The sequence below is a fragment of the Eurypyga helias genome, unplaced genomic scaffold, assembly GCF_000690775.1.
Source record: "Eurypyga helias isolate BGI_N326 unplaced genomic scaffold, ASM69077v1 scaffold7296, whole genome shotgun sequence".
Classification (NCBI taxonomy): Eukaryota; Metazoa; Chordata; class Aves; order Eurypygiformes; family Eurypygidae; genus Eurypyga; species Eurypyga helias.
Window position 1 is genome coordinate 18,687 of NW_010254571.1, and position 72,089 is coordinate 90,775.

The following is a 72,089-nucleotide window of genomic DNA, read 5'->3' on the forward strand; positions in this document are numbered from 1 at the left end:
CTGGGACCCTGCAAGCCTCCCTGACACTTCGAGAGAGGCGCTTTATGTCCAGATTTCTCTCTTAGGACTGAAACCACCACACCAGGCAAAAAGGAATCTGTAACAGCTTCAGAGCCATTCTGTTCCTCAACAGGAGTGCTGGCTCTGGGAGCAGGATGACAGAGAAGGAGAAGCCAGGAGTTACACCCCTTCTTCAACAGTGCACAGCAGTGACAACATCTGCAGAGCGAGCAGCGGGTGGAGGGCTGGGCAGAGATGCTGTACCTATCCCACATGTCCAACAGCAAAGTCACTTCACCTTCATTTTGCTTCACCAGTACTTTGGAACCAAGTGGGTAGAGAAAGACTGAGCCTATGGGAGAGGTGGCTTTAGGGATATCTCTAGGCAAGCCTTCAGAGCCCATTTCTTAGTCATATTTTAATGGATGTCTGTGAAGACTACAATGAATAGTCAGCCACCTTGATCCTTCCCTAAGTCAATGCAACAGATTGCAGGGAGAAGGGGCTCAGTTCCAGATTCTTTTTAGAGCTAATGGTATGTCACAGTTGTTTCACTCCTCATACCTTGGCAGCATGTGCTAGGGAAGCATACAACACTGAGGGCATCTCTCCCTCTCCACCTCATGACAAGCCTGAAGAGATCAAGACTCAGTCAGTCTGGGATGAGAGTCAGTAACAGTGACTCTAGGAGATGACCTGTCTGCTTCTCTGTGTAGGGCACAAAGAAGAGGAGCAAGGACAGCCCACAAAGCTAACAGTCAATCATGGAGTGACTCCTCTGCGTCTGGTGGATACAGAAGCTACCCATCCGTAGTTTGCCTGGCCCAGCAAACTAATTCTGAGTGTACTGGGGAGGATGAACCAGGATCTTACAGACTGCACAAGCCTGAGAGATGCAGACATGGGTGCAGACCACCAACTGTCCTAGTTCCAAGTCTGAAAAAGTCCAATGAAGCATTTTACTTTCCTCCAAAATATCAGAGCTAGTCTGAAGAGGCTGCTATGTAAAACCTTTGCTAATACACCTGCACAGAGCAAAACAGCAGCCATCAGGGACAATACAAGAAACACCGTATCAAAGGGCTAACCCTGGAGCCAGCACCAGTGGAAATGTGGTATGCTTTGCTCTGTTTGGTTGCACAGTCATCATAGATAGTGTGAATGGCTCTGAGTTCACTGCTGTGGGAGCACAACTGGCATCTCTGGAGCTTGCTGATGAACTCCTCTGTCTCAAGGAAGAGGGTAGCCCCTTTTCTTGACAGACATCCTGTTGACATGGACCCCGTTGCTGTACTGAAGGCCAGCTGTGCTGTCTTGTGGGCTGTTGGCAGCCCCTGGCTCTCCATGTGTCTATCAGCCAGGCTAACAAGGGTGCATATGGGAGGGTGAGGAAAGGGCAAAGTATTGCTGAATATCCTATGAAACTTGTGAGCAGTTAAATGTTAGCGAGTGTGGATATTCACAGAGTTTGACCTCTAAGAGTGACAACCTAGAGGGCTATGAAGGAACAACAGCCTAGTCCTTCACAGTATTTGTGCACCTACATCCTATCTGTCTTAGCAGACTAGGCCTTTGAGGATGTAGGACAGCAATTCCAATTTATTTAGACCAGTGCCCACCACAGTTCTAGTACTTCAAGCTCCCAGTTGACTAAGCCAGTAAGGAATGCTTGACATGGGCAGTGGACATATCTGTCAAGTCCAAGTAAATTAGCCACAGTCATGGTGGAAACTGGGTGGCAAAGTAAGGAAAGGAAATCATATTATCGCCAGACACATTGTTCAATGCCTACACTATGGCACTGTACTTCATTTCAGAAGTCACAAGCAGTCCTAACTGAAGAACTAAGCCAACCAAACTCTTCACAAAATATGTCCCTGACATTGCTGCAACCAGCAGCAGATCTAAATAAGAATATTGCATGATGAACTGATGGTACAAAATAAAAGTTACAACAGTTGTTAAACACAGAACTCTGTTTAGCAATGCAGGTTTGGTTATTAATCTTGGTGGGTTAATGTTTTGGCTAGGAGGCAGTCAAACTTTTGAATTTTGAATCTGATCTTCTTTTGTAATGGAATGAATTTGAAGGTTCTATAGATGGTATCTACCAAAAAAACTTCCAGTCTCAAGCACATGATTAGCACAGGACAAATATTCTACATTGATAAGCATTTGTGATCCAAGAATTTCCCTTAAATCAAGACACTTTGATACCCACACATCATCTAGCCAGAGGGAAGCAGATCCTGTGGGGTCAGGCAGACCACGCTGGGCTCTTTCATAGCTCAACAGTTGAATCTGCATCACAACAAACTGTCAGACTTTAGGAAAAAGCCGTTCTACCATGGTGCATTCTGAATTACAGACAGGCCTCAAAGAGTCTCCACAGATGTCAGCTCACCAATAGCCTGATTCAGATACCCCATCTGTCTGAATGTCTATCACATTTCTTCAGATCTTCGGGTCCATTAAAAAAAGTGGGTTTTGATGCCTCCCTTCCCCCTCTCACCCTCTTCCTCCAACACCACATCCTTTAGGATGTAATGCCCCCGCATGGCTTTGCACCAGCTTTTACAAAGAAGGGCCATTTTGGATGCTGTTCTGACTCACCACAGAAGGAACAGTCCTCTCCTCTCCTCGCACAGTAATGTGCACTTTTCAGTCTGTAATGCAAAAGCCCTGAACCAAATCCATCCCCAATGTAACTCTACTGAAATTCATGAAAGAAGTTCAAGAATTGCTTTCTCTTAGTTTTAACAGCAGAAGATTGCCTCATCCAGCATCAAAGTAGAAACTTAGTACACACTTCAGTGCGTTAGACAGCCTCGACATCACTGTATTTGCTTTTGAATAGGCAGACTATCCATATCTTTGTTAATTCTACATCTGGATATTGCAGCTGTTATGCAAAGAAAGAAGAACAGTTTTACTATTTGAGATAGGGACTGCTGAAACAGCTGAGTTTCAGCATATGCTAATAGTATGACTGCCCTAATTTAAAGAGATACTCAAACCTTTAATAAAATTTTCATTTTTATTAAAGATTTCCTCTACTAAAGTACACATAACTACCATGTACCATTGCCATCTAGTGGAAAGGTAAGTAAGAACACAGGTTTCCTTCACTTGAATAGTTATCCATGATGATCACTGATGATTATTTTGGTAATTTGGAAAACGTCTAGAAGGCATACTATGAAGACCATACAACACCCAATGCCTACCCTGCTCTCAGGCAAATCACTAACTTCCAGTTTAATTTATCTTTTGGTATGGTAAAAAGAAGTGTTTGACTCCTGTTAGCAATCTTACTGATACAGAGCTTTTCTTCTGAAGCAGGAAACAGCTCGTTTCCTTATCTTTTGATTAAATATAACATTTACTAACTTAATTGAGATGCAGCATGTTAGTGGATTCACATGGTCAATAGGGATGTATTTCAGAGACAACTGCTGTGAAAGGGGAGGTGGTGGCAGAGCAGAAATAGAAATAAGGCTATAGTAATGCAGCTTCTTGGTTTGTCTAAACGAATGAAATTAGCACAGCTTTTTGCAATTAAAAGCATATGCAAGATTCAAGCAGGCTGGCAGATTAAGCATTAAATTGAGGAGCTTCTACGCAAAAACTCTGGTCAGGCTAAAAGACAATTTCTTGTAGCCATTTGTTTAATGAGTTTACATCTGCTGTAACATTCAGAGAAGTCAGTAGAGCTCAAGTGTTTGACAGCTGCTCTTAACAAACCCAAGGAGGGTGCACTTTGCTCATCTTCCTCACAGACTTTAGATAAGGATGAGAAATGTTACAGAGATCCACTGGAAAGCCTCAAAGGCAAAATACACCGTATCTAGTTTTACTAGATTCTTGATCATTTACAGTTCACCCTAAAACTCCCACACATTTGTTTCTTAATGTCCCTCATGCTCCGTTAAACCTCACTGCAGCAACGTTCCCATAGGAATGTGGCCACTTGCCAGACGCTCTCATGAACATTTCATTAATCTTCTTGGCTCTCATACAAACTACAAAACATTATTTGTTAGCAATTTAACTGTTTTGCTCCCAAATGTGCCAGAAATGTGATCTTTGCTATGCTTCATTCAAGAAAACACGAGGATAATTATACAGTAAATGAGGTTTTTTACGTTTAGCAAGATACAGTGCCAAGAAAGGTAAACTGATTGTATCTTGTTTCTGGAATTAATTCTCATGCTATCCTAAACACCCAAGTCATTTCAAATGTTAAGATCTAACTTATATTTAGCAAAATACATCTTTAGATACAGTTTTATTTCAGCACATTACACAATGATCTCTCACTTCTTTAACAGTTCAGCCCATGCCATATAATCTACCTACTTCAGAGTACAACTTAACAGCAAATGACTATTTCTGCTCTCTGGAAGTCTGGCCTGACCCGTGTCCAGTGATGTTGAAGAAAGACTGTCACTGGCTTTGCAACAAATATGAAGAGTCTGGCAGCACGCAAAGCTTTGAAAGCACACATGACTGCTAGAGGGGACGAAAATTATTTAGAGAAAAGCAACTTCATCTTCTGCAGAGCAGGGAGGGCTTAATTCTAGATATACAGACACACAACTCTTAGTTCATAAAATTGAAGCTTCAGAGTGGTATCTGTGGATAAAGCTGTCCTCAGGGGCATATAACATTAATGGTACAGAAGCAGATTTTATCACTCAACATCATCTGCGCTTGAAAACCCAACAGTATCACATAGAGAGACATGCAGATGCAACTCAACTTCATGTGGAAAGTGTAGCCTCGTCATTTTCTAACTTCGCAGGACTGTAAATAATAACCTTCACATGCATCAACTCCATGGGGTTTTTTTGTAACTAATGCATAAGTTTAGTTAATTCCTCAAACCCCACTTTCGCTTCGCAACAATGTGACCCTTTTCAACAATTTGCTTCCGTGGCCCTGCATGCAAAGTGGCACACATCTGCAGCTGAGGGCTGAAATGAAGAGTAAGGAGTGGCTAAAGACCGCAGCCATTTACAAGGACAGGGTCAGAGAATTAAAGGGAGGGGAATGAACAATAGCACATTTAGCACTCTTTCTGGTTTTCCTTCTGAATTCTGTAAGTGCACACAAGAAACCAAAACATTTGAGATGTATCCAAACTCGGGCACTTTTGAGGTTTTCCCAGCACTTTTCTGGCTTAATATTGTTCTGCAGTATGATGGGCAGAGACATGCAGCCATACTCTCCATACTGTGCAGGCACTAACTGCAGTCTGTGTGAACAGACACATATCTGACCAGCCGTTAATGAAGCAATGGCCAGAGGCTGTTTGCTGGGTCAGAATGTGGATTTTTTTTTCCTAGAATAAACTCTGGGGGTAGAGTAAAATGCCTTGCAAATTATCTTGCAGAATGTGCTGGATTGTGGCAAAAACGGATTGATGCATGTTCTGCATCCCTACCTTTTAAAATTATAGCAGGGGGGCGAGTGGGGAAGTGTTATGAGTGTGTCCATAGAACATAGGTTGGTGATAGAAATAAGAAGTTCCATCAGTTGTGTGCAGCTAGATAAAGAAACCATTCAAAGCTTTCAATGTGGCTTGGAGAAAAGGAACAGGAATGACATAGTACTTAAGACCAATTGGAAAAAAAAGTATCTTTGATGAGACAAAGGCGTGATCAGCTGCATGATTTTGATTGTTTGGATGTTGGATTGATCAACTACCTTAACCAGGGAGAATGGACACCTAGAAGATGAGATAGGTCATAAGGTATGATTAGATGAAGGGGGGTAGGAACTAGGCATTTTTGAAGGGTTAAAGTAGGTAGAAAAAAATTGGTAGAAAGCCTCATACAAGATTTCAGGAGAGTCAGTCAAGGAGGAAATAACCAATTGAGGGGGCAAGGCATCCAGGAAACTATCTGTTGTTCTGGGTAGTGGGAAAGCTGATGCAGCTCTTTTAGCCCTGGACTGAGAGTACTCATCTGCAGTGTTGCAAGGGTTAAAAACAGTCAAGCGACAAGCACATATGTAATTTGCCATTTGGAATGAGCATTCCCAATTTAGCTTTCAACTAGTGGCAAAGCCTAGTCATAGCGCTGAGATGCCAAATATTAATTTAGGCAAAGCTACACTGCTATATACTCTTGGAAGCTGTATGATTAGAAGACGTCAATAGAGTATAACTGACCTAATTTCTTATTTTTATTTCATAACTAAAAGCAACTCAAGGGAACCCTGAGCACAGAGACTTGCTCAACCCACACCATAATTGGACTGGCTGATTGAACTAGCTGGTTGGCTAAAATTGTATTCTGATTAAATTGTAAGACCTTTTTTCCAAATGGCAAAGCTTCTCCCTGTGATTCCTGAGAGCCCCATCTGAGAATTACAGTGTAAAGAGAGAGTGCAGAGTGTCAGACAGCCTCTGTTGTTCCCCCCAACAAGTTATAAATAAATATAGGATACTTAGAGTGCTCTGTACTAGAGAAAGCCAAGATCAAGGCCAAGTGTCACAGTCCTCCCTGAAAATAATTGCAGCATGCAATATAATCCTACATACTCTAGCAATATGTAGTCTAAATAGAAACAAACAGGATAGCACTGGATTGTGGGTGGTGGAATTGTACCAGACCCTGGGAATTTTATCTAATTAAGAAATGCTGATTAATAGAAAAAGGTAAGTTTTAATAAACCAGTAATAAAAGAGAAATTGTGTTTAAATAACAGGCGTGTCTTGATTCCTTGGAACAAATCTTCTGATTTTTAATCGGGGGAATTCACCTAGTGGAAAATTTTGCCTGACTTAACACAGCAGAATTTTTCTGTTGGTGTTACTCACTGCAGTTTAACTCGCTATCTCGGAGGTCTGCCTGGGTAACTGAGCCATTGGGAAAGAGGTCTTAGAAGCACCAGAAGTTACAGTCTTGACACCAAAATTACTGGGCGAGGTTGTATTATACTAGAGGAGAGAATAAAGGATCACAAGACTTCTGGGGTTAAAGCATTAAGGCACACGCAAAAGACCCAGCAACGCAAGATAGTTCAGCTTATTTCCCACAGTGCTCAGAAGGCAAGTTACAGGTCTGCTGTATGAGATTACTAAAGGTGCTGGGACTCTGCTGCCCCAGCAAGACTCCTCCTCTTTCTCACATCAGGGCAGAACTGCTTCTTTCCCCTTCTAGCTGTTCAACTACACATAACTTTCTTAACCAAAAAGCAAAGGAGAGCCCTGGATCTTTTCTGTCACCGAGCACACATGGTAACAGAGACATCCTGAGGTTTGATGTAAGTTTCCTTGTACGTATATCCCAAAAGGAAGCAGAGCTGACTCAGAGAAACGTGTCCCTTAGTATCCTACCTGTACCTCATGCTCTGCACCCTGGTGGATCACACCATACACCATAGGTTATGTAAAGGAGGGCCACTATTTTATGCATAAAACAGAAATCCAGGCGGTTTTGGTAATCCAACCTCAAACAACGTGGGCACAGAAAATGTACCATGGCTCATGGAAAGTGAAAAGCAAGGTCTAGGTATCAGTAATGCAGTGGCAGAAATTAGCACTCAAAACTTCCAACTGAGGAATATGCATGTTCCTGAAACGCAGTGTAACTGTTCAAAATACCAGTAGATAAAACTGTGCCCTAAAGCAAACTCATTGCCACACTATCTTTCTTGCATGGAGGACAATGTCCCTCCAAGACAGAAATATCTCTGAATCTGGACATGGAGCTGTGGCTAAATGAAGCTGAGTCTGCTACGTGCCTTTAATTTCTTTGCTTTGATGGAAGTCCTAATGTCACCACTTAGGCAATGAGAAGGCGAGTAAGGGCTTTATCAGGACTAACTGGCAGCAGGCAGAGTTGAAGGCAGATCTTGATTAAGTGCTCTAAGCAACTGGAATTAAACTGTGTGACTGCAGAGTCTGGGAAGTAGTGGTCCACATGCAAGTTTTCATTTCAGAGCCCCTCAAACTAAGCCCCTTTTAAAACCTGACCTTATTCTTCCAGCTCTCCTCTTCATGCTACAAGTTAACTCATGGAACCTGCCGAAGTAGAAAACTAACTTATTAGTCACAGGACAGTTGGTGGCACACAGAACATACTCCTGATCAGTCTAGGTTATTTTATGGCCAGCTGGCCCACCCTCATTGCGTTATATGAGCATGCTGCAAAGTGTTCAAACAAAGATACATTCCTCTCTCTTCCCCTCACCCTCTGCTCCTATTCTGTGATTGTTTCTTTAGAGATAGTGGTGGTGTGGGAAGGCTCCACCAAGTATCTGGATGCTGGCTTCTCATTTGCATTAAGAGACCCCACGAAGCCATGAAGAAAGTTTAGTGTTAAGTAAGATTCGGGCCTTGATTTCTGTGAGGGTCAGAGAGGGGTGGTTTTGTTTTCTAGTTTTTAATTCTTGCAAAATTGTGAAAATAAAATTAGTATTGCTTCCACTTTAAAAAGCTAGACTCAGTAGTGGCTCAGATTACCCTCTCTGCAATTTATACTTGAGGAGTTTATTTGACCTAGGTATTGCTTTATTAAGAGAAGGCACAGTGACCCAATTAGAAATACTGATAGGGATCCTGACCAGTTCAACCTTTACATTTTATCTTAAAACAGAAAGAAAGAAGGACAAAGTTCACAGATAGCAAAATTATGAAAATCACAAAAGGGAAGTGCCACCTAAGACTGTACTTCTGTCAGAAACATAACCACCACAAACTTATTTTCCATTCATCTGAATCAAGACCAGGACTAATTTCCCAGTGTTAGAATTATGTGTATCTTTTCTTGTTCTCTCACAGTTTGCAAGTCAAACAAACAAACAAGATTAATTACAATGCTTTAACAGTCTGTCAAATAAGGCAGTTCCATTGCTTACTTTTTAAGCTAGTGCATGCATGGGAATCTTTTTTTTTGTAACGTTATCTCATAAAAATACACATGTAAGTTCAGCACAAACCATAAAAATGCGTTGTAGACTTCAGCTAATCTACTATCTTTCATTTGAAAGGAGGATTTGGGTGGAGGCCAAGTTAATTAAAACCAGAATAGAAATGTGTTCTATTCATATGAGTCATATACCTCTGACTCACAATAGAGTCTGTGCAGCTAATGGGTTAATTTGTCCCACTAACACAGAAAAAATGAAGCTAGAGGTTATGACACTGTTTGAACTGAGTGCTGGTTTCAGACAGTAGATGTACAAGGTTTTTATGCAATTAAGAATACGGATCTGCTCTAATGATGTCCTTTCTGGTCTATTCAAGTGCTGTTACAAACAGTTCAGAAAGATCCAGAGGTACAGAAGGCTTAGAAACCCAGGACCAACACCTTCAATACTCTATTATTGTAACACAATATTGCACACGAACGCGTTTAAGTTACTGACACACAGAGGAAAGTTTAAATCACATGTATGTAACTAGTATTACTGGCAATTTCCTCCCATCCAATGGCCCTGCAGCACTTCAGCGGGAAAAATTCATCCCCAAGCAACTTAACAAACCCACACTCTTACTTGCCTCAGTGGCCTGATGCTGAGCACCTACATCTTTACTACAAGCGGTAATCTTTTAAGCTAACAACAGCCTTTGTAACCCCTCTGGTCCCTTTTCTCCTGGGGACTGGCATTCCACACAGGCCTCACTGGTAACTTTCTAACTCCTTGTTTTACACCACAACTTAAAGATACACAAAGGGGAACCTGGTTCCTAACCCATACCTCTCATGATCTTCTGTGTAAAGTTAAGAGAAAGTCACTTACAACATTCCTCCTCCCACATTCCTGCAAGACTGTGAGCTTTTCAAGACAAGGACTGTATCATAGCATGCGTTCACGGAGCTGCTAGTGCAACAAGCCCTGTAGGCATGGATATAAACCAAACAGCAATAATAAGCACACCTGAGTTTATCTGCCTCAGACTTAGTGCCAAGGTTGAAAGCAGACAGCAGCATGCTGCTACTCTGCAGTTGATGTAGTTATCTGATCTCCAAGGGCCTCACAAGAGAAGACATAAATTATCCTGGTTTTTCAACCCTCATGCAGGTGAAACTCTTAATGACTACAAGAGTGGACAAGAAGCATCTATCTTTATGAGCTAATTTACAAAGCAGCTATAAGGGATCTTTTGAGCAAAGCAGGCCTTAAGAGTAGTGGTTTTGTGGGTGTAATTATATAGGATCATGCTAGGATGTGAAGACAATACAACACAGGCCTCAGTGTAAATGTGACTGAGGCTTCCCACGGCAATACAAGTATTTCTCCATTTCTAGGTAAAACAGACTCAAAGAAACCACAAGGACTTTTCTCACATGTTTAAAGTTAATTCAGTATTTTGCTGAATTGAAGCTACCATCTTCACCACCTTGCAAGTTTCTGACTGCGCATGGGAATATACATACTCCTCCCTTACCTACATATTGCCACCAACAAAGAAAAGAAAGAAAGAAAAAGGAAAATTACATTTAAAAAAAAAAACCCTTCTCCTCACAGCAACTTCCCCCCACTCCCCTGAACGTAATGTAATAGTCCTCATCTGTTCATCTAATATAACAGTTATAAATTTGGCAAGTGATCCCATGGACTAATCATTCAGAGACATGACTACAGTCAGCACCGTTCATTCCACCCAGCATCAAAAGCCCTAAGCAGTGGATGGTGCTGATTAGTCACAGCTGAAGACTTTAGAGCCTCAACATGCTAGTTTAGTATTAATTTTCACCTAACTGGAACAGTGCAAACATTCAGAAGAGGGAAGAATAGTTAAATCATGTTTTCAGGCTTATTCCCAATAAAATTAAACCGAGCCAAGCAGGAAACAGTCTGTGCAGTCTGCCACAACACGGAGATTTCAGAAGGGAACCAGAAGATGCTCTTACTGTTTTCCCTTCCTAGCCCATGTGAGGGGTATGGCCCCAGGAAGATTTTCTGCTCTTCACACAGAACACAGGCACCAAGGATGCAATCCTGGAAAATCTGTTTGAACACCACCTCCTCCTGAAGCCATCTAAATTTCACTCTTGATTTTCATTTGAAAAATCCCTAGCATTTTATGTCTGCACATGTTCAAATCTGACCCAGTCTCAATGGGACTGAGTGGTTTAGTTTTAACCTGGCTGGGATCCAAAAATGAGATGTATCACTCAATCCAGTACTTGTGCTCAGAGAAGGGTCAAGAAACCTGAACTGGCTTTACGGACCAAATGCAGTTGTCTGCCATTTTCCTAAAACACAGCCTGTAGATGATGTGGTCTTCCTTACCTTCCCACGTGAGCTCACCTGATGGCTAGAGAACAGGTAGAAAGCAGGGGATGAAACTATTATTTGCTTTGCCTGAGGAAACACAAACTTAACTCAGGCTACAGGCTGCGTGGGGTAGGAATATCTTCTCTTGAGGCTTGACTTACATATATATAATATCTTCTCTTGACAGCAGACTCTCCAAGAGAGAAGTAAGAGTGACCAAAGCTTAGCAGGAACTTTGTATTGAAACAGAGGTGATGTTAGTCCTAATTCCTCTTCAAAATGTGTTTTGCTATTTTAGCACCCTCTGACTGACTAAAATACAGAAGCAGGCCTTACAGGAAGCCCAGAAGACAGGTTCTTCCCCCAAATCCTTTTCCACCTTTTCAATAACCTAACCACCAGTTATGCTCCCTCTTTTGCTCTCTTTCTGTGTCAGTTAACATGGAATTCCTTTATACACAGTGTTGCAACTTCAACTTCCGAATCAACAGTGCCCCCCTTCAACACTAAAAAAAGCATATCACCTTATATTCGTATTGCAGGTTAAGACACTCCTCTAAGAGGGAGGAAAGGTAACTCCCACAGGTGCAGAAAGGCATTAAACCCAAGTCTTTTACCTTCTGGGTGAATAGTGATGAAGAAATTGGAGGTAGCCAGACCATGACCTTTATGTTTTACTGGAATGTTTGAAGAAGAGCAAGTCAACTTGCTCTTCAGGACAAAAGCCGTGAGTGCATACGGTGGGGCTTAAAACCATGGATCCTAGGCAGATAGAGATACTTCTTTCCAGCCCTGAGTAATAGGGCTGGGACTGAAAATGGCATTAAAACTCACCCTGTCCTTAGTGTTCCCTGTTGATTAGGCAGCTCTGCTTGGTGGTTTCAGCTTTACAAGCAGACCTAAAGACCAAACACCTGCTTCTGGATGCATTCCAGTAATTCAGTGGCTAAAAATGTCGATCTGTAGCACTTTAGATGCTTATATTTTTGACTGGTTCCAAGTTCTGCATTGAAGCTCCTGCATTAAAGGGTCACAACAAAAACAAGTTGATAAAAAAATCGGTCATAGAATCTTTCCAAATGCAGTTATTTTCTGAAATGGACAGTTTAATTTCGATCATTTTAACATCTCACTACCATTTTGTTAAATTTCAAATTAACAAAATTACTCTACAGAAAATTGCATTATACCCAGCTGCAATATCACCACTAAAGTGCTCAGCCCAGTAATATTAAAGCAAAGGTATACTTTGCTATTTTGAGTCAAATACAGCATTTTCCTAACCTGCTGCTGTTAATCATTTCAAACATATGTTTACATGGCTGTTTTTGCCAACCCACTTTCAGCTGTCACCAGCCCCCACAGAAAATAATAATAAACACCGAGTACACCCACAGAGAGGTAAGTGAGAAGGGGTTAGATACATAGAGAGGTCTGGAAGCTCTGAGAACATGAACCATACAGCCTTCCTAGTTTTCTGTCATACATCTCATACTTTGTCCCAACAACAACATACAGTGTTGATTTTCAGGTGCAAATTTTATTGTGGATCATAACAAAGGTTTCAGAAAAAGCATAGGGAAAAATTAACAATAGAGTGTCTCTTACTTACAGAGTATATAAAATATATTCTGTGAAAGCTACTAACTGCAGCTGAAAGCAATGCAGCTTAATTTAAACTAACCATTATTTTCAGATACACATGTTAAGAAGCAAATTTTGCAAATATTCTTTTTTCTCAATTAGTTTGATATTGAAATTGAGAATCAAATATTTAATGACACTAACACTGTTGCAGAGTGTGTAGTACTAAACTGTTAGACAGCAAAGAAAATCTCATTATTGCAAAAAGAAATAGTCACACAAAAAATATTGTCAGAATACATAAAATTAGCCCTAGTAAATGTTAAATGACTCAAAACCTCTTCGGAAAATCTGTGAATGTTGAGGTATGCATAATTTTGGAATTTTGGTGCTGTTATCTCCATTTTTCATATGATACATCAAAACAAAAGGTCTTGCTTTAATGATACCTTTTTACAAAGGATTTCTTCAGCCTTTAATTGTACTTCCACTGTAAAGACGAAACCCACACTAATTCTTACAGTAAAATGACAGAAGTCTGTTAGGTAACAGTGTAGTCTTGCAAGAGGTCTTCAAGGCACTGTTCTCTTTGGGTGCTTGGCACACACAGAGGCCATTTATGAAGGCTGTTTTGATAAGAAGACAAGAATAACAAAAAACAGACCTAAAGCTAGAATCTAGTATATTAAATATCATATATATATTTCTCTAATGGAATAAAACCCATTACTTGTAAAAGCCATTCTGCTTTAGAACACTGTGACTTGCAGTAAGGTGTCTGCTGACTTAATCCAAAACATGGATTTAAAAACGTACTTTATGAAAATAAGGAAGAACAAATATCAGCTGAATAGCATTTACCTCAATCAATATAGTCTGCCTGAATATAAACCATTCCCAAGTACTGTAACCCTCTGTAAAACAGAAAAGACCAAATGCTCTGTTGATTTAACACCATTTGTTTACATGGAGACATGCCAGTCAGCAACTTGGTCCACAGTCAATCGAAGTAGATTAGGACCTTATCCAGCACTCACTGGTCCACTTGAATTCCTGAACTTTGTAGCTGAAAGGGCTGTTGCCCCCCTATAACAGGAAGGTATCTCCTGACTAAGAAATCTGCAGTCAGCTCATTTAATAAGAAACGTGGTGTGTCTGTATTCCATTGGAAATACAGAGCAACCCAATTCTGGACTTCATCTGTGTATCTCAGGTAAACTTATGCAAAGACTCCTTCAATATCTTTTTTCTATGGCCTGGTCTTTATGGCAACTAAAAGCCAGTCAGCTGGGAAAGAAATCTGAATGGAACTGACCTCAAGATACTAGGATTTTTTATAATTATTTTGATAACATCTTTTTGACATACAATTAAGAATCTGTAGTTCCTCTTTGGAAAAAATAAGTTTTGTGTGGCTGACAGAGCATGCCAGGATCCATCAACAGAGAGAGGATGCCTATGTCCAACCACAAAACAAATCTGAATGCCACATTGGTGGATGCAATGGATGTATTAGAAGTCAGAGAAGCACAGAAAACTGTGTTCTTTTGGCAGTTTCATAAAGCCCCAGCAGCAGAAGTGTTCATTTTTTGTTTGTTACTCAAGGCAGCCAATAATCTCCAGGCTGCCCATGGACTCAGCTACCTGTGGGCCTTCATGTGACAGAGTACAACAGACAAGCACATTTGTCTGGTGGGCGAGATCCCAACACCACTACGAGATCTTAAGGCAGTGGCTTGGATTCATACAACCCAGCTTTAGAAACCTAGCTAAAGCCCTCAGATAGCAGCCTCAAGATCAGAAGATCCCTCTGGCACCTGGCCTCTCCAGGTGCTTGTTTGCATCTTACATGGGCTAAATCCATTGATTTGGATCTATTTAATCATTTAAAGTAATTATAAATAAAACCAGGGTTTACCTAAAACTTAAACAACTTCTGTTGTAATATAAACAGAGAGCAAAATTCTGCATTCAGCTGTACATCAGTATAGAGCACTGTGTATCACGAATACGTGATAGGTGTCAGCAGAATTTGGCACAGCTGATTTAACATTTCACTTCCCTGAAGGAAGGTGCTGGCCTACACTGATTGCTCAAGAGCAAACTGTCTACAGCAGTATTCTATAATTCTATAATATTCTGTATCAAAGCAATAAATATTACATATAATCTGTATATTAGATTTCATATTTATCTGATAGCTATTTAAATCTACACGCTCAAAAATATAAGCAGTGACCCACTCCTACATAGCAGCATATAGTATTTGTGTGAATGCAGTAAAACTATCACATGGGTCTGTATTTACATAGGACACTCTTGTTTATATAGCAGATCTTAATTTACATAAATTCTTACCATAGGATGGATAATTGCGTAAAGGTTGGGTATTGTTTACATGTTTCTGTGGTTCTGCATAATTGCATTTCAGTATGAGGATTTTGTCATTCTGTGTCAGTTTTATGTTTTTTAAGGATGGAAAATAGAGTATGACAGACTTCAAAATCTCCAGGAATGTTATACCAATATAGCACAGGTATACTTATTTTCAAGTCCAGGCAAAAAACAGTTTCACTGTTCCTAACCTTTTTCCTTTACGTATATAAAGCTCCTCTTTAAAGCAAGTGCACTCCTGAAACAAGGGAAATCAAAGTGTTTTGGCATTGCTGAGATGCAAAAGAGTATTTCAGCTGAGCATGATCTGCAGACAAAAACATCATACATTTTTTAATTAACAATTGCAATTACTACAGTTTAGGTGTGCAAAATAAAAACTTATATGTGAAATATTAAAATAAGCTGAAATTGCTGCTGGTAGATACATGAGAAGTTATGTCTCAGTTTGCCTAAAAAATGTTTTGTTAATTCCTATCAATTAGCTTCTCAGATATTAAAGATACAATGAAAACATGTTCATTTTCACTGAGGTCAAAACATCTAGTGTTCAATTTCTGTGTTCAGAGAACATCCAGCTATTGTCCTTTGAATTAAATACTGACTTTCCTTTACAAAAGTTGCTATTTACTTCTCAGGATAGCAATTTCTGTGCCTCCCCAGGAGAAATCTGTATCAGCTTATTATTAAAAATAGTGTTCACCAAAGACAGAACGTAATTGCTTGTCTTCCTTTCATGTTAATGTTGCACTGGAAAACCTACATTAAAAAAAAAAAGCCCTGGAAAATTGAAAAATATGTAATGCTTTATATACTAAGTAACATATAGCTGTTATTGACTGTTCTTGCCAGCACTGCGTTTCTTCAGATGAACAGGCTCAAGAGCTGACAGATTGCTTTCCCTTTCACCTATACCAGTTCTGCCTTAATTGGATGACTGTTAACAAGTCTCCTTTCTGCATTAAGCAGTCTGAACATCTCTAAACAGTTGTCCGCTAATTTCTGCCTAAAGATTTTTTTCCTTGCTGTGTAATCCAGGATCCCAAGAATCTATGGCTGCACTGGAACACTTATTTTTGAAAGGTATTAATGTTAACATCAAGACTTCTAGCAAATGATTAATCTACTCTTCAACAGTGCAGTTTTTGATGATTAACACTTGTATCAGACAATATCTATCAGCTCCTTTATGATCTCTTTCAGCTCCCTTATGGAAATCTACTCTGGAGGTTAGTATCAAGTGTAAGGGAAGAACCAACTCCTGTTTCTCTTTTCTGTCTTTGTTAAAGCTAAAACCAAACAGATACAAGCTTCTATATGGTTATAATTAGAAAAATGTACTCTTTATAGCTATGTAAAATGACCAAAAAACCTTACACTGTAACAGAGTCTTTGTGGATGGGAGTAGTTTTGAACTAAAAGCAGTGCTGTTTTATCTGAAAGCTACAGGAATGTTTCTGGAACATAAAACTTATTTTTTGTGTTGGACATCATGCAGCAAAATGTATTTGTCATAAAATCAACCACAGGGACAGATTCTAAATCCTATTTAGCAATAAATCTACATTTGCAACCTGGTGATCATGTGTTTAAACTACTAAAAGAAAAACAAGCCATTCATTTACTTTCTAATATTATGTAATAATAGAAATATTATAGGAAAACGGTATTATAAAGGTGTGTTTTCCTGAAATGTGTACTTGGCCAAAAAGATCTCCTCCTAAACCAAAACCCAATTACAAGCTGCAAAATGTGCTTACGCAGAATGCTCAGTAACATATACTTAAAGCAGGGTATCACATTATAATGTCTGAAGGAATGAGTAGCCACTTCAGTTTGTACCCATAAAATTCAAGCTTAACAGCATTGGAAATATAAATTCATCAGGTTAAGTGCTTGAGAAAGTCTGTTCTTTTTAGCTGTGAACAAGAGCATTTAACTGTTTCTCCCCATACACATTTCTCATAATTAGAATGCAACCATCTTATCATAGATAGAAAATCCTAGATTAGAAAAGATGTATGTAAATCCATTAAAAGAGATACTCAGTGCTGAATCTTCCTATGATTGGCCTCAAAGGCCGATTTGGTTACTAAATCTTCTTTTCATTCTTTCATCACCTACTACAAAACAGTGTGAAGACAGTTACAACTGAAACATGAATTCTCCCAGAATATATCCAAATACCTTGGTCCAAACATTTTTCTTCATAATTTATGTTAGTTTTAAATCTACTATGAAAATAGTAGTGCATGAATAATCAATTAAAAATTCTTCAGATAAATGGTTTAGTTCCTTTTAGGATAAAGATGCAGAGGAATACTGATGAAAAATATGCTAGTTATGATGCTTTGTTAACACTCCTTTATGTCCCAAATGAATTCTTCACTCCACGTTCCTGTATTTGGTAAACAAATTGTACAGTACTCTCAGTGTAGACTTCAAGTCACAATTTACAATATCTAGAAAAAAAGACAAGGGAAAGAAACATTAGTGACTTCATTAGCTCAAAACATTTTCAGGAAAAGTGCCTATTCGCTACTCTTTTTTCTTACTCAGATCCATATCCATAAACATTTGAATCACAAAGATACTAAGAAAGTGTAGAAACATAAATAAAGCACAGTTTTTAATCTGGAAACTCAAAAATCGTTATTTCAACCACTTTTAGTTACGGATACAAATGGCTAATGGTGCTCATGTAGAAATGCAACCAACGTTTAGATGCCCATAAGACAAATTGTGTCTTGGATCATGTATATTTATATGATTGAATCTTCCAGTTGGTTGTGGCCAAAAAGTAATGATTTTGAAAAAACCTCAGGCGGGAACCACTGGAACACTTCTCTTACGTAAGAATTGCAGAACTTGGCCTATTCTGGTCTCCAACATCCTTTATTAGGCCTAATTTCAGCAAGATAGCTACAGGCAAGTTTAAATTTTCTGAAGGATCTAAAGAAGCTAAGTCTACAAGTGCCCCGCAAAGATACTTCTGAAAATGCTTTGGGTTAGCTGATGCACATGGCTGAATCAGTCCTCAGAAACTCAACATCTGAAGTAACGGACTTGTGTGAAACAGAAAGCCAATGAGTACCTGCTGTTTCCAACAGAAGTTGTTGAGAAAGTCAATATTATTTCACAAGAAATCTATGAAACAAACTGACAAGTACTACTGCAGCAGTCTACGCTAGTGCTTCAAGGAGTATCCAGTCTCCAACAGGGACTCAGAACTGCCCGCAGAAAGAATAAGAATTTGTCGTATCTCTTTCTGCTGACTGTGTAGGAACTCAGTCCCCCAACTTTGGCTCTTGGAATTGACCCTGAAGGTGTAAAGCAGATGGCATGCATACTCCCATTATCTTCAAAACCCTCAAGTAAGCCTTGTAAATTGTGTACATAATCACCAGTTTTGCGAATGTACACCGATGTTGCTCAGAGATTGTGAAGGAGTTACGCTTTGAAGAATGAAGGTAGAATATCAGAAGGATATTGACCACTTGGAGCGAGTCCAGAGGAGGGCCACGAAGATGATCAGAGGGCTGGAGCACCTCTCCTATGATGAAAGGCTGCGAGAATTGGGCTTGTTCAGCCTGGAGAAGAGGAGGCTCCGAGGAGACCTCATTGCAGCCTTCTAGTATCTGAAGGGGGCCTACAAGGGTGCTGGGAGAGGACTTTTTACAAGGGCCTGTAGTGATAGGACAAGGGGGAATGGGTATAAATTGAAATCAGGGAGGTTTAGATTAGATATCAGAAAGAAATTCTTCACAGAGAGGGTGGTGAGGCACTGGAACAGGTTGCCCAGAGATGTTGTGGATGCCCCATCCCTGGATGTCTTCAAGGCCAGGCTGGATGAGGCTTTGAGCAACCTGGTCTAGTGCAAGGTGTCCCTGTCCATGGCAGGGGGGTTGGAACTAGATGATCTTTAAGGTCCCTTCCAACCCTAACCATTCTATGATTCTATGATTCTATGAATCCAATCAAACCTATGCATGGTGTCCCAAAGCATGCAGACTTTGAAGGGCTGAAGTTATTAGCTACATGGCAAACTGACATCCATGGACAAAGCGTGAAAATTCTCAAACCTAGATTTTATGCTGAGCCTATGCAAGGTCATGAAACCATGGCCAAATGGTTTTGTGGCTCTTAACAAACCAGATTGAAAATGCCTGGTATAAAATGAAGAGAAAATGCCAAGAGCTACAGGAAGGGCATATTACTCCCACAGCATCATGTTATATCCTGCAATACTGTTTGCATATAACTCAGGAAGTTTCCTCTTTCAGCAAGCTGCACAACACCTTCATTTCCTAATATGGAACTTCAAATGAATAAAGAGGTAACTTTGACAGGTCTTTGCTAAGTTACCAGAAGACTCCACCACCACAGCAGAATTCCACAGACGGGTCCAAACTAAGAAGAAGCACGCTCCCAGAAAAAGATGAGTTATGTCCATTGCTACATATGTTTGACCAACATGTATAACATTTTACTGGCTCTGATTTTCAAAAAGAGAAACTTGAGTTTGGCTTTGATGTACACATTTCAAGATGTAATCTGAAAAAGCTCAAACTGCAAATGAATTCGTTACAGACTCAGTGGATTAATGTCCTGGCAATTTTTAAAGTAAAAGGTCACAGAAAGCTTTTTAATACCTTTTCAATTATATTGCAAATAACCCAAATAAACTGTTGACCCCATAAAAATCATTGGTTTTCATACTCATTTGCTTAACTGCATTCTTTTTTTCCACTAAATATGTTTTTCATATTCTAAAGCACTTTTCAGCATATTTTTTCCTCAAGAACCTCAAAGAAACGGTGTAGGAATTTAAAGAGTATTTAGTATACACATTTAGGGTGAGATCCTTTTCAATACTCTTTTGCTCACTGGAAATTTTAAGCATGGGCATTGTGCCCAATGTAACAACACATAAACCAGATGTGTTTTTCCATTCACATTGGGCAGGAAGTTTCATATTAAGCATTTCAATAATTGCACAAGAAATGTCTTATATATGCTGAAATATCCTTATGGCTTGATTTATACTGGAAAAATTAGCTGCCCCCTAGAGCAATAAATACCTGAAAAATTAAATGCCATAAGAATTTTAAACCTCCATGGGGAGTAAGGGATCACAGATACTCTCTGTTTTACTTGGATACCTAGATTTCACTATTTCCCCCTTTTCTCTTTGACGATTTCAAACATAAAAGTTTGTGATACAGTCACCATCAGTTTAGCTAAGCATGATTTTGGATAAGAGTTCAAGCAATCAAAAGTAGTGAAAAAATAGGCTGGGAAGGTCCAGATTGAATGCATAAGCAGCATAGGCTCAATCCTTGAGACATATTTTTGCGTGTGTGTGTTCATGTCTGCTGCTGTTATGATCTGTAAGTTGGGAGGGATGGAAATAAGCAGAATGGAGCAGAACTTGATTCAGTGATGTGTGCCTGAATCTCCAGAGAGCCTTTACCATTAGAAGTAAAACTCCTAGCATTAACTTATATCAACTCCTCAGGGAATGACAATCCTGAATTGTGGCAGGAAAACACTGTGCACCATAGACTGTGAATCTGCAATGGGTCTTGAAAACATATAAAGATATGTATGTATGTTGATGATTAGGGTAGGTAACCAGCAGAAGCCCCGCTACCAGTCCTGTTTGGAAGAGTGGAGCAGAAGCGGCATGTACAGCTCCTGCATGATAAGAAGTGGGAACTTCTCATGGGAGGAACCACACGAGTACTCTATAACTGGTGAATCAAGGGCTCTATATCCAGCCCAAAAAGCTGGATTTAAACTCTGTATTTATATGGGTAAAGAGGAGTGGAATTCTGGCCCTGCTAAAGTCAGCAGCAAAACCTTCATCTTTCCTGAAGACATATTTTACATTCAGTCTCCAGCTCTAAATTTAATTTAAATATGTACCATTAGGTCCTGCATTCAGAGGCAGTTATGTGAACATCTGAAATTCTTCTTCCACAACATCTACCTCTTTTGTGAAAACCTTGTAAATTACACTGAAATACTTCAGATTTTGTATGACGATGGGGGAAAAGGGAGCAATTGGAGCAATTCATATCTGCCACCGACACCACTCAATTGTATTCTTTTTCTTTTAGTGAGCACCTGAGTGTTACTGCACGTGTTTGGTCATGCAAATCTTACTCTGGCCATTCAAGAAAGGAAGCCTTGCAACATTTCAAAAAGTGTATCTATCACCCATTTAACATACTGTTACCTGAGCACTTCAAACTGTACCCTTTGCTCTTAGATTAGTGTTTTAACCTTCATTTAGCTACATCATAATCCTCTAAGATCTGCATCCAATGCAAATTTTTAAGCAGATACAAAAAAAGGTAGAATAAATACCTTCTGGTCTTGGCTTTGGTTTTTCCAATCCACCATCTTGCATTAGCTCAAACGCAAAGGATACATTGAGGACCTAGTAATATAATAAACGTAGTCACTATTGTGAGCTATACACAGTATAGTATACATCGTCAAAACAAGACATATTTCAAGCTGCAGACTCAGATGCTTGGAAGGAAAAATAGTCAGGGCTCTCTATAGCAACACAAGATCTGGTCCATGGAATCCAGACAATCCATTGTTTCGTTTTTTTCTGAGTGGTAACTTTGGTTTCAGAAATATAAAAGTAATTGAAAAATAACATGTGAACTAATACTACCCATAGAAAAATTACTTACAAGTAAGAATAGCCCACCTCCCGCAAGTTTAAAAATTGGAACATGATGGCCCATGAAGTGCTCATCTTAAGCAGACAGCTGAATTGCCTGGATAGCAATAACGCAGTAATGGTTGGTCTTAGAATGACACATAGTACATATGTACCTTCATGCTTCCTAAAACCATGAAACCTTTCAAATGTTAAATGCTTGGACTTTGGACACAAAAAACAGTTCTGTCATCAATTCATGTCTATAATTCTTTATACACTTAATGAACAGTAAGTCTGGTTCAATGACAGCATCACACAACTGCCAAAAGTTAATACTTGCTAACCACCCCATCATCACTATAGTTTTCCCCTTTATTCTGGGTAAGCAGTATTACTGAGATCTTAAAAATGCTTGGAAATAGTTACCAGTACAGTCGTCTCTATTTCAGCTGTTTACATCAAACTTGCGCAGAAAAGTCTGTGTCATCATTGTACTACTAGATATGCTTATTTGTTTATTTGGTTTTAACAGAAAAATGAAATTTAATTACCTTTTGTTCAAAACTATCAGGAGTCAAGAAAAAGCTATGCAGAGGAACAAAATAGCCTTCTAGGAGACCCATTAGCAGGACTAAGTAAACACCATCTGCAAACTGTCAAAAAAAAGACATTTCTCAGTACATTTTCTGTAGAAAAACTCATTGCTTTGGTTAAAGAACAAGATATATATTGTCTATTGAAGAACTGTCAACAAACTACTAATACAAATAATTTAAATCGCAACTAAAAGATCTCATCCCACTTCTTTGATTCCTTTTATTTAGTTAGCACGTTCTGTTATGTCTTCTCCAAAACTGACCTAATGCTACAGTATACATGCAGATTAAAGTTCCTGGTAAAAGAGGTGGTCACTGGCTTTGATCTATGCCTTTGCTTTCTATTCTACTAGTTGCAGGGAACCCGAACAGTCACCTTTCACGCTCTCAAATGGCATGCATTCCCCGAGCACAGAAAAGCAGAATGAAGGTGCAATCTCATGGCTGCAGTGAAATCCAGTATATTGTAGCAAATAAAGGAACAGAGAATCATCTTTGTTCATGTTCTGCAAGTCTGTGTCAATCTAATTTTAACTGTATGTTATTACAGACGGAAGATACTTAATTTCTGTGATGTATGTTCATTTCTATCTAAAAAAAATAGCAACATCCTACATTCTGTTAAAGGCTTCTCACCTTACCCCTGTGTCATCAGGCCTATCAGTGCACTGAGAGAGCCTCACAAGCAAACTGAGTTATCTGAAGCGACCCATCACTTTCCTGACACAGATAATTTTCTCTCAGCTGACAAGAATACAGTCTCTCATCTTAGGGAATACTGTTTCAGACAGATGCTTAAGGGGTTTGTAGGTATATATGAATAATATGTTTTTTCCAAAAGTAAACAATGCAGGCACAGCGAACACCTTTCTGAAAGGCCCTATACATTATTTCAATCTCAATCTTAGTTCTACCTTTGAAAAATCTCTATCAGGTCTATAGATATTAATTAAAGCAGAGATTCTTAATAACATTAATCAAGACATAAAATAAAGCCTGTCCTGAAAACACCTGGGTTTTTTTGCTAGTGCAGATACCATCCTTCCTGCCCGGCTTTGTAATTTTCTTATGATAACTGCTGCAATTGTTCACATGGGGAGGTATTAGTACAGCAGGATTAAGCTTTTCTTTTAGCTTCTTTCCAGCCAATTTAGCAGCTGAGAACAAGAAAAAAAACGACCATGTACCACATTATTTCCATGGTGCAATCAAGCCTGCAGCCCAACTGTACAGCTGCCTATGCACTTGAGTGGCTTTACTCTCGAGAATGTATCTCACTGAATAGAGCCATTGTAATCCCATGTGATGGTGTGCTTGTGTAAAGGTAGGCAGGAAACAACTGTTCAGCTTGACGTTGGCTCAAACCAAGCGGACACAGTTCTTTCCTGACCAAAACAAGCACAGGTTCTGCTTACAGCACTTGGCAGCATCCAAGAGGTAGCATCTGTTAATTAATTTTTATGCTAATGGAAGTACAAAAGTGTTTTAGAGAAATTTAAGCTGATTTCTATGCTTAATTGGTGAGGGACTTCTTCACACAAACATATTCAGAATTGAAGGGCTTCTCGCTGAAATAACATCCTAGAGCTCAATCAATAATAATTGAATGAAATTTCTGGATAAAGTTGGGGCATAGTGCATAACATAGTGCAACTATCCCTCCCCTTTAAGAAAGGGTGTAAAATTCTACCTGGGTCTCCAATTCAGTGACCTCCAAATTCAATTTATTCAGATGCTTGTTCACAAAGGTGATGAGAGTCTGAAAAAAGAAAACAATGTAGTGAAGGCCTATTCAGCAGGGCAACAGTTCAACGCATGCAGTATGAACTCCACTCAGAAGAGAACGTGCATGAGTGAAGAGACTGCAACACAATTCTTATGTTTTAAAACTGAAATGTGACTTTTTTTTTCCCCAAGAATAAAGAACAGAAATAAAGTGGACGTGATATATATAAATAAATACACTATTAAAACATAATAATTCATTTTAAAAAACTTGTAGCAGAATATAGGGAAATAGATAATTGGACTCCACTCAAATCTGACAGCAGCCAAAATACTCTAGGTCATACTCCTGGCAGTTGTAAACTGGATACCTCTCTGGCATCAGTACACTCAATCTACCAGTTGGGTTCTACTCAACATACACACTTTGTGAGAATTTCTTTTTGATGGAAACTTTGATAAATACATGTTTTTCTCTGTTCTAAAGTTAAGTTCATGCTGCTAAGTATTAATAAAAAGTAACATTATAATAATGGATTTGTATATTTGTTTAAGCATAAGGCTTAGTTGTATTTAATGTATGTAAATTGTGCCAATTACATACCTAACACACTCACTGCATATGTACAAACAGATACACACAAGCATGCACATGCAAACATTATGTATTTTAAAAATAAAAACCTTCCAACCTTTTTCACTACATTGAGCTTGTCTGGAGCATGGTCAAATAAAGTATCAAATGCATCTCTTTCTGAAAAAAAAATCAGAGTTGTTAATATACTGAGCCACAGTTGTCCAAATGCAGAATAAACACTTATTAAGGCACATGCTTGTTTGAGACAACACAGTCAGCAAAAGGTGTCAATATAGTCTCTTTGTATACCAAGTACCACGTATTTTGCATACTGCTCTCTTGCTATAAGCTGGTAGTAACTCATTCCCTATTATTTACAAAAAGCATCATTTTCAAATAGGATTTGGGTTAGCTAATAACCCTGTTTCTAACAAATGAACACAGAGCATCTTTATGCATAAAGCCTTAAACAGCCAGATACAGGGAGCTAAGTAACCTCAGCACAGAGGGCACTGTCTGGAGAACATGAGTTTACATCTAGAGTCACTGCATCTAAAGAGGAAGATCTTCCCCACTGGTCATTGACTGCATTGTGGTGTGCTACATTGCTAACCACCTCAAGCAAGCTTATGATTACACAGCTGCAGTACAATCCTTTGTATAGATCTTCTTGGGCTATTCTGATATGCAATTCAGGACATTATCAACAGCACTGAGTGCTACTGTAGTCACATTCTGAACAACAACAACAAGGAAAATAAATTTTAAAAGGCACCAGAGCCTTTTCTGAGCAATTTCCATTTCAACAATCACCTGAATGATAGTGACTGACTCCACAAAAAAGTTACATTCACATTCCTCAGTAAAAGAAATACTAGTGTAGATCCAAAAGCATTTGCAGAAGGCAGACTTTACACAAAAACTGCCCAGGGATATCATGGGGAAAAGAGGTCATGCATGCAGCATTTTAAATCAGCTGCAAGGCAGCCACTGAAATAATACAAGAAGCAAATGCTAAAGTTTTGGTGGGACTCCACCTGAGCTCCTCAGATGAGTGTTTTCTGTTGGCCAGGCATTTGGCCAGTCTCAATATTAGCAGTAAGACATACTAGGCACAGGAACTTGCACCGTGTTTAGGGCTGCTGAAAAATGACTCGAAGTCAGTAAAGTTAAGTAGGTAACGTATACAAGAACACCAGCAAGATCACCAGCTGGTTTATGATAAGACATCACTTCATATTATATTGGGAACTTATGACCATTAATACTACTACAGTAATGTTCTGGAGGTTAAACCACAAAGCACCTGCAAATCAACATGTGCTGAAAAGAAATGATGTGTTTTAAAGATGCTTTTTTCCTTTTGTTAACTGCTACAATAGCCTGTGATGCATATATTTATACATTTATCAGGGCAACTTGAAATCTACTTCCTTGCAGTTTGGTCAAAGTGACAACCTATTGCAGAACTAATGCATACTCTGGCTGCCTCAAGAAAAAGATAATAATCAAATGAACTTACCATGCCTTCCTGATAAGGCCCTACAAAAAAAACCAAACCAAACAACCCAGAGTTATATATAATTCACTTGCAGATGTTGTGCTGCAAAAGCAAACAGCATACATAGTCAGATCTTGAGCTTGGTGAAAACTGGTGCAGATCCACGGAATTAAGAAAACCTTCATCAGCTTACTACAGCTCAGAATCTGGATGAGTCTGCACCCCATATCTCCTGCCTTCACTGAAGTCTCATGAGAGGCCAGATCCCAGATTTCCTACTATTGAACCAAACCAACACACCTTGCCTGAGTGAAGGCGGCCTCTTCATTTTGCGAACACTCTTCCCTTTGCTTTAACAATGCATTTACCACACCAACTACTATACAATTCCAGCCAAAACAATGCTTGGACTGGGTTCGCAAGGACTGCAGCATTTTACTCCAGTTGATCCCTCATATAACTATTACATGTAAACAAATCCATAAAGATTAATAATAAGTCAATTCAATTCTGGCTTCTCTCCACTCTTATTAGAAACTAGGATATTCTACTATTGCCTTCAGTTGGTTTGGAGTAACTTTTCTGTATGCACTGTCTGGTGAGATGACATGTACAGGGCTTGCTACCGGCATTTTACATCTTCAAAGTCCAAACACATAAAATACTCATATCATATTCCTTTTTTAAATAATCTAGTTCTCTATCAAATAAGTACCAACATAAAAGAATGAGTACATCTTTCTTGCTTGTTTGAAGAAGCTTTGAATAAAATAATAAATATAATGAATACAGAAATATTGTATTCTTCACTCTGTCTTCTCTTTTATCCTCGTCTCCTGCTCTTAGTTCCCCATCTCTCTATTTCCTCACCCTTCTGTATTTTTAGATGCATGTCTGCAGCTCTTGAAAAGGCTAAAATACAGTCACTGGCTGATGCATCATCTTCCCTGGAACCCCAATACTGAAATCTAAATATCAGCAAATGTTTGAATTTCTGAGGCGCATCTGTGTTCAATTACTGAACTGCTGGCAAAAGTGGTGTTGACATACTCAGTGTTACCAGTTATTTCCTCTTGGATTTGTCGAGACTGGAGGATTCCTTCTCGTTTCTGGAAAAAATAAAAAAGTGACATTTTTCTCAGTAAAGTTTAATGCTTAGGGTACAGTGAAAATTTATTTGTGATCCACAAACATAATTAGATAAGAAACCTACAAAATAAGAACTTCTTTTTTTTAAACAAGCTTACTGTGATATATTATTTCACCTTGCAAGTATTTCAGAAAACTCTTTTGTACATTAACAAGAAACTTGAAACTCCACCTGTAGAAGGAACTATTTCTTTTCCTTTCCCCATTGTTCACTTTTAAAGTCCCCAATTCAGCAAGACATTTGAAACACCTAAACACATGTGTAAGTATTTTAGTAGAGGTGAGTTGAATTAAACCTTGTATTTCAATAAGCAGCTTGGCAGAGGGTGCCCATGTTTCTCTTCTGCAAAAATCTTGCTCCCAGGCTATCTGTTCTTTCTGCCCTGTTCCTACACTTTCTTTTTTGCCTCAAAATTTTCCTTTTCTGATTTCTCTCCACACAAATGCATTAAGAGGAGCATTAAGAAGAGCGTGGCCAGCAGATCGAGGGAGGTTATCTTCCCCCTCTACTCTCTCTGTGCTGGTGAGGCCTCACCTGGAGTACCGTGTTCAGTTCTGGGCTCCTCAGCTCAAGAAAGACAAGGAGCTACTGGAGAGGGTCCAGCACAGGGCCACTAAGATGATGAAGGGCCTGGAGCACCTTCTATCTGAGGAAAGGCTGAGAGAGCTGGGGCTGTTCAGCTTGGAGAAGAGGAGGCTGAGGGCGGATCTTATCAATATCTAAAGGGTGGGTGTCAGGAGGATGGGGCCAGGCTCTTCTCAGTGGTGTCCAGTGACAAGACTGGGGACAATGGCCATAAATTGGAAAACAGAAGGTTCATCCTGAACATGAGGAAACACTTCACCGTGAGGGTGACAGAGCACCAGAACAGGCTGCCCAGAGAGGTGGTGGGGTCTCCCTCCCTGGAGACTTTCAAAAGCCGTCTGGACTTGTTCCTGTGTGACGCGGCCGGGGGGGTTGGACTAGATGATCTCTAGAGGTCCCTTCCAACCCCTTCCACTCTGTGAATCTGTATAAAAAGAGCTCTATTTGCTTGTGATGGAAAAGCAAACTGGAGGATAATCCATTCAGAGCCTGCTCCAGACCCTAGTCATCTTGGTGTTAATAGATGCATTGACTCCCACGTTCTTCAGATGCGAGAAGCCCTCTGCACATGGCGGTGAGTGGCCTCTGTCTAGAAGCTGTACACAAAATGGCAGAAGCCAACTCAAATGGTCGCTATTTGAGTCAGCTGGAAAATGAAGTAGTTGAAAAATTTGACATTGTTTCCAGGCTGCTGATCACAGTCATCTGGTGGCGGTGTAAATACCGCACATATGTTTTGCCTCTCTTTGTGTTCTCTCTCTTAATTCTATTCACTGAAATTAGTAAAATTTTGCAATACAGAAAGAAAAGTCAGGAAAATGCTGACGACTGCATGTAAAGTCTAGACATTAGGCAATTATTCATGATTCTTCACTCGTCATACAAGGAAAGGAGAAAAATAAATTTATGCTGGTCCTAGATTTGCCTTCTATGTGGAAAAGAGAAAAGGAGAATAACCTTTTCAAAAAGTCCTTCATGGCATGTGAAGTGGGGCTGCTGCCCTTCCATGACTGGCAGAAGATACATCCCCATCTGAGGCAGACCTTGGTGTACGATGTGCTGAGCATTTGGCCAGGCTTTTTGACAAACTGCAATTAATATCAATAGGCATTCTGCACCTTAATGCATTGTTGAAAAAAAAAAAAAAAAGACAAGACACCACATCCTAGTTTTGTGCCTGGCATCTGCTCACCAACATTAATGGAATTAATGTCCATCCCTGGATGCGTTTAAGAGACAGGTGGATGAGGTGCTGAGAGATATGGTTTAGTGGCGGACAGATACAGTTGGACTGGATGATCTCGAAGGTCTTTTTCAACCCAGTGATTCTATGATTCTATGAATTCCCACAATGCCTAAATATGACCTGCATCTGCTGGACACTTATTTGACCAGCACATATCAAGACAGACTTTCCTATGCTTTTGATTTGTAAAAAGCCTGGTGAAAAAGTCCCAACAGCAACAGTCAGAATGGACCTTAGAAACACTAGTTTAGGCACCTTCTCTGTGAAGGTTGTTTCCCATACATCTTTTGCACTTTAAAGATTTCTCCACCTCAAAATGGATGCCACCAACCGATGTCACCTGTTGTGTTTTGTTTTACGCTAGACAGAGAATGACACAATATTCCTAAAAATACAAAGGAGTGCTACTAAGAACGGAAAGACTGTCCAGCAATGTTCCTTAACGACAACAGTGGCTATGACTGAAATAACAAGTTATAAGAATGAACATCTACTATTTCAAAGTCACTGAGAAATGAGGCATGAATTAAGATTCCCCATTAAAAAGAAAAGCTGGACACCCATTCCAGTGACCACAGAGTATACTATTTGGACAGGCTTGGCATTTTCTTCCCTCAGAGCTGAAACACTACTCTAAAGCCATGAAAGAACTTCCTAATCGCTTATCATTTTAAATTGGCAGCTACCCTTAGAACAAAAAATCTGGAATTTGGTTAATATATGTGGAAATGGAAAGGGTCTCTCTCCTTCACCTCTCTTCGCATCAGGTACACGTCAGCAGTTTTATACAACAAAGGACCAACTGCTTAATTTCCCACACAAAGTCCCATTCTGAAAACCTTCACACTCTTTGAATGGGTTTTGCCTATGTACTGTTGCTATCCATTTCATCTAGAGGATCACACTTCAGCATTGCCCTACCAAGACAAAATGCACAATTCTGGAGCTTGAAAGAACAAACAGGTTGGTCATAGTTTCAAAAAAAGACTTCTTGGGAACCTGGAGGCAATTTTTCTTGGAAACACTTCAGACCTTCGCAGGGCTTTCAGAGAAGCAGTGGGACCAACGATCTCAGATTAAGCCTGTGATGTACAACACCTTCTAATCTCATTAATTTCCCAGCTTTGCTTAACAAGTAGTTTATGCACCCAGGAATTGCTGTCCCAGTGCTCAGAATATGCTGAAGCCATTCTGGCTGCTCTGCCAACACGTTCTTATACTCTCTGACTTACAGATCTTGCACAGGCCCATAAGCTGTCATTTAACCATTTGTGGATGGCATAGATAAATAATTTTTTGAAAGAGGCAAAATGATGGCAAAATCCAGCTCTCCACAAAAGCTCTCACTTGTTTTAGTAGAAATGATCCAACAAAGCCTGGGCTTTTTTCAAAGTCATTCATTCTATTAGTATGGAAGGAAAAGAAAATAATAAAACAAAATAGCTATAAAAGGTCCAGCTATCACATTTTTTCACAATCATCTTATAACTGATTTTGTATTACTCTCATTGCTAACAGCTTTTGTAGAAAACAGCCAAAGGAAACAAGCTTTCCTAAGAACTTTGTTGATTACCTGTTGGGCAGGAGCACAGGTTTTGTTTCAGAAATATCTTTGTTTCTCTTCCAATAACCTACACCCAGCTAACATAGCAACCCCTAATTTTATGTGTTTCTAAACCTAACAAAAACATGAAATTAATTAGGGTCCTGAAAGACTTCATAGAAACACTTCATTCTTTTATTTCTCTGTTGCTACTGTTCCCTTTATCAAACTGTATAGAGTAGAATATAAAACCAGCTACCACACAGTCAGTTGACTTTCCCTAAGCATGACCTCACTTTACAGAATGTATGAGGTTTAGAACATGGGAGGTGCAAGTTTGAACACTAAATTAGACTTTAGGATCTGCTGATTGTTGATTAAAACTTTCACTGAGTTCAAAGGGTACATGATGAATTACACAGAATCAATCCCACAGGATATGAAAAACAGATTTAAAAAATAAAAAATAAAAAACCCACCTACCATAAAATAAGAATGAAAAATGTCTCAAACACAATTATGGTAAGAATACTGGCCCCACCCTCTGTTAATAGGAATCAGCATAGCCTTGAAGTTCCACTGACTGGCTTTTACCAAGGACTGGGTCTGCAGGGGAAAATCTTCTGCTACATTATTTGGATTTTATTCTGGTGCAACTGCTTTCACTACAGTTCACTGGCGCCTGAGCTACAGCTGTGTAGCTAAGAGGCAAAGCAGTGAGCCAGATTCTCCCACTACTTATTGTTTTTAAATTGGTTTATCTCTACTGTCTTCAGTGGATTTGCTGTTGAACAACATTAGCCTATTAAACAAGAGGACAATTACATCCATTGATTCCAACGGGAATTTTGTCTGGACATATGGAGTGCAGTGGACAGCAGAATGCAAGATCTGGTTCTTTCATTTAAAGAATGGGTGTTTTTTCTGGTTTAGTTTCTCATCCCAAAGATGCCCAGACCACTGCACTCCTGATTTCTTAAGGTGGTTTGGTAGAACTTTGAGATAAACTGGTATAAATAATTTAACAACCAAAGGAAAGTGCTTGAAAGGTATGTTCCTCTGAAGCCTCAGACACGTAAGTGCAGATTTGCTGGGGTTCTCTTTCATCTTCTGTGGAGAAACCCACAAAGCAGAATCTGAGATTCAATGACTCATTATCAGGCATCACTGATACATCTACCAGACTCTCCTTCAGATTTCTCCCCAAACTACAAAACTTGGCTGAATTGAATGCTGGAAAAAGGAGTTGTAACTTTCTCAGATCTGTCCCACAGAACTTAAGCAACAGTTCTTTGCACCAGATACTTCAGGGTAACATCAGTTAAAACACATAAATAAAGACAGTTACAGTGTGAAAAATAAAGGCAAAGTTAATTGGGGAGAAAGAAAAGCAGATTAAATGGGAAGAGGCCAAATAAGATAGAACAAGCACAAGTACAACGGAAAGAAAAAATGATGAACAGAATAACATGAACTGTTTGGATGGATGAAGCTCTAATAAGGAGACTGACACAAAAGATTTAGATGATGGGGGTTTTTTTGCATGCTTATGAGAAGCCAGCACTGTAATCAGACTAAATTAGCATGCACAAGGCTGAAAAAGAAAATTTAGTCACCTAGCATGAATCTGAATGTAATAAACAGTGACAATTCATCATTCAATGCCAAGAATGATTTGAATCTCTACACAAGTGAGAGACCGTCAAAAATAGGAAAAATAATAATTCTAGAGATCATATTGGGTGATAAACACACACATTCCATTCCAACAATAATAATGCTTCATATATTTTTAATGTCAGAGTCTGGCCACGTCACAATCAAAATAAGATATTCTGAGCCACAGCTCAATCTAGGAAAGCACTTTTGCCTTTTTCTGGTTGAAGCATTGTCAGCAGGGAAGACACACGTGTGTTTCCTGTCAGCCAAAGAGACACACACGTGCCCGCCCCAACAGAAACTATAGATTTATTTGTGAAGCAACCGCTCAGCCATTTTCACAACACTACCAAGAGCTGTTAACACCTCTCTTACCTGCACAACAACAACCTGAATGGACACATGATCTGGGAGTCTGATTGGTGCTCGAAAATACTGTGACAATGCAACCAGAAGATGAAGTATTGCTACGAGACTTTTAGCGTGAACAGCTGAAATAGATATTAAAAGCACAAGTTACAAACTGTGAAGTAACTAGGGCACATATTTTTACTTTTTAGGATGTAGGGATTATGGGACTCTGTTCCTCTTGCCACCTAGAGCCAAGGGGCACTTTTAAGGCACCTCTCCTTTACCGGTCTCCTACTGCTCAACAGGTCATGCAAATGCAGCCCAGTCAGTAACATGGGGCAGCACTAAAGTTCTCTTTCTGCAACATGTCTGGATACCATAGACTTGTGTAGATGGAAATCTAAAGCTAATCCGAAAGCCAGATTTCATGTACAGCAGTTTAAGTGCAGTCTCTGCATTCTCCTCGCCTTTCCTTTAATCCCTTTATTTCAATAAGGATTTATGGACTATCAGAAAGATATTTTTGTACTCATAACATGCACTTATTCATTTTTAAGTGTCACAATGTCTGCAGGATGATAAACGAGCCTATTTTGGCAGAAGCCTTAAGCAATAACTTACTAAACTCAATGACTCAAACATTCCTCATGAAGTTGTTATAGTTCTTGTTATTGAAGCTTTTTCACAGCAGGTTTCATATGGGTAGTTAACACTAACAAGACTTACAAGATATCAAAAGCCATACTGTAGGAAATTCTTAATCAAGTATCAAACCATTGGCATGAAAGTGAGTAATTTCTAATTATCATTGCTGCCTTTTTTCTTCTTCTATTGTGTTTTTGCATTTGGAGTCTTCAGAGTAGTATTCTAAATGATCTTTGATAGCTACAGTGCAGTGCACTTATGTTCTTTGTACTTGAACTAACCAATAACTACTACCTTACTGCACTGGTAAAGCAGGATTGGATTCATAAAAATGTACTTCTTCATGACCTCCTAATGCAAGTCTCAACTATTAATATAAAATGTGGCTTCTCTCAAATTTTGCTGGGGTGCCAGTGGTCACAGATGAGGTGCTTTAGTAGAACACTAAAAAGATGTCTGTCTGCCTAGCACCAGCATGTGCTACAGCTGGCTCCAGCTGTTGCTGTCTATCTCTTCCTTAGCTCCAAAACACATCTAAAACATTATATTAAAACTCGAAGTTTAAATTGTGAGGCCATTCCAAACACCCTGCATCCAGCTGCATAACAGAGAATGGAAAAAACCTTGAGGGAGGTTAAAGAGAGATGGAAACTCAGTGGGACCACATGAAGGGGAAAGCCAGAGAAGCCTAATGTTCACTCTTCCTCCCACGAGCTATTTCTCTCCCTCTCACTAATTCGTTGTGAATGGAATGGGATACAAACCAGCTCAGCTCAAGACAGGTATAGGAGCCAGGGAAACTGCTATATACTGGTCAAGGTATTCACCAGCATGAAATTATACTGGATACCAAACTTAAAACAGATTAAGAGTCCTAATTTTCTAAAACTGCTGAAAATCTGCTTTCTGCAACACATATGCACTAAAATGTCTTATGATGGGCCACTGAGGTTATTTCTCTTAGATAGTGCTATGTTCCTTTTTAATACAATAAAATAGGGAGGGTGCAGTCCTAATCTTGAGAGTTTTGTAATCAAAATCAGTGGTTCAGATTTAGCCTGAAGTGATCAGAAATATTATTCACATCCACGTTGCAAATTTTACACAAAGAGTACTAGTACCTAACTCTCCTTCTGTCTATCTACTGTATTTACACAGGTACTTGCCTGTTTCAATAAACCAATTTAATAACAGAAAACTTAAGCTGGTATGCATGTGGACCTCAGAGCAGAAATACCATACCAGGAGAGACTCCGAAAAGACAGTTTATTTAAATTGGAGGTTGAGCACCAGTAAAGGGGGTAGAGTGTACCACATCTGGAAGTGTCCTGCAGAGCAGCTCCTACCAGGTTTCAGCCTTCCCTTATCATTAGGTATTTCAGAATTCCACACTGCAGCTATAAACTACTGGCTGTCAACAATGCATAGAAGACTCACAACTTACAGTCAACATTCCATTTAATGCTTCTTGGAGGGAGTTTGAGGGTTTCATTGATCTTTTCAAGCACTGTCTGTAGCTTCTGTTTCTGAGCAATTTCAGACTGAGTAACTTCAGCAACATTCAGCTTCTCACTTTCCAGCTTCTCTGAAGTGATAATAGAAGAAAAAAAAAACTAAGAAAAAACATAGTCAACTCCATGAAGAACACAAGACATTCCATGCACCCAGATGCACATTCAACAGATAGTCCACTTCCTAGTTTTAAAACTTCTGAGCTCCTCCAGATACAGTTCACATTTTTCCCTTATTTACCCATTGCCAAGGGGAAGGTCAAGTATTAATGAAAGCCAAACTAATGGCTAACAAATATCTGCTGCAACTTCCTTTAGGGAACACCAGGCTTGGAGCAAAGGCCCATTACTTCTATTGCTACTGGATAAAGAGTATTCTGTATGCAAGTGGCTTGTAGAGAAGATCATCAAACCTAGGAAACAGATACTAGCTTTAAGAAGATTTCTTTCATCAGTCTCAGCCTCCCAACTTCTCCCTCAGACTCAGGAGATTTAAAAATATTACTTGGCTCATTTGTGGTAAAAGTGACAATATATTCACATGGGTGGAAGATGTACCCAAGAAAGGCAAGCAAGTATGAGGTATGAGCAAGTTCTGGAGGTATGAAAACAACTAAAACTTGGGTGATTTCTTTCGATGAAACCACAGCCCTTTTCTGCATTCAAAATTTGCAGTAGATTTTAATAGTTTGTTAATAATCAGTACAGACTGCTAGGTATATGCATATATGGCTTAGTGTTTATCATTAAGTAGTTAGCACAGAAAATGTATCAATAAAAGCTTCCTGATAACATCACCAGGAGCAAAATGCTCGGTCGCCTATCAATTTACTTCTATGAAAGAGTATCTTATTAAGTGGTATCTTATTTGGTAAGAGCTGATCTTCTTCTCATCAAATCCAAACAAGTATCTCCCCAAAGAGAGTGAGCCTGAGCTAGCAGCTGATGAATCCTGCCTAAGAGACTGCTGTCTCCATGGGTTTCTTGTGCGTCCACCGAAATCAGTCTGTGCATAGTCTCACAACAAGACCAAAGTCTTTAGTTAGCACAGACCTGATCCATAAGGAGTTAAGGGTAACAGAAAAGATTTCACTGAAATCAGTAAGTGCTGCCTCAGCATACACACATTTAGTCAGGCTGCATCTGATAGGTATTTTTGGGGGTTTGGGTGAAGTCACCAGAGGTCTGACCATAAGAATCAAATTGCTCAGTCTGGGGCATATCCAGTCCATCACAATATATTCAAATAGCTTAACCATTCATAGAAGGGAATAGTCTGTGTAGTCTTTATTAGAAGTGCTCACATAATGTTTCAAGATTCATTTAAGATACTGAAAAGAAATTTACTGGAGACTTTATGAGCTGTAATAACTAAGAAAATGGCTTCCAAGCCAACAGTTAAAAAAGCACATGCCAGCTCTGCATTAGCAGTTTCTTTTCTCTATCTGTTTCTCAGCTGAAGCTCAGTTTGCAGTCCACTGGGTACCATTACCTCAGTAATGATAAAGCCAGACATCAAATCAAAAAGGAATTCCAACTTTCCAGAGGAACTTCGCAATGTGAATAAACTATAGTATGGAATGAGCAGAGATTAAAAACATCCACCATTGTACCGAAAATCCCCTTGCCTTCAAACTTACTTTCCACTTGTAACACGGTTAAGTTTGTACAGCACATATGCAGATAATAAATTTAATTGGAGTGAATATGGTTGCCAAGACAAGAACTCTCCCTCTCTAGCACCCCAGGTAGGCTTTATGCTGTTCTCATCAACTACAGAGCACCACACATTGCACTGCAGCTATAAGGATTGTGCATACAGCCTATTGCTCAAGGGTCTCATAATACAATGCTATTTTTATATCACTTAGTGGCATAAATGTAAGATGATACTGAGGCTCCTAAGTAGGAACAAGTGATCTACTTACTGACAAAGTGCCCCAACAGCATGCATGTGTATTTTTTCTTACCAAATAATTTCTGCAATACTTGTCCATCATACAGGTCTTCAGCCAAGTCTTTCACAATAATCCTCTCTCCTACCAACACATCATTAATCCAGTCAATTAATACCTATATGGGAAACACAAATTTGGCAGTATTATACACTATTCATTTGCAATTTAAAACACATGTCATTTTGTACAATGATGAAAATATTTAGCAGAAAGAATACCAAAGCTGCAATGGCTCAAAATACAATCAGTGTGAAATACCATCAGAAGAAAATAGGAAGGACTCAGGAACCTTTATAAGGTGGCTTTGTCAATGCACCCCAAGGTCTAGACAAATACCAGATTGATGCAGCGCCTTCTGGAGTGAAATCTGTCCTTTGCTTTCAGTGGTACTTTAACATTCTATTGAGAAGCAAAAGGTGTTGATGTTGATTCTAGTGAAGCTTGCTGCTGAAGTTCTAACCCCAAGAATTACAAACATTATCAGGGAAGTCAGAGTGATCTTAGATAGGGGGTGGGATGGGACTAAGAATCCAGAGTCAGGGTTTTAATCCAAATTGTTAAGTCTCTCTGTGCCATACCTAGAGAAAGATAGTGCAACAAATCACCTGCCCATTTCACTGGAATGTACATACCACATGGTTTCATTTAATTAATATATGAATGGTCCTCTGAAGTGTCCAAATGAAAGAGGGAGGGATAGCATTAAAAAATAGTTTGACTTTCCTGAAAGAGTTTACAGGTTTCTCATTACCTTCATTAGTTCTTGTAATTTTGGGTCATTTCTTGAATTTGGATCAATCATTGTTCGGACTTCATTTTCCTCTAGAAGGTTTAAAAGAAAGATATTAGAAACTATTACAGACATGACACTTTATTTTACATCAAGCTTTTATGTTGAGATGTAAAATTGTTGTCAATTACCTAGCATAGTGTCCTCCGGGTCTAGTTCGAATGGAATTGGACTGAGAGGTAAGTTAATGGCATTTATTCCTTCTTCCTGTAATTCAGACACTAGGAAATAAAGAAGACCTTGGTCAAATTTCAATTCAATTTTCCTTACTATTTCACTCTTGCTAAAAGTAGCATTAATTGTCTTAATTTCTTTATAAGAACATGACTCTATTAGACAAGCCACTAGGTGTAATTACAGCAATAAAATAAAGCTAACAAAAATGGGAGGCCCAGCCAACAAACCTTTACTTGTATGAGTAGATTTTTCATGGATAATGGTACTGGAATCAATGCAATTTCCCCAAATCTTTTCCAGGATAAGGCCCGTTGTCCTCAAATTTTAAAAGGTTCACTTGCATTTCAATGGTCCTGACATTTTAAGACTAATGAATCATTTTAGCTGAGGAAATGATTACTGCTTTCAGCTATGTCACCCTTGCTCTGGAGATGCTTCAAGTTCAGCTACTTAAGAAGAGCTGGGTCTGGCTATATATCCACAGAGGAGCTGCCAGACTGATAAACTATTTAGGACTGAAGGTGCAGCTGCAGTACACAGCTCCCTCCCTTGTTCAGGTCAGAGACAGGCTAGAGCAGACTGTGGGATGCTTCTGGCCTGTGTTCTTGGCCTTTCTTCAGCAGAAACCACGGCAGCAGGACACGGGTGTAAGATGATGAACCCTCTAAAGTACTGCCTTACTGTGGAGTCCAGACATAGGTTGAGAAAGAACTTGGACACAAGAATGGGGAAGTAATCCAAAATCCCATAGTTTGGAGATGCCCACAGTTGTCAAGAAATATGGATGAGTTCTTAATCAGCCAAAATCCCCTAATGCTGCAAAAATCTTGCAATACATGCTCTAAGAACATAGGAATAGAGAGGTACAGAGAAGCAGTGTAAAAGCAATCCTGCTGCGAGTGCTGTACTGTACAGGTTCTGTACCTGGTACAGTTCAGATCGACTTCATTCTGGGTGACCCAAACTTTAATAGGCTGCAAAGACAAAACCCTTCATTCACTGCCCAAGCATGCCTCCGTAACAGGAGAATAAATATGAACAAGCCGACATACTAACGCTACCGCTGTGGAAGAACACATAGTGCTGTGCAGGGAGGGTACCCACCCTGGTGATCGGACAAGCTTTCATCTTGCTTTGTAACCAAGAAATCAGTGCAAGCGTGCTTTACCACACCAGGAAAGAGGCTCATTATGAGTGCCAAGTGATGTTTTGACCACTCATTCTCCAGCATAGCGACCTTCAACGCAACTGGTTGTTAGCACAACTGTTCTGGTCAGAGCTTAAACTTAAGTAACTGAATTCAACCATCCTACATGTGTCCTGAAGATTCAGGTAGTTGTATACACCTTCTGACGTGAATTAAAATACATGATTTATGAGCAGATGCAGATTCACCATCTAACATTTCAGATTCACTTTTGGAAAGCAGTTCTACCTCTCTGCCCTAACTTCCTGCATGCAATGACTACAGCCAAGTTTCACATGAACGCTGTGATAATCAGTCTGTTGGTGTGATAACTGTACTTAAAGCTTTCCTAATATTTGCTACACTTTGTGAAATGTTTGTGCTCTGCCAGAAGAAATGCCTGTGGACGTTTCAAGAGTCTGTGTGTAGCTGTATTCAGGCACCTATGTAAGATTCATAGCAATAATGGCTGTTAGAATGCTTATTACTTTTAATTGTACAAAAATAACTTTGAAAAATCCACTACCTTCAATACTGAAATACCAACTTCACTCCATACACTCACCCTGCTTGTGTATCTGTAAAATACAAATACTGAGCAGCTCCAAAGAGTCATAAAATAATGTCGACAATAATAGTTCCCTAGATTGTTGTATATCCTCTAAAACTGATGGCTGAGAGCAATGGACCAAATTAATCCCTCGTGTAACTCCATTGAGTTCTGAGGAGTTATAGCAAGGATGAATTTGGTCTAGCATGTACAATCTCAGGAACTGTTTACACTTAATGGCAATTTTTTGAACTGCTAGCACTCCTTAGAGAAAATCATTGTTGGTTTTATTAACCTCTTTGACTCCCCTCCCCCCAACCCCTTCTGGTTCAAAATGGTTATGGGCATAAAAACGTCAGTGGATAGAAAATTTCCATGCGGAGGTCCTTCTGTTCTGAAATGTTTAGTTCACGGAGGACTTCTGCACAAAGGTTCCTAGGCAGAAAATGTTTTTTTCACATCAATCCTAAGAGGGAGTACTGAGTGGAGCCAACTGGCTCCACTGAGCTCTCCTATCCTGAAGGGCTGGATGGTCTGCTTGGGCAAGACACGCTGGAGGAAGCAGTCAGCTCATTTTCCTAGTGAAGGGCAGTGGGGAAAGCTTTTGGCTCCTCTCTCCAGGGAGCAACCCACTGGCAGAGCTCACTGACACTCCTCCAGGGAGACTGAGCGGACCTTTCAAGGCTGAATGTTTTGTAAGGCATTATTTTCAAGGCCCACTGAACCACCCCATATTTGTCCTCCAATGTGCACAACTATTACATTCTAATTTTAATAACATGACCTTCAACATATTATCAGTGTTTCTGAAAATAAGAGAAAGCAAACAAAAAAACACCATATCTTTGCATGGAAAGGGAACATAAAATACAAACAAAATAATAATAAATGTAGGTGAGGAACTGAAACGTTGATCTGTTCTAGAATGCATTGCAAGTGTTATATTTACTGTACAGCAGGGGCTAAGTCCTGCTTTGCTGTATGCAGTATAAAAAAGTGGTGGTCTGGTTCCCCCAGGCAGCTCACCCGAATCACACACATTTCTCACACCTGCCCGAGACATATGCAGAACCTACCCAACACACCTCCGGATGATCCAGAGATCCCACATAGATCCAGTTTGCCAGAGAGGACAGCTCCTCCTCAGTCACTGCATTCTGCAGTGCAAAAGCCCACCCCAAGGTTGGTATTAGTCCCGTAATAAAGACTCCTGCTGCCCTCCTGAACCCTACAAGCAGAAAACATGATGGAGAAACCCTGAGCCCAACAGCATCTTTTCCATTTCTTTCCCAATACTGAAAAGATTTAACAACAGATTAATTCTACTACTAAAAGGAGCAGGTAGGAACACATGCATTATATCAGCTTGTATATATAAAGGGAGCCAAAATGTACTGTATGTATAGCCTCACTTTCTAAGAATTTCCATCAAAAAAGTTCCATGACAAACCACTGTTACACACTTAGGTGTTTACAGAGGAACCACAAAAATGTGATTGTGGTTAAAAGTTTGCATACCATAGTTTCAGCAGAAGAATCCATTTTTCAGTTGCTTTTCATTAATTTGTTTTAATTAATTTTCATGATAATCACTTCAGCAATTTAGTATTTTAATAAAAACAAAGGACACAGGTTTGGGACACTTTTTGCAGCAGGTGAAATGAAAATAAAATACTTTAATTTCTTGAAATATTTTGAGGAATGACTTGGAGCATCAGTAAGACCTCTTAAGAGTGTAAATACCCAGAAAGGGAGGAGGAGGAGACATAGCTGCAGCAGTTCATCTATACCACACCAGTTGCCAGGAGCTGGATCAATGCACTGGGATCTGTGGATAGTATCCACAGAGTTGTCTGCTTGGCATCGGGCGTGTTTGGCCACTGGACGACCCCAGCAATTAGAGCTAAGAACAGCTTTCTGTTCTCACCCTCTGCTGCAGCCCAGCTACAGCCCAGCGCATCGCCTACCACGGATGGGGCTTTTACTCACCGCACTGATACTGGTTTGATTAGGGACTTTTGGACATGAGAGGAAATTTTTGGTTTTGGACATGAGAGGAAAATCCAGCCCTTCAAGGTTTGTCACCATGCTGACTGGAACTGTGGGTTGAATGTACTCTTAAAGCAAGACCCTTACAAGCAACAGTAGCACAAGGTCCAGATAAATCTCTGTGGACTGGCAATGTGAAAGTCCCAGTTTTAACTCTGGATAAGGAATGGACACTTCTGTTCAGACTTCTGATTCAGCTTCACGTGCCAAATTTGTTATGATGTAATCAAGTGTAACTGCACTGCTATCAGCTGTCAACAGACTTCCTCCTATCATGCCAGCACCAAATTTGGCCCCAGAGCCTACAAGCTTGTATCAACAGCAACTACAGCAGCTATTTTAAGCTGGATAGAGTCCTTACTCGTTTAGATGCTCTAGGATTACAAGGTCATAAACCTATGCTATCAAATCCATGCGGGTGCTCTGAGCCAGACTTTGCCCTTTGATGCATGCATCCAACTGCCATTGAAACCCTTGGACGCCGAGCACATCTGAAAGTGGAGTACTGCCCATACGGTTTAAATTGGCTTAATTCCTCTAGTACATGCAGCCTGTTGCTCCACATTGTATTTATTAGACAGTTTCATTTGGGTTTTTTTACTTGTTTATTTTGTGTGCTGAAGGCTTTTTGCTGCCCTGTTTAGTATTCAGGGCTTAATGTTATTCTGATTTGAATAAAACACATCTTATTATTTAACTGAGCTCAGAAATGCCACATCACCCAATGCACTCTCTGTGGTTTAGACATATTCTAGCATATCTATCCAAAGAATCATAAAATAAATACAGCAAGATGTAGTGTTAAATGGTCTCTCCTCTGAATGCTACAGCCATGTCTTTCCACATAATTGATTCCATACTCACAACACTAAAAGTACTCAAGTGTTACAACACCAATGGATCAGTTCTGCAAGTTTGCAATTAACTAGAACCGAACCCTAATGTTGGGTGACACAATGCTTCTAACCTCAACCTTTCAAAATCAGGACATTTAAATATATACATATATCTACATATACATAGATATGCACCTACATAAATATATAAATATACACTTCTGCAGTTCTTTAACTTCCTTTCTTTCTTTAATGTGAGGGTTTTCCATTCAAGGTCTTCTCTGCCTTTTTTAAGGTTGCAAAGACTTTGGTATTTGTTTTGCTTAATTTTTTTTCTTGTGGAAGCGGAGATTTGTTGACATTCACATGACTCCTGGAGTTTAAGCTTTTTGTAGAAAGTCAAAGGACAAACTACCTGACATTATAAACTCCTATGGTAGACAATAACTTTATGTGCTGTGTCTCTGCCTCAAGCTACCTTTCCCTGGAACAACCACAACTTGGAAGGCTAGCTGCAGACACCGTATTGCCAGAGTAACTGGGTATTTGTATTCACACCAACAATCAAACATGCATGCATATGCTACATATGTTTACGTACATAGTCAGAAATTACAGACAGTTTAGAAAAATGCTGGTTTTCAATAAGAAATGCCTTTACTGCTCTTGTACAGACAAGTGGATATCTTGTACAGATATCCACTCAATTACAGTTGAGCCAAATTTACATCAATCGGTTTTGATTTCATATTCTCTTTATCTGGTGCAAATTCCTGATAAATGCTCGTGACTTTGATGGCTTGCTTTTGTAACCACTTGTGAATGAGACTAGCTTTACTTCTTCTACTGACTTGATAGTCTGCAATGCAGGCTTGAGTGTAAATGACTGTATCCGCACAGATTTTAGTGGCTTTATGCTGATTTATACCAGCTCAGTGCGATTCCTATTCCCCTTCACATACTCCAGTTTTATACCCTGGTATAATTCCAGTGGAGTAATTCTGTATTTGTATTGGCAAATGTGAGAAGAGATCCAAATTACCCAAGATGGTCAGAGAATGAGAGAAAAAACAGCAAAAGCATTGTCAAAAAATCCTAGTTTAAGCTTTAACAGAATTCTTTTTTTACAGAATTATTTAGTCAAGCAAACTTGTGCAACTGCTTTCTGGGTGATACATCCAAAATCTTATTTTCTAATGCTTGTGTGTGTGCATCTTATAAGTCCACAAAGAGAAAAGCAAATATTAATCTAAAATGGTACTGCCTAATTTTCTTGAATACATAATTCATCCAATATGGATTTTGGCAGCTCAGCTTAACTCCGAAACAAAAGAAATCCACACAAAAGACAATAAATCTGTATTACACATGGTACTAAAATGATCCAATGGATTTATAGATGTTTACAAGTTTGCAGAGTGTGACACAGCGTCCACCAGAAATTTGATATTCACAGCACAAAACATCATAAACATATGTCTGCAACTACAAAGGGGCCTTTTTATGTGGGGATCATTGTTAAAATTGTCTTCAGAACATAAACCTTAAGTTGTAAATGCTACTCCCCATTTATTCCCCAAGACATAACAAATGAGGAAAGAAAAGCAGAGATATGTTTGTAATTGAAAATGTTTCTCAGGAAATGATCTGTACAGGAACATCATTCTCATTCCATTAACTGCTGACTCCAAGCCAACCATTTGTAAAAGTAAATAAATATGCAAACTGGCTGACAACAATGTGCCTGCTTTAATGTTACTGCATTAGTACCCAGTCTCCAAAAAAGAATCTATTTTCTTTTCTCATTTCTCCATTAAACCAAACATGGCATACGCACAAAAGAACGGGAGAAATGCTGTTCACAAAAAAGAATGGGAGAAATGCTGTAATTTAATTTTTGTGTATGCAATACAAATTAAATACTTATTGCCTTGAACTTTCTTTAAAGTCCAAAGCTACTCCGAAGTACCTCAGTGACTAACTAGCTTGCTGTTCCTCCCTTTTTTGCAATTAGCAGGGAAAAAACCCTGAGAAGATTGTCAGAGATCTCTGCTCTGACTAGGTAAAAAACAACCATAAAATGGGGAGCAAACTCCATCCTTTTAAAGAGTACACGTGATTGTCTTCGCTATGTCACAAGTAGTTTCATTAAGCCTTACATGCTTTCACATTTCATTTGGGACGAAGGTCCTTTCTCAGAATTTTCCTGTAGTTTCTAAGAGGTAACAAGTGGTGCAGCGTCAAGCTAACACAGATGCCGGTCATTCCATTCATTCCTTCAACACATCCTCTCAACACATCTTTTAAAACACAAAAGCAGTATTTGCAGGTGTTTTGAAAAACCTGTCACCCCACAGGAGTGTTTAAATATCACTGAAAAAAACCAAAAGACAGCGTTGGGAACAAATGCAGATGGGAGTTCAAATGACACTGATTTTTTTCCCCCACTGAAGAACAAACCATGCATAGGAGAAATGCTGTGACCATTCCAAATCCTTATCAAAATGTGCTGTGCTGAATCTGATCCCAGCCCAGACACAGCCCCAGATACACTGGTAAGGTCTGTGCAAAAGATCCCTGCAGCTGGGCTGCACGTGGTATCCCTAAATACAAAATATTTTATTGAAACAAATCCTTCGACAGCTAAGATTTCCAATTTCTATTATTTGTATTTATTGGTATTTATTTAGATATTTATTGAGACTGATTTGTTGAGGTAACTCAGAACTACATGGGATGCTTGGGGCTATATGCAGACAGAAGGGAGAGCATTTGTATCCTCCTTACTGATACTTCAATATTTCTCAAATAATAACAAATCTGCAGGTAGCAACATCCCAAAGACAGCCAAGCAGACCTCTTGGTGTAGTCCCAACCAAGGAGAGCCAATTGTTCAGCCCATATGTTCATCAGTGTGCTGCAGCAGTTTTTTCCAAATATCGTGGAGTGGAGAAGCTGACTTGCCTCATTCTCTGAATCACCATCCAGCTCATAGTAGCTATTCCAACATCAACAAGAGGCGCTCATGCAGAAAAGACAAAACCTAAGATCTGTTCCAAGAAGTCTTTCCCAGCTCAACAAGTTCTAGCTATTCCTAAGGGAAAACCCCAAAATAGTTCTTAGGAATGTGAGGGCACACTAGTAGCAAGCTGAGGATTTCCTGAATTTCTTGCTCTTTTCTTTTTGTGTATATAAGCCTTGTTTTTGAAGGAGAAAAAAATTAAGTGTCAGACCAAGATGACGACTTCTTCTTGGAAGAATTAGAAAAATTACTACATTTACTGGAAAGTTAGAGTTCGTTACAGGGATTGTGAATTGGTTTATGTTTCACACATGGCCACTATTTTCAACCTGTAGTTCCTAGAGCTCCTTGTGTTTTAATACAAACATCTGGTCATCTTCAAGAAATTACTTTGTGACAAAGGATCAAAAGATCTGTGTGAGTGGCCAAGTATTTCTACACCCCAGAAGGAAAAAATAAAACCAAAACCACCTTAATATCTTCTGAGAGCTCCTCATGCTTCAAGATCTTTCTTTGGTATCAAAGTCAACCAAGATAAAGTTTGAGGGTGAGAAGACTGGACAAGCAGCAAACACAAGGACGATGGGGTAAGAGTGACCCAAAGAAATCAAAATAATAACGGATACAAAAGTGCAGCTGTATTTCTTATTTGCATATTTGGTAGCTTGCAGTCCATGCTTTGGTACCTTCTGCATCAATCCTCAGCATCTAACTGCAGCCCTCAGATTCAGTACAACAAATGAGAATCGATCTGCGACATCTAATTCTTTTTTCCCCTCCATTTTAAAGATTTTCTATTTCTTGCTACATTTAATATTTGTCCTAACATACAGATGGTTTCTAAAATTCTCTGCAGCATGTCCTAGGGAACTGAAGTTTCTTGTCAAGGACAGAATCAGGATCTAATTTGGGAATTGGGATCTAAAGACAGGCCTTCAACATGGGAAAACTAGGCTGTGGCTTTGGCTGGATCAACAGAAACCCAGCTACATTCTGAAACTAAATGGGCTTGATTTGGTGAAGGGCAGATAATTGAAAACGTAAAATGCCAGTAATGTATCTTCTAGCATACTGAAGAATAAACTACCCGTTGGGGTTCTCTTGACCAACAGAGTCTTGGTTATGCATTTGACAACAGAAAAACTTGAGGCTTGGACTGTTACAGACAGGACTACAGAAAGAGTAAACTTGTTTCCCCATCCTTATGTCCTATCAGTGTGCATCACCAAGGTGCACATCTGACTTGTGGAAGCCCTCCTGTTCTTACCCAGCTGTGCAGCGTGAAGGCTCATTTCAGGGATGGGGAGGAGTATATTAGGGCTGTGGCAATCCCTGACTAGAGGGAGGACTTCGGGCAGCTGGCACAAATCACAGTGTGGTGTGATCAGTAGTGTGGCTGTGGTATTCTCCTAAAACACATTTACACAAAAGTGTAAGATGATGATGCAAGACAGGACTTGGGTAGCACAAACTGGAAACTATGTTTGGCTTAGGAAAGCAGAGTTAGTTCTCCTTTTGCACAGGAAATAAATCAACACTTTCCAGTCTAGGTTCTCAAATCCCTTAATCAGAAGTAATTAGTTTAACATCCCACCAACAGAAGAAAATAGCATTATCCCCATTTTGCTGCATAGAAAGTGACGCACTTCTAGATTAAGGGATACATTTACATGTTTCCTTTCTGGAAACACAAATTGCACTTGTAAAATGGAAGCAAAGCACTTAAAAATACAGCCCTAAAAACCTGCCTATAATGTCACACTTAGCCTGACGTAGAATGGACAGGAATACCAGTACTTCCTGTTTCCCGAAGCCATATCATAGCAAAGAGAACCCCCTTCTTTCCGTATACCAGTAGTAATGATTCTCATTCAGCACTGTGCCCTGTTCTTCAAGGGCACTGCCTGGTACCCTCTGTGCACTCCTGATCTTGGCTCATTTCCTTATAAAACTCCAACAGCTGCTCAAAGTTTCAAATGCCCTCTCTCAAAAAATTACCACGCTGAACTGTTCATCTGATTGTGGTGTTCACATGTTTCTTATCAGGAAACAAGTTGCAAGCAATGTAAGCACCAGCACTGTGAGGGCAAACCCACAGCTCTGAACTGCACATGTATTGCACCCGTCTTTTCCAAGAGACCTCAAGCAAGCTGTAAGCCTGCAGCAGCGCCTGCTAACTCCTGTCAGGCGCTGTCAGACAAGGGAAACACCTCTGTGTGTTACTCCTACCTCTCAAATGCATTTCATGGGTTGTTGTCATTACCAACCTATCAATTTCACCACGCAAAACATTCATACCAATAGCAGCTGTGGCTGTATTTACTACTTTGCAGAATTGCAATTCAAACATCCAAGTAAATAACCTTAAATCAGTTTTAATTCATAGCACTAATACATTCAAAGTTTCGCAGAAATAATCTGCAGCCTTCAGCAGTTGATGTCATAAATGAATTTATGCTAATATTCCTATTAGAAAGTGCTTAGTACTACAAAATTTTCATTTTAATAAGCATGAATATTAAAACTTGCATACTGCATGATACACAGCCCATATGAAAATTGCTAGCTCAAGCATGTTTTTGACTACAAATGACAATTTTCCCTGAGTGGAAATTCAGCTGATAAAAATCACTATTTTCACACTGGATCCAGTATTGCTTAAGGACTGAATTTGTACCAAACTAAAGTTAATAGAAACACATACTCATATGAAATACCACTAGGATGAAACAGTTAATTCTCTCTCAGTCATACTGCAGAGGTATTTTCATGGAATAGCATTCAAAATTAACAAACTACAGTATTTTCTTCTTCTTTCACCCAGGAAAAACAAAATTTGACAAGGGCAAGAAGAAAATAAACTCCCATTCTTATCTTCCAAATATTACAAAACAAAGATAAGTACCATTGCAAAACTATAAGGTCAGAAAACAATACTCCTAAAGTATCACAGAAAGGAAGATGAAAAATAACTGAATGAGTTGTTCTAGTCTCCTACCTTTAGGGCAAAATGCTCCACAGCCCATTGTAAGGTTGCTGGGCCACCCTCATAGTGCATCACAGGGAAAACTGCAGTCTTCAAGGTGTTAGAAGCCCCTTGCTCTGCAGGCCCCTTTGCTGTTGCTCTTCAGAGAAGCTGTATTAGCTTTAGAGCCTGTTTGCCAACAGAATGGTCCAAGCACATCACAACTCTCAGCTCAGAGCATCGCTTCAGAACAAGTGACTGACTGCCTATATAATTTAATATGATGCCACATGAGACTCATAGACCATCTGCAAAAGAAACTAAATCTGCTTCTTGCAGCTTGGTAAGTCGCATTCTGAATGCTGGGATGCACTTTCGACTGTGTGCTTTTGTTATCAATCGTGTTACTGAACAAAATGCTCAAACAGCAAGTGTAAAGCACATTTTTACCAATCCCAATGTCCATTTTTGCTGTGCGTAACATGTACCTTTCCCCTTACAACTGAATAAAGTTACAGTTCCTCTCAAAGCACAGGAAAGCATAGGAAAGGTCTGGCTACAGACATGGCAATACTGGAAGTGATATTTCTTTCGGGTTTTTTTTGGTGGAACAAGAGCTACAGAATCCTTGAATCCTGTTGCCAGAACTGGGATGCAGATGCGATATTACCAAATTCAGGTCCTGATGACAGTACTCCTTTCTCTATATATACTTCCCTACTGAAATAATTAGCAAATCTCACATGGAAGTAGGATTAAGCTCTAAAAGAGGTAAAAGCATATAAAAAGCTAAAAAGCAGAGGAAAGGAGAGGTATGAGCCAACCAAGGAATAATAAACTACTAGTAAGAAATGAAATCGTTTTATGGGCTATAGGTCCTTCCACAGAGGGACAGCAATTAAAAGATAATCTAAAGCAATTACTTACACAGGCTAAAAATCAAATTGCTATGAAGGTTTCTACAGACTAAAATTTTTCAGAAGCTGTAAAATGCTTAAGTGTCTGTTTCAACTTGGAGCAGGATGAGGGAAGTGACACATCCCTGGCTCATTTGTAAGTCATGGAAAGTGGTTACCTTTCTGGTTTCCAACTGCACTTTTAAAATATGAGTGCCAAGAGGCGAGCATGGAGAACTGAGAGATATTTATTGTTTAGGGTTATTCAGCTGTGCTACACAGCATTCCTCCCCCAGGTTTCCTATCAGATGTGATTCTTTGCAAAAAATGACACAGAGCTCTCATCACTGCTCTGAAGCCACGTTCTCTGCCAGTTCTAAGGAGTCTCTGATACACATCAGCCTGCAGCTACTGGGTCACTCCTGAAAGCAGCTTTCCCCCCCGCCAATAGTCCTATTTCATGCTGTACTCACAAGCAGTAATGGGGCTCCCCATTCTGACTCCTGGACTCCCATTGATTTCTGGCACTGGGAAACTGGATTGCTGAACTGCTGAATAACAGCATTCAATTAGAGGACAATGCCGAGCTGGCAGTTCTTTACCAAGCTCCCCTTCTCTTAATTTCTGAATAGAACCATAAGTGTCCCAGATACTTTATTATGGCAATCTTGTTTGGGAGGCAGGTACTGCTAAAGGAAAGCTACGCTGCACTTCAAACCTCAAGGATGATGATGAAGATAATTATATCTCAAGAAAATTCACAGCGTCTGAAGCCACAGCAACCTGCATCATCAATTCAACCTACTTTATAAGTAATTATTTATATCTTTTAAAAGTGGCACATTTTTCCTTGCACAAAAATAGCTGTTTTACAAAAATAATAAGTTAAAGTTGTGGGGTTTTTTTGGTTTTTTTACAGTGAGTTTTTGTACCTACAGTAGTAGCCAAAAGATCATGTCCAGGTAAGCTGTTTTTTAATAGGTGTAGTTACAGTAGAGTAAGAAAGCTGCAAATTAGCTAAAGCAGAGCAGCTCTCTCAAAGGGCTCTGACAACAGAAGTTGACAATAGCAGGTCCGAGGTGCATAGCTTGGGGACAGAGTAGAGGAATTTCTGATCAGACTCTCTGTAATCCATTTTCAATTGCCACAAACATAAATTCAAGCAGGACTTAATTTCTAATTCCTGTAACCTAACAACAACAACAGCTAAACCATAATTCAAAAAGCCAGTGCACCTCCCACTTCCCTCAGCAGAGATCATTGGAGGGAAAGACCAGCACATTGGTAAGATGCTCTGGGCCTAGAGTTTCCCAAACTCTTCCTAAGGGTTCACTTTCAACCCCACAATTTTCAGCTTTGTAAAAACAGAAGCATAGTCAGGGAGGACTGAAGTCTTTTTCAAGTGGTTTTGGCCATCAATACAGGAAACAATTCAAAGGCAACATGACACTGATAGCTTAATTTGTGAAAATGGATAAATACCATATCTGCCACATAGCACATTAACCCATGTAACAAATAAATACAGAAATAGCACTGCAATACTTGTTTAAAAGGTTTTGGTTCACAGAGGAGGAAATTTAATTAAAGCATGTAATGTCAATTACTGTCATTTGTAATTTTATTTTCCTTCCCTAGAAACAATACAGATGCAGGATTCTAAAGCTACCTGCATGTTTGATGCAAATGGGATAAAATTATCTAGGTTCTGAGAAAATCCAGATAGTAGTCAGTAAAAAAAAAAATGCATTTTTACCTAACCTCATTCATGGATCTTCTTCAAAGTGTTGATTACATGAGAACTGACATGCGTCAAATTTAAACATATAAGCCAAGAACCCAGACCTGAAACAAGACTTTTATGTTTAAAAAATTGTGTTAAGTCATCAGAGAGGTTGTGAGGGGAGCAACAGCCTAATTCTCAGGTACTGCAAATGAGCACAGCCTACTACAGCCAACAGAAGAGCACTGATAGATATCAAAAGAGAATTTGGCTTACTGTTTATACTGATTGATTTCAACTGGAAAATTACAGAGCCAGGTCCTTGATGCTTCTGTCTCTCCTGCTCCACTCTGTGCAAAAGCGACAGAGACTAAGGACTCATGTAGAAGACTCCAAGTACCACACCACCACAGCAATAAACATTGCCAAATCTCATCAGTCGTCCTCCTTTGCCATATGCAGTGCACTGCAGTATCAGCATCCGTTTCCGGTTTTCACACAAACTGCTTTTCAGCAGTAGAACTCAGTGCTGCACAGAAGCATCCCACCCATATCATACTCTGTTGAACTCAAGAAATAACACCAGAAATGGATGAATGAAACTTCCCATCAGTGAAAATACATCAGGTATATTTCTACCTTGCAAACTATGATCTGAGCTACCCCTAAAATCAGCAGGAGAAAATCTGCTGTAAAGACATTTTCCTTTACGTACCACCACTTCTAAATACAGCAAAGCAAGGATCCTGCCTTTGAAAAAATCCTACTTTCCTCAACAGTGTAATGCTACAGTAAAATGGTCATTAGAATTATAGGAAAGAGCTAACAAAAGAAAGACAAAACCTATCAGATGCTTTCTTATGTCTCTAAATTACACACATAAATTGTGTCTATCAGGTTCCCCCAGGCTATTTCAGGAGCACGCAGAACACAAAATGATGCAGATTCATTACAAAAAGTCTAAATCTAATCTACTTGAATTTAAAATGCCAGGAATCACATAAATGGAAGATGAGAAGACAGAACTCATATGTTGTACATAAGCAGAAACAAGAGTCGCACAAACTGAGAGTCACATAAAACGCTCAGTTACCAAGAAATTATAGGTCAGATCTCTGGCAGGGTTGGTCTATTGGTCTGTAACTGCAGTGAGGAAAGGGTGTGCCCAAACTGCCTTCCCCAGTCCAAAGGGGGACATGAGAGGCTGGCATCTGGAATTTCAGGGTGGGGGTGGGAGTGTGTGTGTGTTGGGGCTTTGAGTGACACTATTTTGTCACTGAAGGCCTCAGAGGCCTGCTACGCTTTCTGAAATCCATTGGTGGAACTCTACGAAAAGTTCTTTTCTTTTCACAGTCCACTTAGATGATTTCACACATGATACGAAACGTTTTGTGTCTTGGTCAAGATTTTGCTAGGCTGAGGAAATCCTGAACTGTTCCCACACACCTGGTGTAGGGCCCCTCCACATCACTCACAACCAGCACAAAGGCCTCCGAGGGGGGAAAAGCCAAGAAGCTGCCCTAGGGCAAACAGCTACTCACAATTCACTTCCCAAAACTAAAACATGAAGATTTAATTTGTGATTTTCAAAAGCACTTGCTATTGGCTAACCTTTCCTTTCCTGGAAATAGGGGGATGGGCGGGGCAGTGGGGGGGAAGTTCAGATTTTAATCTTTATGGTTACCATCAATGCTTATGTAAACTTATGTAAACTTAACCTCCCCTCCCCATTCACCAGGGCTAAAATCCAGAAGTCAGGAATTCCAAAACAGACTCTGTAATGCAATGCAAAGGGAGGGGGTAGATACCAGAGATATATTTTTAGACGTGCAAATCATCAAACTGTGTCCCTCCCAAATAACACAGGTGAATGTTGACAAATGCCATTCAAAAGGGGCAATTCTAACTAGACCTAAGTAGCAACTAGAAATATGTTGATCAGATCCTGAGGGATTACAGCTCCCCCAGTATGTTACTAGTGCACTGTGCAAGGTCCAAGTGTTACTAAACACAGGCAGGCAGGCCCATTACCTTTTTTCCTAAACACACAGGAGAAAGAGAATGATGTTACGGCTATAAATACACACACCTTTTATGCCTTATATCATAAACAAAATCTTTAATATAACCGTAGGTGCACACAAAAGCAGACCATTTGGAACTGAATAATACAGCCCCTCTCTCCTAACAAGCAAGTCTCATTCCCTGCCATTAAATCAAGACACTCAGGTCTAACTCTTCCACCTGTAGCCAGGCTTGTTGACTTGTTATGTCCTGACATTTTAAACTGAATGCAGGAATTACACTCCTCTCATTTTCTAAGCATGTTACGCTGGATCGAAATCTAAACATCAGCAATGCTGCTGAAAATACAGAAACAACCTCAAAGTCTGCAGAATCTCAGCAGCATAAAACTAGAATGCAGATCAGACCTAAATCGTAACTCCTGCTGCTTTCTCTTGTGGCACAAAAATATTACTCAGCAAGGGTAAAGGTGGCACAATTGGTTACCAAATAGCTTACTCAGTGTTATGATATTGTTTCTCAAGTGAAAAACCACAGATTTACAAGGATGTCCAAAATCAGCTCAAAGTTTGTGCTACAGTAAGGGGAAAAACCCCTTGATTTATAGACCTGTGCATTAACAAGCCCCTCTTTCTTGTTACTCTCTCTGCCTTCCACGTTACCTGAGTTGGATTTCCTTTAGGCCTGGGTCCTATTCACTAAACTGCATTAATATACTACTTCCATCTTGAGATCTCCTTTTCTAGAATACTGCCAAGCTGGCAATATGGTTCCTGAGAGACTACTTTCCCTGACATGCAGTAAGCTAGCTATTGACACACCACTGTTCCCATGCAGTTTTGCACCTAAGCAGTGAACTGGATAGCAGTTCCATATGTTGGAGCTGTTACACTCCTCTGGAAAATTGTATTACTTTGGGTAAATAAAAAGCTAAGAGCAGCAGGAAAAATATCATAAAAACACAGCCGAATTTGTTTCATCCTGCCTCCATCAGCAAATTTGGTCTATGACCTCTGCATATGAGTCATGCAAGTGCTTTAAAACTTGCAGTGATTTATATTTTCAGGATAGGAAGTTCAAGGCTTATATTTCTATTCCCCAACCATACATTATTTTTCTCCATACACAATTTCTTGATAATTATCTATGAACTAAAATATATAGGCATCTTTTTTTCTATTTTGTGGTGCACATTAACCAAAACCATTCATCTCAATAACCAGTCTCTGTGTTCTTGGCAGAGTATAGCTGATGTGTAGGTTATTCCTGGAACCACGCTAGGTTGATGCTCTCATCATAGTTTTAGTCATGGAAACCAGCTTCTACCAAGACAGGCATTGTTTGTGAAAAAGGAAATTCCCAGCATATCTGTCAGAAACAAGAAGTTGTAGGGTACACCACTTCAAAAATAAAAGTATCTATTATTTACATAGTGCTGTTCATCAGAAGACCTTAGCCTGTTCTACAAATCAAGTAATGCTGCTTAGAGCTTAGGGCTCATGTCCTGCTGAGGAAGCGCCCTCTATTCACAGTCCCTCTGCAGCACAGCTTCACTTCTCAAGTCCTACCTTTCTAAAAAGATGAAGAGCAACAATTCAAAATACCGAATGGCACCAGTGAAACCAAGATCTTTTCACCCACCACATGCACACAGAATGTTTCTGATTTCACTTTCAGTAACCTAATTTTGGATTATTTTTTCAGATAAAATCATTGGTTTTGCTGTCATCCTGCTGATCAGAACCAGTGACTAACTCCCCCTGATGCAACTCTAAATCCAACAGAATTATTTCTGGACTTCTGTAGGCTGCTAAAGAATTACATGAAAGCTTCAGTGAACTGGGCAGCCTATTTCCAAGAGTTTACAGCACTTCCATTATGTGGGCACACTCTGGAATGGTGAGATAAAAGGTAACACTGTGTAAACCTGGTACTTTTTCTGCATCTTTGAGATCTGGACTTCAATCTCAGAAATGGTGGTGCCAGGGTTCCAAGCACATGGTCCATTCAAGGAGCAATCTGATGGTCAGTCAGTATCCAGCTGACCTACCACTTCCCTGCATGTCTTACAGGGCTCTACTTGAAATCACAGTTCGTTCCAAAAAGAGCTAGCAGAAGAGGCTACATTTCAGTTTCTCTAAACATTATTAGCTGGGGTCTTGAGTCTGCAAACCTGTGTTTTCCGTGGTCTATTTGACATATATTGCAACACTTGAAAGATTACCAGGAAGGTCTCACTGACTTGAAAGAGATCCTTTGTTTCCTCTGTGATGCAGGCCTGTGATCACAGCACAGATCTAAATACAGATATGTTGACCTTATTCTCTAGGGACCAAGTTAGGAATTACTGCATCGGTTAGCTGCAACCAATTAAGCATTCTTTACTTTTCTTCTGTAAAATTCAACAAATAATCCCTTCATTGAGCAAAGGTGTAAAAATCTTATTTCCACAGCTAAATTCTAGAGCACTGTTGTCTTCTGCACATGTGTCTGCAGGATACTTTATGACAGCAAAAGCTAAGCATCTCACACACCAGAGCCTTTACTGTGGCACTGTTCTTCCTCTGTGCTCTCTTCAACTGGTCCTCCCCAGATAATGAGAACTTTTCCATCTTGTTTCTCTGGAGTACTAACAGTGATCAATAGCTCTGCTTTATCTAATAAGCAATCTCCGGAGTCTTCTGAATCATGTGCGGGCAGCTTAATCTAGATGGAAATCTGTGTTCAACCTTGGAAAGCCTTGCTTTAAAACTATTTTCTGAAACATTCAGACTTTAATTGATCTTAGTATTTATTTCTAACCTGAATGAGTTAAAAGTGCAGGTGAGGTTCCCCTGCGGAATGAACCTCAAGCATAAAACCTGACGGGTCTGGATCAGTTTTAGAACTCTGCTGCAAAATGTTACATCTGTGAACAAATTAATCCTAGTTTTTCTTGTTAGGTCTCCAGATATAAGCAGGGACCTGAAAGTTTCTGGTTTCCTTCAAATGTGTCTGTTTTCATTAGTACTACAGGGCATGTCAGGCAAGTCCTTCCCTTTGTTACTTGTGCAGCCCAATTGCAATTAAGTTAACAAGTCAATAGCCAGGGTGGTACCCAAAGCCTTTTCGTTTTGGTAGCTGTGATGCTCTGTGTTAACAGGAAGAATAAAGTAAAACCTTGCATTTGTCATTGAGGTAAGCATCTATGACTCTGGGCACAAAAAAAAGCAAACAGATCTCTGCTGTTTAAGAACTACAGTGGCACTTCAAGCCTCGTGATATCACTTTCATGCAGATAATGGTAATTTTCACTGTTTTATGGAAAAGAAAACAGGCAAAACCCGAGAATTTGCATGCAGCCTCAGAAGAGAACCAGGATTAGCACTCCAGAGCTGGTGGCTCCCAGACACAGGCTTAGTCCACTTCATCTGCAGCCCCCCACCCTGTCTGAGCTTCACCAACTCCCACACCATCACTTTCCTCTCAGCCACTTCATCCTGATTCAAGCTGGTCACCTCCTGAACACTCCTGTCACCTTGTCCATCTGTCCATCGCCCCCTCCAAGGTCCCTTTATTGTTGCCTTTCCACGCTGGTGCCACTGCTGCCAGTCCCTCCCCACCTGCACTTCCAGGGCTTCCCCTTCTCCACCCTACAACCACGGGCACAGATTCCAACAGATCTTTTTTTTTCCAGATCCTGCAGGGAGCAGAACCAGAAATTAAATGATGAAAAACACTTCCCCACTCTGCCAACCCAATTTATCATGTTTTGAATGAAGGTATTCAAAATATGAAAAGGACTATTAACTCTCTTGTCCCACTTAGTGGCACCTTAAATTGACCGTTTGAACTTCGCCTCAGAAGTCTGTTTCCAGTGTTAACTACTACTGATTTTACATTAAATGCTAGACTGTATAATTCTTAGTGTAATCTCCAACCTCCTGTGATTCCCATAGAACACTTTTTTCCTGACAATTTTTAAAGAAGTCTTAAAAAAATATTAGAAAGAGAATCTGATAGTCCACGCTCCTAGAAAACAGTGCTGTCAGAACTAAGTTTAAAAGCACTGCACAGCCAAACAAAAATATTCCCTAGATCGATCAAGGCTTAGTGTAATAAAGGGAAGATGTTTAACAGTCAAAGGAATCTACCACCTTGTTAAAGAGCACCCAGCCAGCTAGCTCGTGTTGATGAACAAACAGGAGATTTTCAGTTTCTGGGCCCTCACACAGTAGACCTGTTGGTTTATAATTAGAGCTCGCTCTGCTTTGCCGGGGCAGGGGGAAAAGGGCAGGTGAGAAGCTGTGCTCCTCCGCAGCTGCACCTGCATGCAAATGCAGCGATATCAGCTTAGGGGCTCCGAAGGGAACCACTTGCCGTAAGTAAATGCAGTTTGACAGCAGCTCCTAATAAGAAGAAGGAAATGAGGGAGAGAAAGAAAAGTGATAGGAGACAAAAGGACTTTATAAAACAGGGCTTTATTGCTTTCATTTGTAGTATTTTCTCTTTGTTCGGTTTAAGCACTGAGCCTTCCAATTCCAGATACCGCACAAAGGAGATACCTGTCCAAAAATGTGTATTTCAATCTGGAACTGTCTTGCAAGATGCTTCACAAACTCAGCAGTCCATTATTAGGAGTAACAATGGGATACCTCTAATTAATTTGGCACAGCCTTTGCTTCTGATACCAATCAAATCAATATTAATGGAGAGTTTGTTCTCTTTCATTACAGCACAAAATGGGTACCAATCTTCTCATGAAGATTTCTGGACCATAAACTGTGTTTGAGGTCAGTGTAGCTGGCTTCTTCCCACCCCCCTTTTTTCAACCAGGATGGAAAAAATATATAATGATGTGCTATTTAGTACCTGGATAAAAATCTACATTCAGGCTGCCTACACTAAGAGACTGAAACCAGTTCAATATGAAGAAATCTCAGTCTAAGAAAATAAAGATTTTAGTAGCTCACAGAGCTCAAATTAAACATTTAAATAGGTAACACTAGATATTTCTCATGCTGCCTCACATTTCTCTATTTATTTTTATCTGCAGGATCAGGCGTGTTAGAGAGGGAGGCCTGGTAAGAATTGCCTCAGCCATCATTCTTGGTTACTTACATCTGTGGTCAATTTTCCACACTTTCTTCCATAAAAGGTAAACGAGGCACTGTACTTGCAACAGGATAATCTAAACAATATGAACAATGTTACTGTTAAAGACCATCTGGCTCATCAAGCACAGCTCCAGACTTTTAACTCCTTGAATAAAGTGTGGAACCCTGCAGTGTATTTTTTTATCCAAAATTAATTTTCAAAACAGTAAAAGTGGAGCTCCTGGAGACACCGGGGATTCAGAGTGTGAGGAAATTCATCTTCTGGTTTTATGCCTCTTGTATCTTACACATGCCGCAATCCAGGCTAGAGATAAACACTTAAACACCACATTTTTCTACCAAAAAAAAAAAAAAAAAAAAAGCCCTGTAAAACTTTCTGCAAGAAGCCTCTGCGTAACTGGTATGTGTGGGGCTGGCATTTCAGAGGGGAGACAAGAGGGTTAAGTATTTCATAATTCACTTCAACTTAATGGCCTGATCCTGCCACTTCTTAAAAGGTAATAAAAGTCAAAGGAGGGTCACCAGGAATTAGGAGAAAAAAGGGGGGGAGAGGTAAGGATGCATGCGACCAAAGAAGGCTTTTCTTAATTGTACGCACAATTTCTTATCTGTAAGATAAAGTAGCAAGTGGATGGTCTCTGGGAGAAAAATGTTAAAGCAACCGAGGAAAAAAATAACCTGGAAGAGGGAAAGCCAGTAGGGAGGAAACTGAGTGATCCAGAAAGTCCAAAGAGCAGAGGAAGCATTGGAGCTGGCTGTACTCCGTGCACCAGAAGTCCGACCACGGCTCTGTGCCTCAGTTTCCCCACCCGCGGAGGAATCACAGTCCACGTAGGGCACTGCCAGGATTCAGCTGAACTCTGAAATACAAAGCAGCAGCGTGCCCCACGCCTTGAAGCAAACCAGCTCCGCAGGCACACAGGAGTTAAATGTTATTAGACATTTAAAAGACTATGGACTTCAAAACACACTTGGTTTTGAACTGAATAGCAGATAGAACGAGATCTTGTCATCGACTCTGTTCACTTTTCTCTCAGCTCTAATGCCATAATTACTCTGTGATTGCACAGAGTGGGTTAAACAGCTCTGCAGCCCCCTAAGTGCTGGTTGTAGCAAGAGGGCAGGGTTTTGGACCTCAAGAGTGGATTTTTTCTCCAAAGAAGTTTTAATGGCATTATATTAAAAAAAAAAACCAACCAACAAAAAAACCAACAAAAAACACACCAAACCAAAACAAAACCAGCCAACTGGTTTGTTGAAATACTTTAATGTTTTTCATTTAATATCTAAAAATATTTTTGGAAGGCAAAGCAAAGAAAATGAATTAGAGCATAGTTGGAGTTTTTCTTTTTGGGTAAACACAAAAATTAATTTTCATATTCACTGATTCCTTGCTTTAAATTCTGCATCTTGCTTTAACCAGAAACATCACCCTATCTGGTTTCTAGGTAGAGCGCACACATGACTGAACCTTCCCCTACAGTAAGTTCTCCCAGCCACTCCCAGAAACATGTGCCCACAATCCTTTTTCAAAGTCTACTCTAATTTAGATCTAATTTTCATTGAAGCTATTATATCATAAGCCCACTGCAATACATACTGACATCCATATGCTAAATTCTTAGCTTACAAAATATTTTTAAGATGCAAGATGGACTTTTTTTTTATTTTTAAAGAAATGGTATTTAGTATATGCTCATGACTCATCAATTTAAAAAAAAAGCAGTGTTACAGTAAGCAAGATAGGTCAGGCAGCTTTATGATTAATGGGGTCAAAAAGTTAGAAGTCATATTTGAAACTTCTGTTGCTCACACCAAAACAATTAACCCTATCTACTGAGCACCAGTCAAAAAAAACCCAATGTAAATGTTCAGAAAGAAGCAGTATTATATCACTAAACACTTACTTTGGTGTGCGTGCTTCCCTTTAAAGAAAAAAAGGCCAAGAAATAGCTCAATTTATCAAGAGATTTTCTGGGTGTAACTTTCCCAGAACAAATCTGGTTTTTGAGATGTTAGAGCACAATGTGTAAACTAGATGTCCTAATGTCTATTTTGCCTCAAAAACATCCTGTTTTCTAGTGTACCAACTTAAAGTCCCTTTCCTCACATTAAAGCTAGTATTAGGATTTGGAAAAAGAAATCAAAATCATTTGATCAACAAGGAGCCTCTTGCTGAAAGCTGCTGTATGTTAATGATAACATCAGTTACAAACGCAGCAGCCGATTACATTGCACCTCCGAGAAAAATCATTCCTATTTTAAATTTATTTTTCCACTAATTCGACAGAGCGCTCACGATAGTAAGCATCATATGCACTGTAAGCAACTACTGGATTTTAATTAAGAGCATTCCACAGGAATAATACTAACACGTGCTGAGTGATAAGCGCATATGCGCTAACACTGTTCTGTAAAGCCTTAAATTACACGCCTCAGTGCGTTAGGTTTAAATCCTAGAAGACATTGGCACCAATTTTTGGGATTACAACTTTCAATTAAGCCTAGAACTAAATTACTGGATTTCAAATCACTTCTTTAAACCACACCTGTCCGCTAAGCCTTTCACCACATTCACACTTAATAACGCCTAACATTTTTCATCTAGAAGGCTCAAATGGTCTTTCAAATTGAATCCTCATCACTGCTCCATTTCACATATCTGGAATCTGAGGCACACAATAATTAAATACCTAAAACTACTGCAGGAACCTGTGTCATGGCCACTGCTTTTGAAAGGGGTGACTGCACCTTGTTCCCAAACGTGTTGCTCATTCTCACTCCCACATGATCACCATCTCTTGCACAAGCATCCCTATGGCCTTATGATAAATTACATCAGGAGCGAGCTTCAGATTAAAACCCAGTGAACCAGCCAACAAAAAAAAGTTTAGCTTTAACCTGTGTCAGTTCCGATCCCATTCATTCCACAGCCACACAAACACTTGAATCGGCTCAAGGGAGGTGACACCCCAGGGGTTCTGATCAGAGTGAGGCTCCATCTTTCAATCAGCTTGTAGGACAAATGAAACTACAGCATTAATGCTGGAACTTCCTAAAATCCTGCTGTGCACACGAAATCATGCACACTCAGGACATCACACACAATCATTCAGCAGAGAAGATGAAGAGGGAATAGGTACTCAAAAAACTATATTCCAGAAGATACAACCAACATTAAGGGGTGGATCTTCAGAAAGCTCATGGTAAAACTCAGAAACTTCTTATGTAGCACACTGAAGGTACTAAATGAGAAAATTCACCCAAGAAAATATCTGGAGAGAGGTTTACTAAACATACATAAAGAGTTGCCAATGACAAATTGTTGGAGACTGGCAGAGCATTCTGAAAAGCCATCATATGCATCTTATACTTGTCTACAGCTATACATCTCTGGCCAGTATGCGCTGAGCTGGCCAGGCCCTTGCTCGCCTGGTTTTATGTTAACTAGCAGACTTAAGAGAGTTGCTATTTATTAAAAAATGCTTACTATGTGAAATATTAGATTAACAAAAGAAATAAAAATCTATCCTTCCTTTTTAGATTATAAACATAAGAGAAGTGCCAGACAATTATACCCACCGGTGCAATTCAGCTTTTCTTTCAAGACCTGAGATGGTAAGCTTTCTCTGGAGCCCTTAGATGGTCTTCTCCAATGAAACACCCAGAGGAAATACTTACCTTCTGGGGGCAAAGGGAATAAAAGCTGCACCCTGGTCGATGCATGTAAATGAATACAGCTGCGACTGTACCCATTATTTAGGAGGCGTGTTCTAGGTGGGCACATTTCAGGTTGGGATTTTCAGAGCCAAATAGTCAACTTGGCAGCAGATCGTTACATCGAGTCAGCGCAGCAAAATTCTCTAGTTGGCTTTGAAAATCTCAGTCATGTTTCCATCTAATCGGAGAAAAAAAAAAAGAAGAAAAATTCTTTTTTTTCCTCTTTCCTCCTGATCCAGGACTATTCTCTATTTAAAAAAAGTGGTTAATTGCTCTTCTAAATAATGTTAAGCTTAGTCAGACTAAATCTCACCAAGAAACATTTGGCCAACTTCATATGAATTTCATATGGTAACATACTCAGATGTTCTTAAAACCTCACGCCCATACTCTTGACCAAGCCACAGCCGAAGCACTGCATGGATGATGGGCACGGTGGAAAAGAAGTGGGGGGACACACGGGGGAGAGTGAGCTGTGCACATGCACTTTCACACCTGGAGTCCTGTGCCTGGTTCTGGGCTCTCGTGTGCTACTGGAGAGTCCAGTAAAGGGCCACAAAGATGATTAACGGCCTGGAGCATCTCTTATGTGGAGGGGCTGAGACAGCTGGGACTGTTTAGCCTGGAGAGGTGAAGGCTCAGGGGGATCCCATCAATATGCATGAATACCTGAAGGGAGCAGTAAAAAAGGCAGAACTAGACTTTTTTAGTGGTGCCCAATGACAGGACCAGAGGCAATGCGCACAAACCAAACACACAGGAGGTTCCCTTGGAACATGAGGAAAAACATTTTTACTGTGAGGGTCACTGAGAACTGGCACAGGTTACCCAGAGAGGTTGTAGAATTTCTATCCTTGGAGATACCCAAAAGCCATATGGACATGCTGGCTGTAGGTGGCCCTACTTGGGCAGAGGGGGTGGACCTTATGACCTCCAGAGATCCTTTCCAACTTCTGCCATACTAGAATTCTGCAACTCTAAGCACACGCTGATCTTTGTATCTCAGCAGTGACAGTGTCATGAGCAATTGGGAATGGATGTAGGCACATCATCTACCTCCCATGACACTGCCTGTATGAACCCAACATCCCAAGGCTCTGGTACACGCAGTGATTCTCCAACTCAGAGATGCTCAGAAGGTTCAACTACTGATACAAACTGAAGAACGAGACTCCCACTGCAAGAGCAAAGAGGTGGGCAAAGAATCCACCAGGCCATGCACGCCCTTCACCACTCTTCACAAACAGAATCAAGTAAATAACTCACATGAGGGACTAGAGCACCTCTCCTATGATGAAAGGCTGCGAGAATTGGGCTTGTTCAGCCTGGAGAAGAGGAGGCTCCCAGGGAGACCTTATAGCACCTTCCAGTGCCTGAAGGGGCCTACAAGGAAGCTGGGGAGGATGTTTTACAAGGGCCTGTAGTGACAGGACAAGGGGTAACGGGTTTAAATTGAAAGCAGGGAGGTTTAGATTTGATATCAGGAAGAAGTTCTTCATGGAGAGGGTGGTGAGGCACTGGAACAAGTTGCCCAGAGATGGTGTGGATGCCCCATCCCTGGATGCCTTCAAGGCCAGGCTGGATGTGGCTTTGAGCAACCTGGTCAAGTGGAAGGTGTCCCAGCCCATGGCAGGGACGTTGGAACTAGATGGTCTTTAAGGTCCCTTCCAACCCTAACTATTCTATGATTCTGAATCTCAGAGATGTGCATACACAGGAACACTTAATTCTTTTCTTGAATTCCTACAGGCTTAGATTCATTTCGTATCCTGGTAAAAAGTGAAATTGCACAAACATGCTCTGGGTATAGGATCTGTTACAAATCGGAACTATTAAGAATTATTTTGCCTTATCTGATGATTGATACATTTCAGTAAGTGTATTGAAATCTTGTACACAGCAGGAAGTAAATGACCTGTGTCCTTTGAGAAGGAAGAGTGAAGCTAACACCTATCACTTCTGAAAAAAGAAATGATCCTCTCCTTTTCTGGAGAAAGACATTACAAAAGTGGGTGGTTGTTTTCTGCAGATGAAATCCCTGAAACCGCACATTCTAGCCCATACTCTGTAACAACTGCTTTGAAGCATACGTAAAAACGCTTGGGTTGGCGCTGCCTTTGCAGAGATTTCAGCAACAGTAACAACAATGTATAACAACACTTAAAGCCTGATGAACTAAAAGACAAGGAGGACTCGGCTAAACACAGAATCCTCTACAGTGCCTGGATGAAACAACTGAAGAAAACTGCTGCAGCCGATTGTACTGTCTCTAGGTCTTGGCATTCATTATTTAAGTTCAGTGGAAACTGTTCAGCCTTGAAGTAGACTGACTCATGCACTTTAACTTCCAATTTCCTGCAAACGATCCATTAGTTTTTGGCAAGTTTCATACTGCACAGTACTTCCATGAAAAGGGCAGCGCCCAAACTCTTCTGACTTCAACAGTGGTTTTTGTAACAGAGTTTAATGAAAGCAGAATTTGTACTCATCCCTGTACTAAACTGAATGTGATCTCCACCTGAAGATGTCGCACACACTTATCAAAGGTAAATAAATGTCTTCATTCCTAAATGTTCTTGTCAAATCTCCTTGTTTGGACAAATCCTATTGGGCTATACCATGCTCTCCACATGAGGCAGTGGGCATTTATCAGGGAACATAAGCTAGGTTTAGATGTGCAGTGTTAAGTTTTATCTGACAGGGAAAGTAAAAGAGATACTTTCATACTAGCCTACTCCTACACTTGTCTGGGATTACAATGGCTGAAGCGAGCCACTTGATAAGTAAATGTTAATTCTGTCATTTGCAACTAGGGTTGTTTTTAAATTTAACATTCCCTTTAAATATTTTGTCACCAAGTGGTATCTGAAATATGTCAGTAACTCAAAATGGAAAATAACTGTGGTATCTCCAATGCCACCATTTGGTAACTGTAGATAAATGTGGTGTAGTAACTGGTGACTAGTGAAATTCTTCTTCTTCCATCCCCAGGGCGTAATTATTTAAAAATGAGAAAAGAGACAAAATCATCAACATACATATGTGTGAATACAACTTTCAAAGCACTTGGTAGGATTCCAAAATCATATATGCTCCAGTTTGGTTGATCCAGTAGAAAGCTTTTCCCCCTAAAACTCTTTTTTTTTTCATGTGTGCACCTCACAGAGCGTGAGGCTGGAGTCTTGTGTTTCTCCACGCTCTAACAATGCTACAGTACACAGCAGCACAGATTTCCTCACATCAGCATATCGCATCTCAACCTGCACAAGGCAGTCATGAACAGGTTACGGCGTTTTCATGTTCATTCAGTTCCCTTGCCCTCTCTCCTGGGACTGTCAGCAAGCACAGATTATTAACTGAGAGTTGCAAGATACTCTGCTCTTCATAACAACTGACCCAATAATTTTACTTAAGTGATATAACCATCAAATGGTAGAGGATTTTTGGCCACCGTAGGAAAGTTTAGGTGCAGCAAACTAGGCAAGATGGTCTAGTAGCAAAACAGTTTCATAAAACAGAGGCAAACTCCAGGATGTTTTAAAAGGCTTGTTTTTAAGAGCTTAAGAAAACATTTTGTTAGCCTAACAGGATTAGACATTGTGGGAATTTAAGTAGTTATTTAGGCACCTAGATTCAGCGTGTATTTGGGTGTCCAAAAGACACCTACCAGCTGTACAGGTGTCTGCATCTCAGCTAGTGAAGTCCACCAGGTATCTAATTCCCTAGTGCTGGACATGAACACAGACATAAACACGATTTGAAAAGCAGGTGCTTATTTCCCAGCCTCCTTTCCCAAGCTAGAGTTTGCACAAGTATTTCCACTGTACACAAGGTAAGCAAAGATGGCAGAGCAAAGCTGTCATAATTATTACCTACTGCAGATGGTTAACTTCATTTCTGCACAATGTGGCATTTGATGTTTCACCAATCTTGCCTGATTTTCTTGGTATGTAAGTTATTCTTCTCCACTTCATAAAGGACTCCCTCCTACCTTGCTGAAACCACTAGGAAGTATCCCCAAAGACTGGTTAAATGCTCAAACAATTAGCATAAACCTAACCCCTTTCTTTCTTTTTTTAATGGACTCTAATTTCCCCATTTTTTAGAATGTGTTGTTTCTTGCTGCTATGCTTAAGCTTCAGTCTGAAAGTTCCACTCACCCTCTCTACATTTTCAAGTCTTAACATAGTAAGTGCCTGATTTAGTCCTTAAGCTCTGTGCACTCTGACTTGATCCAGGCATGTATGCACCTCTTTGAGCATATGAATCGTTTCTTGACTTGTCTACTTGACTTGTCTACTTGCATGCTTATTGTTAAGTGAGGAATTAAGTGGTTTGTCAGACTGATCCCAAGTGCTTAGCATCTGAACGGCATGAATTTTACTTGGTTGAGTAAGTAAACCTTTCCCAGAGTTTCATCTCTCTATCCATGCTAACTGCCTACATACAACTCTACTTTCCTAACAAAAACAATGAAATTTACAGACATTCTTATCTCTTTGGGATTTATTACTGAAACTGGAGACCTATGGTTTGAACAGGAAATCAAATGAAGCAGAGCTGGTATACTAGTCATCTAGGGGTTAAGCTAATTTGTTAGTGCCCTTGCTGTTTCTTGCTGTCAGCCACTATGCATCCACTCTTTAAATTCTGAAAAGAACACCGACCTTTAATCTGTGGTATTAGTTCCTTTGACAAAATGGAAGATTATGCCTTTTTCCCACAAGCCTTCATGCGAAGCTTAGCCAGCTTCCATCTGGTCTGGCTAATTAAATGTAAGTTAACATTAAGTTAAGAGCCAGCTCCAGCCCACAGACCTTCTATTCTGCAACTGCAGATTTATTAATTGGCCAAACTATTTGAGTATTTAATTCCAATTTTTGATTACCTCTATTTTCTTCACTCTCTCATGAAAACAGGGAAATGTTTTTGAAGACATATTTGCATAATTTCAGCTCAGAAACACAAAACATTAAGACATGCTAGTAAGATTCAGAGCAACCATAAAATTGTCAGGTTTTTTTCTTGTGTGTTTGATATATTAATAAAGCACCATCATAACAGTGTGAAGAATATGCCTATTATGCACAAGATCTGGAAGCACTGGAGCCATACACATCTAAGCTGGCCGTGACCCACAATCTGGCCCTATATGTACTAAAACTAGAGCCAGTTGCTGTATTCCTTATTCAGTCAAAACTTTCTTTGACCTTAATGGGCGTTGTCTGAATGAAGAACAAAGGGATTAGATCTAATACGGGGAGTTACTAACTGTAATCATGCCCACAGTTAACTTCTGATAAAATTAATTTGTAAAATTGAAAATACAGAGAGTCTACTAAGGCAAAGTGGTGCTTTGCACTACTTCATTTTTAATATTAACTCTACGTAGGTCTTGTACCTAATCTGTTTTGCTGTATTAAACATTATACGTTTGAGAGGAAAACGATAAGCTTCAAGACTTAAAATAAATAGTGTGGCAAAGTTAGATTTATGAATTTGTTTGAACACCTGACAATAATTTGAGAAAGATTGTTATTAAGTAAAACAGCTTAAACCTCTTAACCAAATCCTCCTTCTTTGGGATAGAAGCAAAGATCACCTAAGAAATGCTATTTCTTCACATAATGTAATGCCTGCTGTAACAGTATGTAAAGCAAATTTAAAAAAATGCAGAACCCAGAAAACTTCTGCATAGTTCACAGAAAGAAAAAAAAATAAAATACTAGATGGTCTGTTGTTAAAAAAAAAAAAAGATAAAAGTTCAGTTTCATATAAAAATTTAACTGCATCAAGACATGCAACAGTTAAAACCAACACAAACTGTGAATGGCACAAAGCACTACCTAATGGAGCAAGACTGAATACTAAAATTAGGAGACCACCGCTTGTTCCCACTTCTTGGCCTGCACAAGATCACATGAGTAAATCAACTCAATTCACCTTTTTTCTGCCTCAGCGACCCCAGCAGACACTGTGGATACAACAAACATTTCTTCGTTACTGTCCTCACTCAAAAATTCTCAGGTTCAGAAATGCTCAGATGAAGATGCCCTGTGCAAGAGTAGCCTATTAGCAGCTATTATTATGTTGGAATTAGAAACCGACAAGTAATTCACTTCCAAGAGACTCTGAAAACAAAAATGTCGTTGTTACAGAGTGCAAGACCAACAACAGACACAAAGCAAAGCATTTTTTTATTAAGTTTGGTTATAATACAGAATTTTTTTAGCAACTTACTTCTGTTGTCTCCTCTACCCACTAAATTGTAATTATCTGTTTGATAAAAACCTCTCATGAATCTTTGAACCTGTTTTATCCTCTGCCTAGCTTACTTTACACATTTCTGCTCTTACTGCAGACATCAACTCTGTTTTCTCTGTATCCGACCCTGGGAATGCTGTTCTGCACATGGAATTGTTACCTTTTACTCAGACAAAAGCAACGTTGCTCAGAACATCTGACAAAATTCGCTGAGGCAACTCCTTCAAAAATTAAATACAAGATGCAAAATGCCATCTAAATTTACTGGTCCTACTCTAAGACTAGACACAGTCTTATTCCAAAGATCCATAAAGATTCAGTTCATATTCAAAATACCAGACCTGCAACAGATTGAAATGCTGAGCTCCATTCTGACACACTTCTAGCCGATTCCTGTGAACTAATTCCTGGCATTTACACTGCTCACGCCAGCTTTCCTCGTCAACTGGAGCCACCTTGTGCCCTACGGAGCACCTGCACCCTGCTATCCCTTCAGGAAAATTATTTACAAAGCATACTGGCATTCTGTGCATGACACAACAATTCCTAAAAAAATATTTATTTGGATTCTGTATCAATTGTTTCATTTGTGAGTAACTGTTTTAAGTCAGTTAAACGCGATTCATTTGTAACTGTTTCAAGTCAGCTAAATATGAACAAAATAATAAAGATGAACATCAACTGGAAGCTGATTATTTTATTCCAATCCAACCCACCACTGCAATGAGTTTTTAGGAAGTATGCAAGCCACTAAGTCACTCTGAACACTCGTGGTATAATGAGGAACACCACCTCTATTTTCCAGCTTATTATCTGTTCTTACCTATAACTGAGAATTATAACAAAGCAGTGACAATAATCCGAGACCACAAGCTGCTTTGCTGCATGTTTTATTTTGCAGTAAAATAGTAAAAGCTCTTCCTCTCCAGCAATGAATTCGAGTGCAGAGCATACGGCCTTAAAATGTTTCTAAGTGCTACAGTTCAGATTTGGCCTCTAGCCATAAAATTCAAATCCAACTTTGAAACATCCCCAAAACTCACAGTTGAAATTTTTTTGTCTCATTATAAAATAGGGATCACACACATCAAATAGACCTGGACATACCTGCCGAGGCTACTGGGTCAAATTCTGACTCAAGGCTAAATCTACCATATTCATGTTCTTTTATTCTAACAGGACCAACATCAAATGTGCTGAGGGTATGAGAGTACTGAGCCAATACGTATTTCCTTTCCTTCTCAAGGCAAGGGTGGTCTTTATTCCAGGTGGGGAGGACAGATGTTATCACACCTTCTAGTAAAATTAGTACACATCATTTAAACACGTAAGACCTGACATTTCTTCTTAAGCCTGAAAGCATAGGCTACAAAAAACACCACCTCAAAACCCAAAACCCTGAACCACATAGTTATAATAAAAACTGTTCTGGCCTTTTACCATTCTTCTTCTTCGTGCACTCTGACGACAAGTTAGGCATATCATCTTTTGAATCCAGGACTGCAATACATTATACTGCATTTACTCTGAGCACTCTGACATTATCATTATCTTCTTTTGTGCCCGACAGCAACTGCAGCTCCTATAATGCCATTATTGTAATTAAGAACAATCTGAACCATTGACAGCATTGCCTCGTTTGCTCTAGAATCCCCTGTGCATTAGTGTTCTTCTAAACCAATATTTCACTATTAATAGTTTGCTGCTTTAGAACAGCCTACGGTTAAAAGGAAAAAATTGTTAGGCCTCAGCCTAACTTGATGGCTGAAGAAGAAACTTGTTAAGAAAAAATAAATGAAAAGCTGTACGCTGGCAAACTGTTACGCTTTTCTTTACACTCATTGAAAATGGATTCACACCCTGCCAACCTATTCAGGCCGTTACCCAGGTGAGGAAGCTTATTTTGGCTTGCTTCAAAAGGACCACCTGTACAGCTACAAAAGAAAATATCTCTCTCTTCTCCCACTAAATGTACCCAAAGTACTTCTCTGTCTAAACTCTCCCTTTCATTAATCCAGCTCACAGTTGGATAAGTAGGGCACAGCAATTTAGACATTCTTGACTGGGAAATTCTGACCTTAACATCCACCCTTGCTGCAGACGTGCTCTCTAGCCTGCCTGTATTGCTGTCCATCTGTTTGCAAAGTATGACGCCTGCTTGTTTGCTGAGCCAGGAAGGTGGTCCACCTATAGCTCTATGATTGCTTAACACCCAAGCCTTTGACTGACTGTAATTCCAGTGAAACAATCAATCGTGAGCTAAGGAAGTGCAGACACAACTGGCTGGACAGCAGTGGCACAGCAATGTCCACCTCCCAGAAGCTCAGGCCAGAAAGCCCACAGCCAGGCAAAGAGAAGCAACTTGTATTTTCCCTTTGCGGTAAATGAGAGGCTGGAGTGTTAAGTCCTCACATAAAAGAAACCAGCAGTCATTACCTGCACACTGTCTGAAAAGGGTTGTGTTGAACTACTGAACATCACTGGTAACATGGAGCTTTATATCGTTTTAGTAGACATGAACACAGGAAAGCACTATATGAACATGACCAAAGAAACATGGCTAGCAGAAAAAAGCTGGTATCTCCACAGGATAACACAGAATAACACAAATGAAAAGAAATTATTTCACAACTCCCCTTCTCCTTCCTGCTTCTAGCGTAGTTAACAAGAACTGTTTCTTGTGCACTGCTGCAGCCACCAAAGCCAACAGGCCAGCCCTAACTAGGGCACTTAAAAGTTGTCTTACTGCATGCAACGGCAGGCAAGAGATTCAAGTCAGTACAAATACAAAAGATGTGGTGATAGATTTTTCCTCTTGTGAACACATATTCCATTACAAAATGACGAACCCCATACTAAAGACACATTCAGGAAATTATAATGTTTAGACTACATTTAGGATTTTTGATGCTTTCAAAGCTTTTGCAGTATGAGATTGTATTTTCATGTCTGGGAAATCTCTACTAGTCTGGAGATGAACAGCTGCTCCTCACTCTGCCCTTCAGTCTCTGCTCAGAGCTCTTGAAGAGGAGCAGTGGTCACTGACAATTGTTGGAGCCCCTCTCCTACCACCCTGACTGAAGTCCCTTTTTCCAAGTGGAATTTCGTAGGTTTCATTATGAATCAAGATTAAGGTCACCCACCACTGGGTCAGTGCCATAGACTGCTCTATCACTCCACAGGAAAGAACAGAATCAGCTCTATGCGGAGCAGAAATCAGAGGAACCAAAGACTTAACCATGACTACAACTCCCAAGAATGACTCACAGAAATACATATTCCAGGTGTCTTCCTTTACAAAAACAATTATCCAAGAAAAACAAGATGAGTAAGATATTGTCAACCATGGTACACTACGTGGTGCTCAACACAAACATCAGTAAGTCATGAAGAGAAATGAAAATACTAAAAGAAATGCAGTATCACTAACTCACGGCCAATGCACACTCTTTTATTTTGTATTAAATACACATATATAAGAACATTTTATAGCACCACATGCAATTACTTCACAGGGACTACAACAAAGCTGAAAGGAAAGCAGACCATTTGGGAGACTGTAGAGCTTTGTTACTTAACCCTGCAATTCTTCAATATTTTGAGTAAGATCATCACTTGGTTGAACAGTGGCACAGTCTAGAGCCAGGTGCAGGATTAGGGTGAACAGATGGTGGCTAATCTTCCTAACACAGCTCTGCCAATACAACTCACTCTTGACCAGTCACATCTCTGTTTTTCTTTTTTTTTTCCTGGCCCTTGGTTTTCTCTGGCCTGAGCACAGGTTGTCAAGGGGTAGTTGCATGGTAGGCTAAGGATTCACATAAGGCTGCTGATCTGATTTTGCTTTA

The 72,089-nt window shown here is 39.7% G+C and overlaps 1 protein-coding gene across 1 annotated transcript; it reads right to left on the reverse strand.

Moving 5' to 3' along the window:
• Nucleotides 1-17,598: 17,598 nt before the first annotated feature.
• On the reverse strand, nt 17,599-37,947 carry PARVA (parvin, alpha). Its single transcript, XM_010153030.1, has 11 exons — nt 37,864-37,947; nt 37,694-37,764; nt 36,955-37,057; nt 34,918-35,058; nt 32,853-32,968; nt 27,345-27,403; nt 26,316-26,335; nt 24,909-24,970; nt 22,447-22,548; nt 21,586-21,658; nt 17,599-17,675 (listed from the first exon to the last, which is right to left on the reverse strand). Exons 1-11 carry the CDS (start codon nt 37,868-37,870, stop codon nt 17,599-17,601), a joined length of 831 nt encoding a protein of 276 aa, XP_010151332.1. The 5' UTR covers nt 37,871-37,947.
• Nucleotides 37,948-72,089: the final 34,142 nt, after the last annotated feature.

Coding starts and splice junctions, on each gene's coding strand:
- PARVA (XM_010153030.1), bottom strand. Junction 35,059..36,954: donor AGTATTGCAGAAATTATTTG/GTAAGAAAAAAT, acceptor TTATCACTTCAG/AGAAGCTGGAAAGTGAGAAG. Junction 22,549..24,908: donor AGCTCAATGTAGTGAAAAAG/GTTGGAAGGTTT, acceptor TTTTTTTGACAG/TTTGCAGATGGTGTTTACTT.